The following is a 71,905-nucleotide window of genomic DNA, read 5'->3' as shown; positions in this document are numbered from 1 at the left end:
TGACCCTGATGTATTCTGTCTTTTCTGTGCATACGTTGCTGGTCCTCTCGTGCCTCAGGTGTATCTTTTGTCTACCCATACACGCCCAAGAAGCCAAGCAGGATCACGCAAAGATTCTTCGTCACGTGCATCATGTCGATTGCGGAGCGGACCTCTAGGTCTTTCCAATAGGGTAGGTCCCAAAATATAGATTTCTTCTTCCACATGGGTGCGTGTCCGTTAGCGTCATTCGGAACAGGTTGTCCGCCAGGACCCTTTCCAAAGATTACTTTCAAATCCTTGACCATATCATGTACATCAGCACCAGTACGGTGGCGAGGCTTCGTCCGGTGATCCGCCTCACCTTTGAAATGCTTGCCTTTCTTTCTTACAGCATGCCTGCTCGAAAGAAATCGACGATGTCCCAGGTACACATTCTTCTTACAATTAGCCAAATATATACTGTCGGTATCGTCCAAACAGTGCGCGCATGCGCGGTATCCCTTGTTTGTCTGTCCTGAAAGGTTACTGAGAGCAGGCCAATCATTGATGGTCACGAACAACAACGCCTTTAGGTCAAATTCTTCCCCCATGTGCTCATCCCACGCATGTACACCTGTTCCATTCCATAGCTGTAAGAGTTCTTCAACTACTGGCCTTAGGTACACATTAATATCGTTGCCGGGTTGCTTAGGGCCTTAGATGAGCACTGGCATCATAATGAACTTCTGCTTCATGCACAACCAAGGAGGAAGGTTATACAAACATAGAGTCATAGGCCAGGTGCTATGGTTGCTGCTCTGCTCCCCAAAAGGATTAATGTCATCTGCGCTTAGACCAAACCATACGTTCCTTGCGTCATCTGCAAACTCCTTCCCGTACTTTCTCTCGATTTTTCTCCACTATGACCCGTCAGCGGGTACTCTCAACTTTCCGTCTTTCTTACGGTCTTCTCTATGCCATCGCATCGCCTTGGCATGCTCTTTGTTTTGGAACAAACGTTTCAACCATGGTATTATAGGAGCATACCACATCACCTTGGTAGGAATATTCTTCCTGGGACGCTTGCCCTCGACATCACCAGGGTCATCGCGGGTGATCTTATAGCGCAATGCACCGCATACCAGGCAAGCGTTCAAATCCTCGTACTCACCGCGGTAGAGGATGCAATCATTAGGGCATGCATGTATCTTCTGCACCTCTAACCCTAGAGAGCAGACAACCTTCTTTGCTTCATACGTACTCTCGGGCAATTCGTTGTCCTTTGGAAGCATATTCTTTATCATTACCAGCAACTTTCCAAATCCCTTGTCAGATACACCATTCTCTGCCTTCCATTGCAGCAATTCTAGTGTGGTGCCCAGCTTTTTCTTGTCACCAACGCAATTCGGGTACAACAATTTTTTGTGATCCTCTAACATGCGCTGCAACTTCTTCTTCTCCAAATCACTTGCGCAGTTTCTATTTGCATCGGCAATGGCCCGACCTAGATCATCAACGGGCTCATCTGATGCCTCTTCTTCAGCTTCTTCCCGCATTGTCGGCTCAGCTTCTTCCCGCATTGTCGGCTCAGCTTCTTCCCGCATTACCGGATCAGCTTCTTCCCCCATTGTTGTATCATCGTATTCAGGGAACACATGGCCAGGATAGCTGTCGTCGTCCTCTTCTTCTTCATTGTCTTCCATCATAACCCCTCTTTCTCCGTGCTTGGTCCAGACATTATAGTGGGGCACGAAACCGGACTTAAACAGGTGGACGTGAACGGTTCTTGACTTAGAGTAATTTAGATCATTCTTACAGCCAGCACATGGACAAGGCATAAAACCATCCGCCCGCTTGTTTGCCTCAGCCGTAAGCAGAAAAGTTTGCACGCCATTAATGAACTCGGGAGAGCATCGGTCATCGTACATCCATTGTCGGCTCATCTTCATTACACAACACCGAAAAAGACCAAATTAATACAAGTTCATACATAAAGTTCATACAACACTTAAATGCAACAAACAAATAACTCTCTAGCTAAAAAATTTAAATGCAACAACAAATGCGATCAAGATCACAACTAAGGTAACAATTGATCCAACAACATAATGATACCAAGCCTCACTATGAATGGCATATTTTCTAATCTTTCTAATCTTCAAGCGCATTTTCTCCATCTTAATCTTGTGATCATCGACGACATCGGCAACATGCAACTCCAATTCCATCTTCTCCCCCTCAATTCTTTTCAATTTTTCCTTCAAATCCTTGTTTTCTCTTTCAACTAAATTTAACCTCTCGACAATAGGGTCGGTTAGAATTTCCGGTTCAACTACCTCCTACATACAAATATCTATGTCAACTTGATGGGCATAATTTGTCATAAACACGAAATGCAACAAATAGTTTTAAAAGAGAATATACCACATCCGAATCATAACCCGGACAAGGGCCGACGGGGACGGATATCAAAACCATGGCACTATGTGTTGGAAATATGCCCTAGAGGCAATAATAAATTAGTTATTATTATATTTCCTTGTTCATGATAATCGTTTATTATCCATGCTATAATTGTATTGATAGGAAACTCAGATACATGTGTGGATACATAGACAACACCATGTCCCTAGTAAGCCTCTAGTTGACTAGCTCGTTGATCAATAGATGGTTACGGTTTCCTGACCATGGACATTGGATGTCATTGATAACGGGATCACATCATTAGGAGAATGATGTGATGGACAAGACCCAATCCTAAGCCTAGCACAAAGATCGTGTAGTTCGTATGCTAAAGCTTTTCTAATGTCAAGTATCATTTCCTTAGACCATGAGATTGTGCAACTCCCGGATACCGTAGGAATGCTTTGGGTGTACCAAACGTCACAACGTAACTGGGTGACTATAAAGGTGCACTAAAGGTATCTCCGAAAGTGTCTGTTGGGTTAGCACGAATCGAGACTGGGATTTGTCACTCCGTGTAAGCAGAGAGGTATCTCTGGGCCCACTCGGTAGGACATCATCATAATGTGCACAATGTGATCAAGGAGTTGATCACAGGATGATGTGTTACGGAACGAGTAAAGAGACTTGCCGGTAACGAGATTGAACAAGGTATCGGGATACCGACGATCGAATCTCGGGCAAGTATCGTACTGCTAGACAAAGGGAATTGAATACGGGATTGATTAAGTCCTTGACATCGTGGTTCATCCGATGAGATCATCGTGGAACATGTGGGAGCCAACATGGGTATCCAGATCCCGCTGTTGGTTATTGACCGGAGAACGTCTCGGTCATGTCTGCATGTCTCCCGAACCCGTAGGGTCTACACACTTAAGGTTCGGTGACGCTAGGGTTATAGAGATATTAGTATGCAGTAACCCGAAAGTTGTTAGGAGTCCCGGATGAGATCCCGGACGTCACGAGGAGTTCCGGAATGGTCCGGAGGTAAAGAATTATATATAGGAAGTGCTATTTCGGCCATCGGGATAAGTTTCGGGGTCACCGGTATTGTACCGGGACCACCGGAAGGGTCCCGGGGGTCCACCGGGTGGGGCCACCTGCCCCGGGGGGCCACATGGGCTGTAGGGGGTGTGCCTTGGCCTATATGGGCCAAGGGCACCAGCCCCAAGAGGCCCATGCGCCAAGAGAGAGAAAAAAGGGGAGAGTCCTAAAGGGGGAAGGCACCTCCGAGGTGCCTTGCGGAGGATGGACTCCTCCCCCCCTTGGCCGCACCCTTCCTTGGAGGAAGGGGCAAGGGCTGCGCCTCCCCCCTCTCCCTTGGCCCTATATATAGTGGGGAAAATGAGGAGCAACCATACCTAAGGCCTGGCGCCTCCCTCTCCCTCCCGTGACACATCTCCCTCCTCCCGCAGCGCTTAGCGAAGCCCTGTTGGAATCCCGCTACTTCCACCATGCCGTCGTGCTGCTGGATCTCCATCAACCTCTCCCTCCTCCTTGCTGGATCAAGGCGTGGGAGACGTCTCCGTTCCGTACGTGTGTTGAACGCGGAGGTGCCGTCCGTTCGGCACTAGGATCATCGGTGATTTGAATCACGACGAGTACGACTCCATCAACCCCGTTCTCTTGAACGCTTCCGCGCGCGATCTACAAGGGTATGTAGATCCACTCCTCCCTCGTTGCTATATGACTCCATAGATAGATCTTGGTGACACGTAGGAAAATTTTGAATTTATGCTACGTTCCCCAACAGTGGCATCATGAGCTAGGTCTATGCGTAGTTTCTATGCACGAGTAGAACACAAAGTAGTTGTGGGCGTTGATTTTGTTCAATATGCTTACCGTTACTAGTCCAATCTTGATTCGGCGGCATCGTGGGATGAAGCGGCCCGGACCGACCTTACACGTACTCTTACGTGAGACTGGTTCCACCGACTGACATGCACTAGTTGCATAAGGTGGTTAGCGGGTGTCTGTCTCTCCCACTTTAGTCGGATCGGATTCGATGAAAAGGGTCCTTATGAAGGGTAAATAGCAATTGGCATATCACGTTGTGGTTTTTGCGTAGGTAAGAAACGTTCTTGCTAGAAACCCATAGCAGCCACGTAAAACATGCAAACAACAATTAGAGGACGTCTAACTTGTTTTTGCAGGGTATGCTATGTGATGTGATATGGCCAAAAGGATGTGATGAATGATATATGTGATGTATGAGATTGATCATGTTCTTGTAATAGATGATCATGGAGCCCCAAGATGGAGATCAAAGGAGCTATATGATATTGGCCATATCATGTCACTATTATTTGATTGCATGTGATGTTTATCATGTTTATACATCTTATTTGCTTAGAACGACGGTAGTAAATAAGATGATCCCTCATTACAATTTCAAGAAGTGTTCTCCCCTAACTGTGCACCGTTGCTACAGTTCGTCGTTTCGAAGCACCACGTGATGATCGGGTGTGATAGATCCTTACGTTCACATACAACGGGTGTAAGACAGTTTTACACATGCAAAACACTTAGGGTTAACTTGACGAGCCTAGCATGTGCATAGACATGGCCTCGGAACACAGAAGACCGAAAGGTCGAGCATGAGTCGTATGGTAGATACGATCAACATGAAGATGTTCACTGATGATGACTAGTCCGTCTCACGTGATGATCGGACACGGCCTAGTTGACTCGGATCATGTAATCACTTAGATGACTAGAGGGATGTCTATCTGAGTGGGAGTTCATAAGATGAACTTAATTATCCTGAACATGGTCAAAAGATCTTTGCAAATTATGTCGTAGCTCGCGCTTCAGTTCTACTGTTTAGATATGTTCCTAGAGAAAATTTAGTTGAAAGTTGATAGTAGCAATTATGCGGACTAGGTCCGTAAATTAAGGATTGTACTCATTGCGTCATAGAAGGCTTATGTCCTTAATGCACCGCTCAGTGTGTTGAACCTCGAACGTTGTCTGTGGATGTTGCGAACATCTGACATGCACATTTTGATAACTACATGATAGCTCAGTGCGTAATGCTAAATGGTTTAGAATTGAGGTGCCAAAGATGTTTTTTGAAACGTCGCGGAACATATGAGATGTTTCGAGAGCTGAAATTGGGATTTCAGGCTCGTGCCCACGTCAAGAGGTATAAGACCTCCGACGATTTTCTTAGCCTGCAAACTAAGGGAGAAAAGCTCAATTGTTGAGCTTGTGCTCAGATTGTCTGAGTACAACAATCATTTGAATCGAGTGGGAGTTGATCTCCCAGATAAGATAGTGATGTTTCTCCGAAGTCATTACCACCAAGCTGCTAGAGCTTCGTGATGAACTATAATATATCAGGGACATATATGATGATCCTTGAGATATTCGCGATGTTTGACACCACAAAAGTAGAAATCAAGAAGGAGCATCAATCGTTGATGGTTGGTGAAACCACTAGTTTCAAGAAGGGCAAGGGAACAAAGGGATACTTCATGAAACGGCAATTCAGCTGCTGCTCTAGTGAAGAAACCCAAGGTTGAACCCAAACCCGAGACCGAGTGCTTCTGTAATAAGGGGAACAGCCACTGGAGCAGAATTACCCTAGATACTTGGTAGATGAGAAGGCTGGCAAGGTCGATAGAAGTATATTGGATATACATTGTGTTGATGTGTACTTTACTAGTACTCCTAGTAGCACCAGGGTATTAGATACCGGTTCAGTTGCTAAGTGTTAGTAACTCGAAATAAAAGCTACGGAATAAAACGGAGACTAGCTAAAGGTGAGCTGACGATATGTGTTGGAAGTGTTTCCAATGTTGATATGATCAAGCATCGCAAGCTCCCTCTACCATCGAGTTTGGTGTTTGCGTTGAGCATAGACATGATTGGATTATGTCTATCGCGATACGGTTATTCATTTAAGGAGAATAATGGTTACTCTGTTTATTTGAATAATACCTTCAATGGTCTTGCACCTAAAATGAATGGTTCATTGAATCTCGATCGTAGTGATACACATGTTCATGCCAAAAGATAGTAATGATAGTACCACCTACTTGTGGCACTGCCACGTAAGTCATATCGGTATAAAACGCATGAAGAAGCTCCATGTTGATGGATCTTTGGGCTCACTCGTTTTGAAAAGTTTGAGGCATGCGAACCATGTCTATTGGTGTATATGCATGAAGAAACTCCATGCAAATGGACTGTTTGGACTCACTTGATTTTGAATCACTTGAGACATGCAAATCATACCACATGGGCAAGATGACTGAAAGCCTCGGTTTCAGTAAAATGGAACTAGAAAGCAACCTGTTGGAAGTAATACATTTTGATGTGTGCAATCCAATGAGTGTTGAGGCATGTAGTGGATATCGTTATGTTTTTACTTCACAGATGATTTGAGTAGATGTTGAGTATATTTACTTGATGAATCACGAGTCTGAATTATTGAAAGGTTCAAGTAATTTCAGTGTGAAGTTGGAAGATCGTCGTGATAAGAGGATAAAAATATCTATGATATGATCATAGAGATGAATATCTGAATTACGAGTTTGGCACAGAATTAAGACATTGTGGAAATTGTTTCAAAACTAATACAGCCTGGAACACCATAGTGTGATGGTGTGTCCGAACATCATAACTGCACCCTATTGGATATGATGCATACCATGATGTCTCTTATCGAATTACCACGATAGTTTATGGGTTAGGCATTAGAGACAACCACATTAACTTTAAATAGGGCACCACGTAATTCTGATGAGATGACACCGTATGAACTATGGTTTAGAGAAACCTAAGCTGTCATTTCTTAAAAGTTTGGGGCTGCGACGCTTATGTGAAAAAAATTTCAGGCTGATAAGCTCGAACCCAAAGCGGATAAATGCATCTTCATAGGACACCAAAAACAGTTGGGTATACCTCCTGTCTCAGATCCGAAAGCAATAAGGGATTGTTTCTAGAATCGGGTCCTTTCTCGAGGAAAAGTTTCTCTTGAAAGAATTGAGTGGAAGGATGGTGGAGACTTGATGAGGTTATTGAACCGTCTCTTCAACTAGTGTGTGGCAGGGCACAGGAAGTTGTTCCTGTGGCACCTACACCAATTGAAGTGGAAGCTTATGATAGTGATCATGAAACTTCAGATCAAGTCACTACCAAACCTCGTGGGATGACAAGGATGCGCACTACTTCAGAGTGGTACGTAATCCTGTCTTGGAAGTCACGTTGCTAGACAACAATGAACCTACGAGCTATGGAGAAGCGATGGTGGGCCCGGATTCCGATAAATGGCTCGAGGCCATAAAATCCGAGAGAGGATCCATGTATGAAAACAAAGTGTAGACTTTGGCAGAACAGCTCGATGGTCGTAAGGCTGTTGAGTGCAGATAGATTTTAAAAGGAAGACGGACAATGATGGTAAATGTCACCATTAAGAAAGCTCGACTTGTCGTTAAGATGTTTTCCGACAAGTTCAAGGAGTTGACTATGATGAGACTTTCTCACTCGTAGCGATGCTAAGAGTCTGTTGGAATTATATTAGCGATTACTGCATTATTTATGAAATCTTGCAGATAGGATGTCAAAACATTGTTTCCTTGACGATTTTCTTGAGGAAAGGTTGTATGTGATACAACCGGAAGGTTTTGTCAATCCTGAAAGATGCTAATAAGTATGCAAAGCTCCAACAATCCTTCTAAGGACTGGAGTAAGCATCTCGGAGTTGGAATGTATGCTTTGATGAGATGATCAAAGATTTTGGGTTTATACAAAGTTTATGAGAAACTTGTATTTCCAAAGAAGTGAGTGGGAGCACTATAGAATTTCTGATAAGTATATGTTGACATATTGTTGATCAGAAATGATGTAGAATTTCTAGAAAGCATGTAGGGTTATTTGGAAAGTGTTTTTCAATGGAAAGCCTTGATTAAGCTACTTGAACATTGAGCATCAAGATCTATAAGGATAGATCAAAACGCTTAATGGTACTTTCAAATGAGCACATACCTTGACATGATCTTGAAGGTGTTCAAGATGGATCAGTCAAAGAAGGAGTTCTTGCCTGAGTTGTAAGGTATGAAGTTAAGACTTAAAGCTCGACCACGGCAGAATAGAGAGAAAGGACGAAGGTCGTCCCCTATGCTTAAGACATAGGCTCTACAGTATGCTATGCTGTGTACCGCACCTGAAGTGTGCCTTGCCATGAGTCAGTCAAGGGGTACAAGAGTGATCCAAGAATGGATCACAGGACAGCGGTCAAAGTTATCCTTAGTAACTAGTGTACTAAGGAATTTTCTCGATTATGGAGGTGGTAAAAGAGTTCGTCGTAAAGGGTTACGTCGATGCAAGCTTAACACCTATCCGGATAGCTCTGAGTAGAGATGCCGGATACGTATAATGGAGCAACAATTTGGAATAGCTCCAAATAGAACGTGGTAGCTACATCTAGGAGATGACATAGAGATTTGTAAAGCACACACGGATCTAAAACGTTCAGACCCGTTGACTAAAACCTCTCTCACAAGCAACATGATCAAACCCAGAACTCATTGAGTGTTGATCACATAGTGATGTGAACTAGATTATTGACTCTAGTAAACTCTTTGGATGTTGGTTACATGGCGATGTGACCTGTGAGTGTTAATCACATGGCGATGTGAACTAGATTATTGACTCTAGTGCAAGTGGGAGACTGTTGGAAATATGCCCTAGAGGCAATAATAAATTAGTTATTATTATATTTCCTTGTTCATGATAATCGTTTATTATCCATGCTATAATTGTATTGATAGGAAACTCAGATACATGTGTGGATACATAGACAACACCATGTCCCTAGTAAGACTCTAGTTGACTAGCTCGTTGATCAATAGATGGTTACGGTTTCCTGACCATGGACATTGGATGTCATTGATAACGGGATCACATCATTAGGAGAATGATGTGATGGACAAGACCCAATCCTAAGCCTAGCACAAAGATCGTGTAGTTCGTATGCTAAAGCTTTTCTAATGTCAAGTATCATTTCCTTAGACCATGAGATTGTGCAACTCCCGGATACCGTAGGAATGCTTTGGGTGTACCAAACGTCACAACGTAACTGGGTGACTATAAAGGTGCACTACAGGTATCTCCGAAAGTGTCTGTTGGGTTAGCACGAATCGAGACTGGGATTTGTCACTCCGTGTAAGCGGAGAGGTATCTCTGGGCCCACTCGGTAGGACATCATCATAATGTGCACAATGTGATCAAGGAGTTGATCACGGGATGATGTGTTACAGAACGAGTAAAGAGACTTGCCGGTAACGAGATTGAACAAGGTATCGGGATACCGACGATCGAATCTCGGGCAAGTATCGTACCGCTAGACAAAGGGAATTGAATACGGGATTGATTAAGTCCTTGACATCGTGGTTCATCCGATGAGATCATCGTGGAACATGTGGGAGCCAACATGGGTATCCAGATCCCGCTGTTGGTTATTGACCGGAGAACGTCTCGGTCATGTCTGCATGTCTCCTGAACCCGTAGGGTCTACACACTTAAGGTTCAGTGACGCTAGGGTTATAGAGATATTAGTATGCGGTAACCCGAAAGTTGTTCGGAGTCCCGGATGAGATCCCGGACGTCACGAGGAGTTCCGGAATGGTCCGGAGGTAAAGAATTATATATAGGAAGTGCTATTTCGGCCATCGGGACAAGTTTCGGGGTCACCGGTATTGTACCGGGACCACCGGAAGGGTCCCGGGGGTCCACCGGGTGGGGCCACCTGCCCCGGGGGGCCACATGGGCTGTAGGGGGTGTGCCTTGGCCTATATGGGCCAAGGGCACCAGCCCCAAGAGGCCCATGCGCCAAGAGAGAGAAAAAAGGGGAGAGTCCTAAAGGGGGAAGGCACCTCCGAGGTGCCTTGGGGAGGATGGACTCCTCCCCCCCTTGGCCGCACCCTTCCTTGGAGGAAGGGGCAAGGGCTGCGCCTCCCCCCTCTCCCTTGGCCCTATATATAGTGGGGAAAAGGAGGAGCAACCATACCTAAGGCCTGGCGCCTCCCTCTCCCTCCCATGACACATCTCCCTCCTCCCGCAGCGCTTAGCGAAGCCCTGTTGGAATCCCGCTACTTCCACCACGCCGTCGTGCTGCTGGATCTCCACCAACCTCTCCCTCCTCCTTGCTGGATCAAGGCGTGGGAGACGTCTCCGTTCCGTACGTGTGTTGAACGCGGAGGTGCCGTCCGTTCGGCACTAGGATCATCGGTGATTTGAATCACGACGAGTACGACTCCATCAACCCCGTTCTCTTGAAAGCTTCCGCGCGCGATCTACAAGGGTATGTAGATCCACTCCTCCCTCGTTGCTAGATGACTCCATAGATAGATCTTGGTGACACATAGGAAAATTTTGAATTTATTCTACGTTCCCCAACACTATGTATAACAAACAACGTATGGGTAAGATAATTATACGAGTAACTATATATCCAAATCACAAAAACATCAATTTTTATATAAAACATTCATGAACAAGAGGCTCGCCACAAGGTGGTGCCGGCGACGGGACGTTGCGGGTGATCGACGGTGGTTACGACGGAGATTTAGAAGGCACTAAGTAAACCACACCTACATATGCAAACTAAGTGTTATTTTTGACCTCGGATTGCATAAAATCAAATACTAGCACATATATATAATTCCTCCCAAATTACTAAACGCACAAATCAATCACTATATAAAGCATTGCAAGAGCTAATCTAGCATTGAGAGATGAAAGGACAAAGTTGCTAACCTTTGTGATCATTTGAATGAATGGGGGCCTTCAAATCTTGACAAATTTTGGGCAAAATGTGTGATGAGCTTCAGAGGAAGAGGGAAAGAACAGAGAGGAGAGGGGAAAGGGGAAGAACAGAGCGAGCTCGGGTGGACAAATGGTGTATGTAGGACGACCTTTAGTACCGGTTCGTGATACGACCCGGTACTAAAGGTGCTGGAGGGCCCCCGTACTGACAACATCCTGCCACCACTCACTTTAGTACCGGTTCGTGGCACGAACCGGTGCTAAAGGTTCGCCACGAACCGGTACTAATGATGTCCGCCCGCCTAGCCGTTGGAACCGGCACTAATGGACACATTAGTGCCGGCTCAAATTCAAACCGGCAGTAATGTGCTTCACATTTGACTCTTTTTCTACTAGTGGACTTGGTCACATATCTTGGAACTAAATGAATTGGCTTATTGATTATGGAATTCTAGACTTTAGTGGGAGGACTATGGTACCTTGTGAAGCATATATGATGGTATTTTTGGTTTATATACACCTTTTCTGAAGGTGGGAAAATAAAAAGCTTCACATCATTATTTACTTTGGTAACCTTATGGTATCTTTCTTTGCACTCCCGCTAGAGGCCAGGTTATTTATTTTTATCTCATCATTGATTATTGCACTTGATATGGTTATGTTTATACTATTTCAAAATACAAGTCGGAATGTTTTATTGTGCTTAACACATGTTATACTGAAGTGGATAATCAGTTGATTAAATAATATCATAGTTTCAACAACTGATTGGTGGGGGGATTACACTTCAGCAATATATCATTTGTATGTAAAGAGCATGGAACTATTCACCGTTGTAATATACCGTACACTCCACAATTGAATGGAGGAATTAACTGTCTTGCATACCCCCTTGTTTCTTTGGAAAGAAGCATTGCATACTATCACTTGTTGATATCATTCTCCATCTACTACAGTCACTTGGCTAGAAGGAAATCTTCTATTTTGGCATGAAAGTCTCGGTTATTACAAAGCGCACACCAGGTAATTTTTATGGTTATTCTAGTGAATCAAAGGGTGTTTCCTTAGTTATCTGGAAAAAGAATACTGGTGGAAAATAGGAATACAATCATTTTTATGATCAGGGTGGAATTATTGACAATCATACTAAAATATAATCTTGACCCCAAGGAAACTACAAGTGACACTCCCAACATGACATGCTTAGGATAAGTGGGAGGAATAAGCTTGGAATATCATGTTTGGATAATTGTTATGTGTTGTTGGCGGATGTCACTCTAAATTTTAGAGGAATCACTAAATTCTCTTATGTTTGTTTATCAATGTCAACTATGGGTGGAAGAATAGCGGGAAGGAATAAACTCAAACGAGGAAGAGCATAGTTTGGGAACTTAATATCATACCAAATAACCGCAAGCCTACTGTCCGGAAGTGATATTTTTTTGTAAGGATATTTGGCTCACCGGAATATTATAATGTCACTCTTGTTATTCAGTTATTCATACAGAGGGAAATATACTTTGTGGAAACTCTCTCTCCTGGAATTTTGGGAAAGAGGAACTAAAGACATGGTATGCAAATTGAGTATATTCATGTATGGTCTTATAACAATCTTCACATCAATGGAATAGCAAGTCATATATATGGTTTTCTAAATGAAGCAAGGCGGTCATCTACAAATGTAAGTGTAAAGTATTTTGCATTATTATTGTATACGTTAACATTGTTTTGTTGTTTGCAATGATAAAGTCACATTGATGGAAGTGAAATCTTGGTCATCTTTTAACTTTCATATGAAAGGAACATTTGAAGCATCCTATGTTTTACGAGTGGAAATACATAGAAAATATTTTTAAGTGTTTCTCTATGGAAAATTGCAAATCTATTAAAATACCTTTGATAAAGGGAATCATACTCAGTGAGGAACTATATTTGAACTCCTAAAAAAATGGAATAATAAATGGTACTGGAATTGATATGTATCTTCATTATATTATCATACCTTAGCTACCGGAATTTATGCTGCATTCAAGCAGTGGAAGGAAAGACGAGCAGCTAAGGGAATATCACACATCATATAAGATTGTGGAAAGTGCATCACAACTTGTCAATTGTTCTGAATTTTTTATTGAAGGTAAACACATTGAGGAAACTATTACTCTATCTACAAGATGAGAAATAAGTTCAGGTACGCATATTCATTTTTTTGTAGTGCTAATATGGTGCAGGTTCACTGACCAAATTTCTTTCAACACATGGTTAATTATGAAACTTCATTTACTAATTGGATTCCATATTTATGCGGTTTTGAAAATTTATTCAACATGGTTATCTTATACTTGACTCGATGTGGAATTAATCATATTATTATATATGTGGTGGAAAATAATTGATGCAGAATTTCACTTGAGGAAACAAAATACTCAAGGTGCCTATAAAGGTGGAATTACACCTGAGGAAATAATACTCGAGGCGCCGAGGACAGCTATGCTGGAATAACTAGGCGGAAACTAAAGGTCTCTAGTGATCTTAAGTGTCACAACAAGGAAACTTACTGAGGGAAGGTATCACTATATATTTCTTTGGATTTTCAACGTAGTGTTAACCTGGTTGCTACCCCCTTGACTAAGCCTATTAGTCACGAGGTATTTGGTAAGCATGTTAAGGCTATGGGTTTACGAATATTTGAATGATCGTTTTGGACAAGTGGGAGATGTTGGAATTATGTGTCCTGCAACTATATTCAAATTACTAGGAATTACTAATATTCGGAATACCTCATTATGGAATTATACATGTATTTGTGCGTGGAATTACTTTGTCTGATTATCATGGAATTATCACTTGTTGGAACGTACTTAAGTTTAATATGCTTAAGGAAGCTAGTCGATTATCAGTGGAATGCAATATACTATTTATATTGAAAAGACTACCCGGGTACACTGATGATTGGAAGGAGCTAGATCGTATAATTAGATTACAGCCCTAATGTTGGTCTACATAATTAGAGAAATTTACACTCTATTATGACGCGTTGCTCACGAGCGCGTGCTCCAGGGACATAACGGGTAAAATCCGTTAACAGACAAATATGATCGTGGTTGGTAATTTGATCTGGACTCTATCCCGGAAACTAGTGGAAAACTAGGAATCTTATATCTATATAAGAGGTGGACTCTTTGGAAAGACAGTATAAGAAGGTCCCTACCCCCTAGCCTCAGATATGCGAATTGTAAGTGGCACCACGGATAAGCGCAGAGGAATTAGGAGGTAGACCGAAAAACCTAAATTTCTAACACGGATTTGGCGAATGGTGAAGGAGTGGTTGGGATTAGGAGCACTGGAGATTAATAGGTGGGCGGCTGAGCAGAACACAAAGAGTTGGTGGACCAATATGTCGAAGGCTAATACCGCGCATCGGAAGGCCATGGCTTTCCTCACTATGCTTGTGTGTTGGGTTGTTTGGAACGAGAGAAATGCTACAGTGTTTAGAAAGAAGTCCACGCCTCCCTTCTACATCCTCAAGCTCATCCAGGACGAGGCCAAACTATGGGTCGCTGCAGGGGCTAGGCATATGAGTGTCATCATGCCGCGAGAGTAGTCCTACTTTTTTCGGTGGTGTTGTATCTTCTCTGACGGGCTATGTTGTGGAGCCGATGTATTGCACTATGAACTCTCTTCTCTCTTAATTAATGAATGAGGCAAATCTTTTGTCTCGGTTTCAAAAAAATGTTAAAAAAGTTTAAATATATAAAAAATGTATTGTATTATGAAAAAATGAAAAAATGATCACCACATATTTGAAAAGGTCATACATTTGGAAAACTATTTATTGTTAACAAATCTTGGTGCCGGTGACATGATTGCTTGTCCTCATATGCTTCAGCGTGTTTCACATTTTCAGCCTTCTGGCTGCGTGGGTCTACCCCTTTTCTCCGGAAGAGCAATGCTATTCATAAGTACTGGTTTAAAACAAAACCTAAGTTTGTATAAGCCAGAAAAGCCCGCTACATGTATGTTATTACAAACAACACCCTTCTTTTGCATTTTCCGATAAGGTTATCAATCAACATCAAGGCGCCAAGTAATCCTCGTACATCCAACGACGCTCTTGTCTGAAACATCATGATCTGCCATATAGAACAGTTTAGTTGAGTATTCGAAACGGACATACCCTGCTCACTTTCAAGGTCCATGGATGACGTACGTGTTGATTGTTTCATATACTTATCTGTACCATGTATAGTTTCCTAGGACCTTCCAGCTGCCAGATTAGATACACTAGGTTATAATGTTACGTACATTATAGAACAACCTGATAACGGCCATTACAACCAGAGGCTCAAATCATGCCATCTTTTCGAACTTGACGGTTCAAATGCATGTGAGGCTGCGTAGACCAGCACCGGTTTTTTTTAGAAGTTACACTATTAATTAGGCAATAAGAGTTTTTTAACGCAATTAGTCAATAAGAGTTGATGTGGTGTAATGTAGACGTTACATGGATCTATTTTATTTCGAAATCAAGTTGCTGTAAATAATAGAGGGCCAAAAATACCTGAATGAAAAGGTCCACATTTTCGTGACTAAGGGGTCACTTTAACTGTTTACAAGAAATTTCTACCACAACATCCTTTTACTGTTTACAAGAAATTACTAGTTGTATAGAGATATATATGCAAACACCGAGAGATAATCCATTGTATAACACAATTTGTTGTGGTTGCTGTGTGTCTTCAAAGTGTACACACCCTTAGATTCTACCTGTGGATTCTAGGCGTTAAAGAAATCAACATCCTTTCATTGGTGGGAAAATTTTCACCCATAATTTAGAGCTGTTTTACGGTGATTGGGTTAGTACTCGGAGTACTTAGCAGTACTTACATGTCTGATCATGTTTGATTTTTATTAGCCGTCAGATCTTGCGGGGAATTTTAATTGATTAAATTTAATATGTTAATTGCGATAAGGGCATAATGGTCCAGGGGGAAATATCTTTTCTTGAACCGATCACCTGAGGACCAGATCCATGTCTACTCGATCCAGTTCAGAATCCTCCTCCGATCTATTCGTCGCCTCTCGCCGCTCCTGACCTTCTCCGTCCTCGACCTGCCCGGCGAGAGGAATAAATTCATCGTCCTCGTCCTCCACCCACCCAACCCCAGCCCCCCACGCCATCACCGAAGAAGAAGAAGGCCGGATCTGCGCCGGCTGAATCGGCGGCGACCGCGGCGGGCGATCCCATCTCTTCGCGCGTACCATCCTTAAGGTATGAATTCGGCTTGGCGTTCTGCTCGTTCTCTTGGCTGTTGCGCTCCTCCACCGTGCATGCAGTACAACCTCAACCCCACAAGATCCGGGTACGGACTAGAACAACGAATGGAAAGCTTCATCGTGGCATAGTTTCTCTTGAGCTAATCGCATCATGTTTGTTTAAGTAAGATGTTGAGGGCATTGCTTACTTCCTTTGGTACTGCAGAAAAAAGTGACTTACTTGACATTTGAGATGAGATATACTAAAGGAAGATGAGATACTGGTTCCATAGTTCACTTAATTTAGTTTATTAAAGTCATCATCACTTTAGGTTTGCATAGTGCATGAAATATAGTTTAAAGGAAGATGAGATACTACTTGTTGGACGTTGATGATTGGTTTCCCTCACATGTCAAACGAGCAAAGTCTTTTCCATGCACTTGTCTTTGCCTATGAGCTATTTTACACCTGCAACATTGATAAACAGAAAGATGTTGATGATTGGTTTCCCTCACATGTCATATGCAGGAAGACATGGCGTATGCAAGTGATGAGAGTATGTTCGAGTATCTAAATGTTTTCAGCAAGATGTTTGATAGTGAGGCTGAAGGCTATGAATTCTACAACAAATATGCTCTTGAAAAAGGTTTTAGTGCGAGGAAAAGCTACGTTGAGTGGGATGGATCCAACAAATACATAATTTTAAGGGAAATTGTGTGTAGTCGTCAAGGGTTTCGCGAAGAGAAGCACATGAAAAGAAAGATGGAAGATAGAAAGAGGAGGCCACGAAGTTTAACTCATGTTGGGTGTAATGCTAAATTGGTCATTACGAGACAGGAGGAAACCGGTCGGTGGTTTGTCAAAGATTTCATCGATGAGCACAGCCATCCTCTAGCCCCACGGGATCTTTCTTGTCTGCTGCGTTCGCACAGATGAATTAGCGATGAGCAGAAAGCGGACAATGCGGACATGGAAAAATGTGGGATCCGCAAATACCGTATTATGGATATTTTGTGCTTTCAATACGGTGGATTTGATAAGGTTGGATGCATAAAGAGGGACGTTTATAATTTCTGCCATGCTAATAAGCAGGAGACAATCAGTGCCGGTGATGCTAATACGGTGATCATTCACATGATGGAGAGGCGAGAGCGAGATGTGGATTTTTTCTTCAAGTACTTGGTAGACGAGCATGGCCATCTGAAGGGACTGTTCTGGGCTGATAGTCAGTCGCGACATGACTACGAGGCTTTCGGAGACGTCATTATTTTCGATAGCACATACAGAACCAACAAATACAATCTGCCATTCGTGCCGTTTGTCGGGTTGAATCACCACCGCAGCACTGTTATTTTTGGCTGTGGTATAATTTCTCATGAAACAAGCCAGGCATACGAGTGGATGTTGTGGACCTTTTCTGATTGCATGGCACAGAAGCATCCGATATCTGTGATCACAGATGGGGACCTTGCAATGCAGAGAGCAATAAGGGTGGTCTGGCTAGACTCAAACCATAGACTATGTATATGGCACATTCAGCAGAACATTGTACGCCATCTGCATGATGACGACGTAAAGGAGGAATTCAGATCTTTCATTTATGATACTTCTTCCATTGAAGAGCATGAGATAAAATGGATACAATTCTTACAACGGAATAAAGTAACCAGTGAGGAGTCTTGGCTGCATCAGATGTATCAAATGAGAAAGTTGTGGTGTGCTCCATATCTTGAGGGGCGTTGTTTCCTAGGATTGAGCAGCAATCAGAGGAGTGAGAGCTTGAACTCTGTGCTACATACGCATCTTGAGGGTAAGATGTCGTTGTTTGAAATGCTAGAGCACTATGAGCGTTGCCTTGCGTCGCGACGGATTAACGAAGCTCTCCATGACGTCGAAGCCTTGCAGTCTGTTCCATTTACAGAGGAAAATGCTTCGCCGCTTGAGAAACACGTCGCAACAGTTTTCATACCTAGTGTCTTTAAGATGGTCTTATGGAGCATAGATGCTGTCAGCAAATGTCAGATCAGAGAGATACTAGATGGATCAGAAGATTCCACTTATGTTGTGTCCAAGCAGGAAAGAATGGATAAAAAGTTTGGAGTGCGCATTGAAGAGCCAGGAGGTCTTTTGCACAGGGTGAGTTCTTGCCGTAAGCTGGAATGCGCAGGCACACCATGTTCCCACATTTTTTACATATTGGGGATTTTAAAACAAACAATTCTGCCCGGTTGTTGCGTTCCCACTAGGTGGACCATGAATGCAAAATGTGCATACACACCTACCAGAAAAAACCAGATGTATGACTATTCGGTAAGCCTGTAGAGGTACCGCGAGTTGCGGAATTGTAGTCACGCCGCAAGTTTCAAGGCATGCCACTCTGATGAGGACTATCACCGTCTAAAGATGCTTTTGCAAGCACAAGATCATGGCAAGCAATCAAGTTTTGAACAAGCTGACAACAAGGAGTCAACTAATGCTCAGCATAACAGCATTAGGTTTGGCCCGTTGATGCCGCACTCGGAGAAAGTTGATAAGGTTCTCGATCCCGTGCATGTGCCAGGACGAGGTGCACCGAAGAAAAGGCTGCAAGCAAAGACAAAGAAGTCAAGATCACAGAATATCTGTGGCTATTGCAAGAAATCAGGTCACAATCAACGTAAATGCGCTAAATTGCTAGAGGTACGAAATATGTTCATATTTATTTTTTGCATGTGTTTTACTCATAATTGATGTCCACGTGATTTATTGTATTCTTCTGTGTAGGATCTCGAGGCTGAACTGTGATATCTACATACAGCATGAACCGACGATGAGCCAGAGAATGTCGTGTGCCATTCAGCTTTGTGTGACGTGGTCTTTACATTCTATTTCATCGTGACAGTAATTTAGTGAAGTGCGGTTGTACTGCCATGTTACTGTATTAGTTCAACATCTTTCGTTTCTATTTTCTATGTGTATCATTTGATGTCCAACTTTAAGAATGATGATGTATTTCGAACAGGAATAAGGGCTAGCATGGAGCACTTGTTATTGTCGAGTAGAATAATTATTGTGATGTATTTCTGCACGCACACACGGCCTCCAGACGGATCTCCCGCGCGATCCCACGGTTTGCATGGCTGGCTCGGTGCGTGTCCATCGTTTAGGCGAGACTACCGACGCCATGCATGCATGGCAGGCCGTTTTCCTATGTCGACCCAAACACCGGCCCATCCGAGGTTGCAGCTCCGGACGGCCCACGTCGCGTACGATCTCGCGCGTTGTTCTCGTCTAACTAAAAATAGTCCCACCTCGCCCCTCGAGCAGCTCCTTTACCTGCTTAAATACCTTCATCGAGGTGATTTTAGCAAGCGTTGGTCCTCATTGTAGGATGAATATGATTCTTCACCCTTACTATGGTTGTCATGCATATTCTTCATTTACAGAGCAATAATGACTGACGTATTTTTTAAATAAGCGGGGCCCACTGGGGTGTGCTTGGAAATCTTTGAGAAACCTCCATGCACGTTCATCTTTGCTGCATGCAAATCGGGCGGCAGCCGCTGTGCCAGTAGCTGTCAAGGCCTTGATGAATCACTATTCACATGCAGGTCCCCGACTCTTGCATACAGGTCCCCGACTCTTGCATGCAGGTCCCCGACTCTTGCATGCAGGTCCCAAATTATCTTGTACATGGTGACCCACATGTGCCAAACATGTCTATGAAAGAAAATTTTGAAAAAAATTATTTTACAATGCCCCCTTGAGGCATAGACCGATGTTTTCAGCAGTCGGTCTAGAGGGCATTATAAATTCAAAAAAAATTCAAAAAATACAAAAACTTGGAAACCTAGTTTTGTTTGTGGAAGAGATCATGTGTGCCAAAATTGAGGTGATTTGGAGGTGGTCGAAAAAATGCCGGCATTTCGGAGGGACCATTTTGTCTAACTTAAGCCAGTTTTTGAAAAAAGGTGAATTTTTCCACCACCTCCAAATCACCCAAATTTTCTTGTACATGGTGAACCACATGTGCCAAACATGTCTATGAAAGAAAATTTTGAAAAAAATAATTTTACAATGCCCCCTTGAGGCATAGACCGATGTTTTCAGCAGTCAGTCTAGAGGGCATTATAAATTCAAAAAAATTCAAAAAAATACAAAAACTTGGAAACCTAGTTTTGTTTGTGGAATAGATCATCTGTGCCAAAATTGAGGTGATTTGGAGGTGGTCGAAAAAATGCCCGCATTCCGGAGGGACCATTTGGTCTAACTTCAGCCAGTTTTTGAAAAAAGGTGAATTTTCCCACCACCTCCAAATCACCCAAATTTTCTTGTACATGGTGACCCACATGTGCCAAACATGTCTATGAAAAAATTTAATTTTACAATGCCCCCTTGAGGCATAGACCGATGTTTTCAGCAGTCGGTCTAGAAGGCATTATAAATTCAAAAAAATACAAAAACTTGGAAACCTAGTTTTGTTTGTGGAATAGATCATCTGTGCCAAAATTGAGGTGATTTGGAGGTGGTCGAAAAAATGCCCGCATTCCGGAGGGACCATTTGGTCTAACTTAAGCCAGTTTTTGAAAAAAGGTGAATTTTTCCACCACCTCCAAATCACCCAAATTATCTTGTACATGGTGACCCACATGTGCCAAACATGTCTATGAAAGAAAATTTTTAAAAAATTAATTTTACAATGCCCCCTTGAGGCATAGACCGATGTTTTCAGCAGTCAGTCTAGAGGGCATTATAAATTCAAAAAAATTCAAAAACTTGGAAAATGCAGCATTAAATCAGGGTGTGTACAACTCTAGCTTGTTCTTGCCAACACTACTAGGAAAAGGCATGCTAGTGGCGCACCGATTTTGCCTTCTAATGGCGCACTACTGGTGCGCCACAGGATGTTGTTTTGGCTGATGTTGTTTTGGTGCTGTTTTGGTGCCATTTTGGATGGCTGCAGTGACTGTTTTGGTGCCATTTTTGATTCCTAATATGGTTGCAGTGATCATTAATTTTAGAGCAAAATATGGCTGTTATTTTTTTGTTTTGTTTCAGAAACAGGAGAAACCAAAGGGTCCACGTCTTCCCTCCAGAGTTTTCGAGGGCCAAAGGGCATTGAGTTTTCGAGGCAACTCCCCACGTCTCCCCTCCACTGGCAACTCCCCACGTCTCCCCTCCACTGGCAACTCCCCACGTCTCCCCTCCACTGGCAACTCCCCACAACCACGACGCAGGTAACTCCCCTCCTATTCCATTGCCGCTCCATCTTCCTCCCTCTGCCTCCCTCCTCATTCCATTGCCGCTCCATCTTCCTCCCTCTGCCTCCCTCTGCCTCCACCATCAAGCAACTCCCCTCTGCCTCCACCATCGCTGGCCAGGAGGGCAATGGCGGAGGAATCGTGGAGCAACTCCCCTCCGTCTGCCAAGAGAATGGCAGAGGCATCATGGAGCAACTCCCCTCCGTCTGCCAAGCATCACCGTGGTGAGGCGTCTGGCAAGGAGCCGCTGGTGGTCGACGACGACATTCCGGTCCCCGGGCAGAAGCAAGACTACACCATGCCGCTCATGGTTGATATCCACCTGAAGGAGAAGCTGGATGTCGTATGCACTAGCAATCCAGACGAAACCGACAAGAGGATCCACGACATGAGGAGGAGGATCGGCGGCATGGTTTCTCGGTCGATCGGCGTTGATGTCGAGTATACCAGGGAAGACGAACCTCCGCAAATGGCTGCAGTTCTGCAGTTATGCGTGGAGGATCTCGTCCTGGTATACCACATCACCGCGGCAACCAAATGGTAAAAACATCCAGTTCTGAAGTTTCTGAAGTTTCTATCTAATTAGTAGTTTCTGAAGTTTCTGAAGTAGATGCAATAGTTCTGAAGTTCTGACGTAGATGCATTACTAGTTCTGAAGTTCTGAAGTTTCTGAAGTTCTGAAGTTTCTGAAGTTCTGAAGTTTCTGTCTAATTAGTAGTTTCTGAAGTTTTTGAAGTAGATGCAATAGTTCTGAAGTTCTGAAGTAGATGCAATACTAGTTCTGAAGTTCTGAAGTTTCTGTCTAATTAGTAGTTTCTGATGTTTCTGAAGTAGATGCAATAGTTCTGAAGTTTTGAAGTAAATGCAATACTAGTTCTGAAGTTCTGAAGTTTCTGTCTAAGGGCATCTCCAGCCGTTGGCCCCCCAGGAGGGGCAAAAAATCGCCCCCTGGGGGCGCACCGGCGCTAAACCGCGCACTAGGGGCGTGATGCCCCCCCCCAGTCGCGGCCCCCCATGGGTTTTTAAAATGTTCAAATTCGGCGCAAACACAACGCAAACACAGGCCGTGAAAAAATATTCAGAACCAGTTCGTACGATCAACTACTACAAACTATCAATCAAAAAGCTCTTGCATGACATCCTGTACTCGAATTACACCAGAACTACTCAACTATGGCAAAACCTGGATTTTCTAATCTCTTCGGAAATGACTTCTTGGTCGAATCAATGGACAAAATAATCAGCACTGCAATCAAAGATGGGAGGAGCCGTGGAGGAGACCTTTTTAATCCGGCGTCGGCGTGGTCGCTTGAGAAGCGATGGCGTGATCCTAGCGATGGCTATGTGAGGAGAAACAAGGTAGATTGGGGTGGTTAGGATAGGGTAGATATGCGGTATAATGGGAAGGTATATATCCGTGATTGTAGGGTTAATTAGTTATTTTGAAGTAATGCGCTTCGATGCAAGTTTTTTTTAACGAGTGTGATCTTTTCGGGGCTTCCAAAACATGTGCACTGACCGCGGGTCCAACCACATATCACGGAAGCCCGAGCCATCGCCGTGCCCATGCCAAGCCGCCGCCCACCATTGCCTCCCTTTCCCTTGCCCCACCAAATTGTTATTCTTCTCCGGTGACGAAGCCTGCCATCACCGGCGGACGGTGAGAGACGAGAGATGTCCATGTCCAGTTCGGCCTCTCCGTCATCATGGCCGCGGTATGGTTCACTGCCGATGACCAGATGCCCCGACTGCCCACGCATCACGCCACTTAAGCGTTTGACAACCATATCGGAGAAGAATGGAAACCATGGGCGGGAATTTGTGAAATGCGAGAGCAAACCATAAGCAGGGAAGGTTAAATCTATGTTCTATTGTGTCTTTTTGCTATGAATTCTGACCCCAGATTTATATTTATTTCCTTGGAATTGGAATTTAGGGTTTCCCTTCCCTATTTCAGAAGCTGAAAACATGCAAGCATTTTGAGTGGCTGGATGAATACGTTGAGAGGCTTCAAACGGATGGCTTAATTGATTTTCCCATTGATTTGAGGCATGGGGCAACCCTAGAGGCAGATCTGCCATCGGCGGTGGATAATAAGGGCTATGCCAATGTTCCTCTGATGGTGGCGGATGCGGAACTCAAGGTGGAATTGAAGAAGATGAACAATAACTTAAGGCAGTTGATCGATCTGAATAAGCACGCAAATCTGATGGCCGCGGGATTTTATTTTTCAATAATTGTTGTGGGATTTGTTTACTTGTTGATCATCACTCATTAGAAGTTCTTAACAAATTATTTCAGTCAGCTTCTGTATAAGCAATGTCATTTGTGCTTAATGCCTTGTATGACCAGACCAAGGAAAAGCTCATTTGTAATCTATTGGAAAGGACAAATAAAATTGAAAACTGATTTCTTGTTTCCAAAATAAAATTTAGCAAAGAGGAAATAGCTCGAACATAACATAGTAGCCCGAACATAACATAGTACCACGAACATCAATATAGTTGATCTAACACAAATAGTACGATAATGATGATTTGTAAAGTAGCACATTACATCAAGGATTTATAAAGAACGCAAATTATTTTACTACGTTGTGATGTAACAACTCCAGAGGCACATGTGGAACATGGGAAACAAACAAATAAATCCCTTGATTTCCCAGGTACAGCAGCATCATCAAGAGTTAGGATGAAAAACAATGGTTATGGCACCATATTCTGGCATGTCTTGGGGCACAACACGATGAGGCAGTTTCTGTTTGAACAACAAATTTGTTATGTTAGCAAATTTGTAACTTATTCTTCTCTAAAAAAGGAAGAGCAATAAATTCATTCCAAGAATTTCCAGAAATAATTGTCAACCCATTTTCGTTGATAATTACGAGATATGTTTGGCGCAATTAGTGGCTAACTGGGTTTTTTTGAGGAATAGTGGCTACTTGGTTTGATACATGCCAAACGTTACATTCAGATTAGTTGCATTATTTCGTTCATTTTTTACCCAAAAAATCTATACAAAGTGTTAATTGGACAATGTGAACAATGTGGCACGAAGGTTGTCGGCCCGGCCAGTGGATGGAACGGATCGATGGTACCGGATGGAATCCATTGTAAACCAACCCTAAACCCTAAACCCAAAAAACCAAAAAACCCTGATAACCCTAACCCCCCCCCCACCCACACACACACACACGAAACCGTAAAAACATTCAAAATTTTGCCCCATGTGGAAACCATTATGCATGAATTCTCTATGGGGTCATGGGATGCCATGAAGAAAGTTAGGGATCATTAGTACATGTACACGCAAGTACGATCTCTGACACGCGCATTTCCGGTCCCTGTACATGTACATGTAAACCAACCCAACATCGATCCGGTTCAGTGGATGGATGCATGCTCTATGTGGCACAAAGTATGTCGGCCGAGCCAGTCGACGGACCAGATCGATGCTACCGGAGGGATTCCATTGTAGACCAACGCTCGACCTATGTCCGGTGTGTGTGATAGGTCCACTGTAAGACAAACATAGTTCCGTCAACCCTAAAACCCTAAACAGTGATAACCCTACCCCCCCCCCACTAAACCGTAAAAACATTCAAAATTTTGCCCCACATGGAAACCATTATGCATGCATTCTCTATGGGGTCATGGGATGCCATGAAGAAAGTTTGGGATTATACACGCAAGTACGATCTCTGACACGCGCATTTCCGGCCTAGCATGTCAACACCCCGAAAGCACTAGCTGGGTTCCTCACCTGTATGAAACCAACCCAACATTGATCCGGTCCAGTGGATGGATGCATGCTCTATGTGGCACGAAGTTTGTCGGCCGAGCCAATCAACGGACCGGATCGATGCTACCGGAGGGAATCCATTGTAGACCAACGCTCCACCAATGTCCGGTGTGTGTGCTACGTCCACCGTAAGACAAACATAGCTCCGTCAACCCTAAAACCCTTAAACCCTAAACCCTGATAACCCTAACCCCCTCCCACTAAACCGTAAAAACATTCAAAATTTTGCCCCACATGGAAACCATTATGCATGCATTCTCTATGTGGTCATGGGATGCCATGAAAAAAGTTTGGGATCATTAGTACATATACATGCAAGTACGATCTCTGACACGTGCATTTCCGGGCTTGCATGTCAACACTCAACCCTAAACCCTGATAACCCTAACCCACCCCCACCCCCACTAAACCCTAAACTCTAAACCCTGATAACCCAACCCACCCACCCCCCCACTAAACCCTAAACACTGAACCCCTAAACCCCTAAACCCTAATAACCCTAAACCCCTAAACCCCTAAACGAGTTGACAAGATTTTCTTATTTCTTTATATCATTTATCCAAATCTCACATAACTCACGCGGCCCACCCCTCCTTAAATCCCGCGATTACAGCTCCGCATTCTAATCACCCGGGCCGTCCGCACCTCCCACGACCGCTGCAAGATCAGATCAGAGACGCCGGTCGCCCACGGAATACAGGAGTCGGCGGCCACCACTCGTCGCCCACCGCCAACGTGATCTGAGGGCTTGGACATCAGTGTTCTTCTCGCCGCCTCCTCCTCGCGTGAACGCGCCGTTTTTCCTTTGCGCCGTCGACCGCGCTATACCGGCACTTATAGTTTCCGACGCACTAACCGCCGCCATCTACTCGGTGGCACCATCTCCGAGATAAGGTATTACTTGATCGTAACTCTTTATAATCGTTGTCCGCCGCTCCTTTAGTAGTTGAACCCTCATAGGTTTTGCACCCAAATAGGTTCTGTGCTTAAACCCATAAGTGGATCATATGTTAAATGACCCAGTTAATTTTGTGAAAATTAATTCTCTGCTAATTTTGTTATACATTTTCCAATTTGTTCAGATTAATTGAGCCGGATTTTATCATTGCATACGAGCCAGCAATGTCAGTTTCAGATACGAACCTTCATAATGGAGAAAAGCCCATCTCCAAAATTACCGATGCGGTAAGTAATTGACTGTTAGTGTACAATCGTTTCGTACACATAATTCATGTGTACTCAGTATAATTTAATGGCATGTAACAGGAACTCGCCAAAAAGCATGGTCATATGAAGTTAGTGTACTCACGGACAAGGTTCGGAAAAACCATGAAACTGTTGTCACAAGACCACAAAAAGTACATCATATCAGAAACCAGTCTTGGCGGTCTAACCCAGATGCATGAAGTGACTCTACGGCGCATAATGTTGGTTAGACTAGCCAAGAGCATAGATATGGACATGCAATCCATTACTATCGGTAAAACACCAATTCCTATAACAAAAGAGGACATGCAAGGTATATTTGGCATTCCGATAGAAGGGGAGTATATAGAGCCACATCTGGAAATGCAAACCGACACAAAATTGTTTACCGCCTATGCAAACAATGGGCAAATTTTGATTTCTGACCTTGAAACGGCGATCCGGGCTTCCAAAGCCCCAGACGGCGATTTCCTGAGACGGTTCATTCTATACGCAATTGGTACTGTTCTAGCACCAACAGCACAACATTATGTGGACTCGAAATTTCTCAACCTTGTTACAGATCTTGAAAACCTTCGGAAATTTAACTGGGGATGTTTCACACTTAATCACTTCTTCAAGTCTGTTCACAAGTTTAGAAATCGAGATCACGTAAATCTACAAGGAAAACTAATTCTGCTCCAGGTTAGTGCTAGATCACTACTTAATGTCCTTTAATTATTGTTCTGTTGCATATCTGTATGGTGATGAACTAATTTATTGTGTAGTATTGGTACTGGGAGCACGTGCGTAGTGGCCGATTAATGTATGCTTCTAGACCCCCTCCATTGATCGCACGATGGGACGACATGATGGCTACATTAAGAAGCGATGCTTACGAGAAAGGAGGTATTCATAACGGGCTGGTACCTATCTACAATTGAACTTTCTATATCCGATTTTTTATTTGGTACTAGTGGTTCATTATATTTTATAAAAATAGGCTGTCATGGAAATTTGTGCTCCTCAACGACCATCCGAGAATTCTAATAATTTTCCAAGAAAAAAAGATGAACATGTGCATCAACATGATTCGTATCGAGCACCATCACAAGGACAGCAATTTAGTAGCCAGCAAGTATGTACTCCAAAGACTATTTGTTTTTGCAATATCACAAATAGGTGTCATGGAACCTCATTCATTTAGCTATTGTTATCAATGGGGTTTTATTTTGTTTACACAGATTGAAATGGTAGTTGAAGTCATGAATGCACGCATTGCTGATCATGAAAAGAAGGTAGGCAGGAAGTTAATGGAAATTGAGCACAGATTTGATGTCAAATACCAGACTCTAGGTGAAGACTTGATCGACATGAAGACTAAAACTGGCACTAATCCTAGGTTGTCGAAGCCCAGGAGGGAACTCCATGTATGTCATACTGTGCATTTTGTATTTTTTATGAATATGTTCCTTCATGTTCATTATTGTTTGCATTGTTACAGGAATTAAAATACGAATTTACAAGCAACCGACAATCAGTGTCACAGAAAGGAGGCGTGCAGGTGATCAATATGGCCCAACACGTTAATATCTAAAAGTAACAAACTAATGATGAACTACCTTTGTTCATTGTAGGATCAAGTCAATGTGTGCAATTCATCCCTGACAGGAACTCCTAGGGCTAGCCAATTCACGACAGGGACTTCGAGTACACCAAGTGCAAGACATGTGACGGAAAACAATGAGGAACCACAATTAACTCCGATGAAGCCTGTCTTTGGTAATGATTACAAGTTCACGGCTGAGGACATAGAGACAGCCGTTTACATCCGCGGAACATACGACCCTGTTGAAATAGCTAGAATCGGAGACATTACCCTCATAGCAGAAAATCTGAAGCGAAATTTGGACGACAAATACATTTATGGTGATGTAAGCCCATTATACTCTATTCTACATCATTACTGCAACAACTGTCTTATTATTGTATGATTGAAAATTTGGCAGGTTATTATGGCATATGCTTGCATTAGCCAAATTGAGAATGATACTACCTTAATCATATCCCCTCAAGAAACTGAAAAGCTGTTACAAATGAAGGGGGTGGTTCGTGTTGGACGTGCATCCTCATGGTTAGCTCGTGTAGCAGGAAAATTTGTAGGGCACCGAAAGGTACATGTTTTCCACACTTTCATAGTTTACATACACACTATACACGATAAATTTCGATTCTCAACCCATCCCAAATTTTACTGCAGGTGCATGTCCCACTGAATGTACACCAAAACCATTGGATGCTAATGATGTTTAATTTTGACAAAAAAGAAATTCAGACTCTGAACTCCATGAATTATCATTGCTACAAGACCAAGGAAGATTCTCTTGTAAGTGTTCTCTTGCTGCCTCTTTTGATCCGCATGGAACATGAGCTCCCAAAGTACCGTAACCCTATGTATAACTCGTCGTACCCTAGGTGGACTCGATTCAGTTCTGCATTGACGAAGCTGTCAAGAAAGGGTTGATATCACCAGCTAAGAACATCAATTTTGCCGAATGGACCAAAAAACGCTATGAGAACATACCACAATAGACCGATGGGTACGCATGGCCTCATAAATTATTATTTGCGTACACGAATAAGATTACTAATCTTTAACTAAACATCGCAGGACTTCCTGTGCGGTTTGGACACTGCAGTACATGTTGTCATGGAACGGGGATGAAATGACCGATATTTTGAACCAGGTAATTGAATGCCTAATTTAAATTTCTACTTTGTTTAGCTTGAAAGCTATGCTGACGTCAGTGTCGGTTATCCAATATAGGCAAGGATAGATATTTTCAGGTGGAAAATATGTACAGCCTTACTGCATTCAAATTGCAATGCGCTTCGTCTCGAATCATATAAGTTCCCCATAACGGTTAGCGCTACATCAAGAATATATCATTTATTTCATAAGTCTCATGATTAGAACTAACGCAACACTCTCTCTTATATAGAAGGAGGTGTACGATGCCCAACAAGCAGTTCTACCTGATGCTTCAGAAGAGGACGTACAATTAGTCAACAATCCTGATGGTTCCAACGAACCTGACACATCCAACTCCCAGAAGGATACCGGTGCACCCAACTCCCCCAAAAGGAAGAGAGAACGTGGACGCCCAAGAAAGCTAGTCGATCCCGAGGAAGCAGCAAAAACAAAGAGTCTTAAAGAACTGAAACTTAAAATTTGACAGCAATACCATAGCCAACCAAGTGTCTTCATTACCATCACAGTCACGCAGAGAGCATAAACCAACACCAGCTTTGTTGAGCCCATTCAAACACAAATAGGTAGCATCAATCAATTGATACATGCTCATGCTCCTGCTCTACTTTTAGCATCATTTGATACACGTTTTGTTCTTATCAGAAAGTGGAAATAGTTACTTTTGGCAATCATGAGCATCCTCTACTTATTGCAATATCTAATGCATTGATACATTCTCATGCTCATGCTCTACTTTTAGCATCATTTGATACACGTTTAGTTCTTATCATAAAGTGGAAATAGGTACTTTTGGAAATCATGAGCATCCTCTACTTATTGCAATATCTAATGCATTGATACATTCTCATGCTCATGCTCTACTTTTAGCATCATTTGATACACGTTTAGTTCTTATCAGAAAGTGGAAATAGGTACTTTTGGCAATCATGAGCATCCTCTACTTATTGCAATATCTAATGCATCATCAGTACAAAGCTTGATTTGGCAATAGGTGGAATTGGCAATCATTTGCATGCTTTAATTTTGTCAAAAATTAATGCATAGTTTAGTTGTAACTGCTCATAGATATGGCAGGAACATGCTGAGTTATACACTAAACATAGTCATGCCAAGCTATAACTACCATAGTCATATTATTAGAGTTCCTAGCATGCATCACCGTACGGCAGAATAACACAGCAACCATAACATAGACCACCGTACGATACTTGAGTTGCTAAGGCCTTGTACAATGCAAGGTGCTTAGGGGAGTTGCTTATAGAAATAAACCAGGCTTTTCTTAAGCACATGTGCTTATTTTTACAGGGTAGACGCATAACTAGGCGTCTCTCCTGTAGAAATAGGCACCAGTGCTTCAGAAAAATCCTGTTTATTTTTCTAAGCACCACCCTAAGCATCTAGCATTGTACAAGGCTTAAACATGCATCACCAAAATAGTATTAACAACTAGGAACACTAAACCAGAGTAGCAGCAAACTCTTAACATAAACGGCAGATCAACCACCGCTCAGCATAGGTTCAGACACACCATAGGACATCAGTTTTATACTCGAACAACAAAGAAACATAGATAACATAAGAGGACACGGCGGTCCTGGGGCAGCAGCAGCACTCTAGCAGCACATCACTTCTCTCCCTTCTTCAATGCATGTTGTAGGGCTCATTGACTTTGACAATCTCGAGAAAGCGTGCGTAGGCAGCATGTTTAGCCAGAGTACTGGCTTTATACTTCTTACCATGTCCATTGCCAGTGCTGAAGGCATGCTGGATCATGCCATCTATGCCGCCACCGATCACCTTGCAACAAAAAGGGCACCCAATCTTGCCAAAGAAACGGTACTTGATCTTCCCAGCAATCAGATGCCTTAGGGTGTACCGGCTCTTGTTGTGCCTGCTGTCCATGTTGTAGTCCATGTCGTCATCATCCTCCTGTGAATTAGTGAATTAGTACACATAGAAGAACTCAGCTAATATATTATGGTACATTGACTTTAATTACAATGTTTTGAAAGTACACATGTGTAACATGGCAACTATCTATTTGCTAGAAACAAGGCGTATGTGCACATACATAATTGAGCCAAAGAAATTGACATGCATAAATATGGACGGTGGAATGGTTGCATTTATAGATTAGTGCACAAGTAGTACATAACTAACACATGAAAGACTTCATGAAGTGGCTTGGTTTAATGATATTTGATACTTGTTACAGGTGTAATTCTTATTGGAATCAGAAAAATGGCTTCATTATACTCCTCCATGTTTCACACAAGGGGGGTTTGTTCTATCTACTGGAATGAAGAAACCATTATTCTTTCTGACAGCGGCAATACTGCTTCTCCAACATTGTTAGACCCTGATAAGTTTCAGAAGGAAATTGGTAAAGGAGCTATGGGGTGTCTCACTACTCATATTGATGAGAGATGTGGCTGTGATCATCTAGATAACATACTGTGGAAAATTGGCTAGATGAAATGTTTTGATTTTTTGGTATCCAGTGGATATGTACTGTCAGCCCATAATTATTAAGGGAGCGATCACTTCCTTTGCAAAATGGAAATCTGTATAGAATTTGCAAATGGATCATCTATGAACATGTGTGCAAACTAATCATATATGAACATGTGTGCAAATTGATTCATCTACATAAACTAAAATGAATCAGGAACTACAACATTTTGTCACTGTCCTTGGGAATCAAATGGAGAATCCTGCCATATATCCATTGTTTAACCCACTTTTTTCATTAATGTATCCCTGCCATGAACATTTTCTTGTATTTGGGTTCATTACCCCACTTCTTTCATTAATGTATCCCTTGTGAAACTTATGCTCATCTAGTTAACAAGACAAACCCCAATGCCATGAAAAAAAACCAGAGTATCTGCTGGAATCAGAATGTGAATCAGATTTAAAAATCCACATCCAACATGAAGATCTATGCTAGATCCCTACAATCCTACATACGTAGAACTAGCACGCCCAAGTGAAATTGATGCTCATCTAGTTAACAAGAAAAACCCCATTGTCATGAAAAAAACAGAGCAAAAAACAGAGTACTACCTCAGATAGCTCGTCGATGGCATCCTCGTCGAAGTCGCTGCCCTTCCTGCAATCTACGTCGAACTCCTTTATGGCGTTCTCCTCGAAGAGCTCTTCGATTTCGTCATGCACCTTGCGCTTACGCCTTCTCATATCCTCCTCCTCCAGATCTTCCCCGACCTTGTGCTCGCCGACGGGTGCCTCGACGGCTGCGATGGCAGCGGGAGCAGGCACAACGGTCGCTGCACCGCCAGCTTCCACCGCTATGGCGGACTCAGCCGCTCCACCTACGGCTGCAGCCACGGCAGCAGACTGCTCTGCTCCGATGGTTGCCTCTGGCTCATCCGCCGCATCTTCACGCCCGCGCTTCATCGTCGGTCGAAGACAGGAGGAGGGAGGCGTAGGAAGGGAGGAGGGTGGTGAGGAAGGAGGAGAGGGTGGTGAGGTGGTGAGGAAGGAAGAGAGGGTGGGGAGAGGACGAGGGTTTTCTACCCGATTTGGGGAAGAAATGCACTGCTCCTGCCTCTTGGAGTTACCGAGAAGCCGCGGGTGCCGATTTGGCTTGACACACCCACCCGGCCGTCCCCATTCCACGTGGGGACGTGGTGGTCGTGCACGCGGTCGTGCACCTCCTGCGGTTTGCCATCAATTGCTATCGGTCTCACAAGTGGGTCCCCTTGTCATCCACACAACCGAGCCACCACATGTACCACATTTTTCTTTCTCCCCGTCTCGACCACTCCACATCTTTCTTTCTCCCCTTCTCGACCAGGGCCGCCGCCGCCATCTCCCGACGACCCCTCTCTTCGCTGTCGGTGCGCGGCCGCCGCCAACTCCGGCAAGTACGTGAGATCTCCCCTCTTCTTCCCTTCCCCAACCGCGTCTCCCTACGGAGGCGGATCTGAGCCGATTGGTTTGGACTGAAACTTAGTTTTTGGATTGGATCTTGATTTGGTTTCTATGGTTTGAGACCAAATCAATCAATTAGTTTGAGCCGCCACTACCACCTACTACTGCTTCAAATCCAAGAGCCGCTGTTGCCGGCCAGAGCTCGTCAGCTCTCTCGAGCTTTGACGCCATGTCTGATCTAGATTCATGACATGCCCTCGCATATGGCTTTGTCCACGGTTTGAACCTTTGGATTCAATCCAAAAGTTGAAAACGGTTTGGACTGGGTGGGATGACGAGCATGTATAGTTTGGTTTGGTCTAGATTCTAAATGAAAATATCTGGATTGGTTTGGTTTTGATGTGTGCCGTGGATTGGACTGGTTTTAGTTTGGATGCCGAACTATTCCCAGGTTTAGATGAGACGGGCATTTCCATTGTCATTGGCATTGCTTTATTACGTAGATGATAGAAAATAGATTGATTGGCCATTGCCAGTATAGGTTATCACTATGATTTATTATATGTATGATCTTTGTATTGTACTATGTACAATTCAACTTAGAGTTCAACATGTTCTATGTAGAATGGAGGAAGCACAATGTGGACGCTGCAACTCACGATGCCGGACCAGCCTTTCTACTGCCACGCTGTTCGGCATCTACTTCCAACCTTCTTTTGTTTTTGTAGCGGTAACAATTTATATGAACCTTCTGACAGTACATTCTTTTTGTTTTTTTTGCTATTTCCACTAATGTATTGTGTCTGTTATTTGTTTTTATCTTACACAGATCGTACCATGCAATGTGAGATTGGCATTCAATGAGCTCGTCGCAGACACCGTGACCTTCGACGCTCTTGGGGGCCCATACACTATGCAGGTCGAGAAGGGGCGAAAGGTAACCCAGACAGGAGGAGATGATTGGGATCGTTTCATCGCCCGCATGCGTCTTAGTGGGGGTGAATTGATCAGCTTCTCCTTCAGAAGAGATAGGCCCAGGGTTTCTGTTATCTATCTAAATTTGATTCCGGATAGTGAGGATGAAGTTCATGAGGAGGAAGATGGTGCTGATTCAGATGATGACGATTCAGATGATGATGAGAACCCACTTGTTGAATACCTATATGCCCAAGGACTCAGACTGGGCGACGAGGAAATCGGCAACCTCCGGGACATGCTTCCGCTACGTGAAGACTACCTAGGGAAGCCATTCGTGACTCGCCTCACAAGGACGAATGTTAAACGGCATATCATGGTATGTTACTTAGTGTGGTAATTACATGATATGCATGCTTAGTTAGTGTAGTAGTTCATATGATATGCATGTTGTAGTACTGTGATGAGAGGCCTAGTTTAGAATTCATTTAGTGAAGAATTTTATGACATGCATGTAGTGTAGTAATATGCGATGATATGCTTAGTGTACGCAGTAATCTAATGATATGCCTAATTACTGTAGTAATTTGATGCTTGGCGTATAGTGTAGTGATGTGATGATATATATGCTCAGTGTTGAATCCAATGATATATGTGTCTTGAAGTGTATGCTTTGTTGATAATTGCACGTGGCATGATCATATATCATGTCAACTGTTTTCAGAAATTACCTAAGAGGTTACTTGATAGCTGTGGCATCGACCCGGACGAAGAAGGCATGGCTGCTGGACTACGCCTTACCAGAACGGGCTCCATCACCAGCTGTGCCTATGCAGTGGACACGGATGGTCGCACTGTCTTGAGCAGGGCAGGGTGGAAGAAGTTCCTTCGTGCCAAGAATCTTCGGGTAGGACAAGCCATCCTACTCACTGTTGCGAACACCCGTCGCCATGACTTGAGGATGATGATCACCATCCACCTCATTTAGAACTGGGGTGGGCCATGTATCAATGTGAAATGAACTTGTTATGTTAGCTCTTGTTTGCGAGTACTTGTCGTGTATTACCGTACCTATATCTACTCATATCTAGGTACTATTGCTTGTGATGGATTGCAACTATTATTAACTGGTAACTAATGCTCTACTAGCTATGATTATTCCACTGTGTGATGTTTTATAGGCTGTAGTGTGACATGGTAACTATTATATATGATAGAGGCTTGTCTCTAAGACCTTGTACAATGCAAGGTGCTTAGGGATGTGCTTCCACTGTGTGATGTTTTGTACGTGCCAGGTTGTAGTATGAAATGCTAACTGTTCTATATGGTAGTGGCTGGTCTCTAATTGGACCGACATGTTGAACTAGTATCAATGGTAGAGGCGTTTCGTTGTGTGCCACATCCAACAGTTCACATAATTAATTATCCAAAGATTAAGGTATGAAACCCTTGGTCATACATAGCAACATTTCGTTCCTAAAAATTAAGGTACTTCCACATTCAAACTAACTAATACTACAAATTCGAAGGAACTACTTAATACATTAACAGCACATAGGGAAGTAGCCCTGGTCCAACAGCTTGAGAAATGACGAACAAAAACTGAAAGAAGAAGGATCAGCCAGTAGCAGCACCATCAGCCTCCCAGCCTCACAACTTCAGCCAGCCTGGTGAACTCAAGGTTTTTTCCTGCAAAACACACATGTGATGTTAGAGGCAAGAAAATAAATATGCCAGGGGTCTTGTCATGGCATCTAATCGCACGGAATGCTAGTACAAATGATGGAGAACAAAACATCCAACATGAGCAAATTCATAGGAGTTCTAGATCCATGGATACCATCAAGAAAAAATGCTCAGTTTTAATTCAGACACAAGACTTGGTGAAAACATGCATATTCATATCAGCAACATTGATATGGCATCTTTGCAAGCTTGGGTCAGTGACTTGTCTTGTGTTTCATGGCATGGCAATAATTTTAACAATAAATAGACATGAAATTGACCCAAACTCATGTACAAAGTTAGGCCATATGATGCATGGATTAATTCACACATAAATGACAAAATGCCAACTTTGTATAGAATTTGCAGTACTGAAATATTTCAGTGTGTACCGGTGAAACTGCAGTAGTGAAATAATTCAGTGTGCATCGGTGTGTACTGAAATTGTAGTAACGAAATATTTCAGTGCCTACCGGTGTGTACCGAAATATTTCAGTGTCTACCACTACAACATTACAAATTTTGCCTAGGGCAGTACCGAAATATTTCAGTGCCTACCGGTGTGTACCGAAATATTTCAGTGTCCACCACTACAACATTACAAATTTTCCCTAGGGCAGTTCCGAAATATTTCAGTGCCTACTGGTGTGTACCGAAATATTTCAGTGTCTACCACTAGAACATTACTAATTTTTCCTAGGGTTCATATGATGCCTAGGGTTCACATACATCATAATCCATCCTCCAAATCCATGTACTCAAATGTTCATGCAATTCATTGAGATTAAAATGCCATCTAGCATTCCCTCTCTGAGCTATTATGATCAGTATCACCACGATGTAAGCACGAGCAGTAGGAAGATGAGGAGTGGGGAAGCTTACTCTAAACATAGCTACCGCCGCCGTTCAGACGAGGAGAGCGGCGAGGGAAGCGTGGAGAACGGCGGGGAAGCGAGGTCGCGACCACTGTCCTCCTCATCTTGCGCTTCGGAGTCTCCGGTGACTCGGTTGGAGGCTGCACAATCTGCAACGGCACCTCGTGCACGGTGGGTTCCTGATCCAGTGGATGCTCTACCCTGGATCTGAACGCCCACCACCTCCGCCTGGTCCACTCGCTGGACGAATTGGCCTGCTCCATCGCCCAGAGGAGGATCTCGATCTTGTGAATCGGTTGTGCGGGCGGGGGGCAAAGCTTTGCCCTCTCCTTCTTCGTCAAATTCTTGAGAGTGGCCATTGCCGTCCAGCTCATCTGCCTTGTGTTGTCAAACCAAGAACGGATCTCCCTCAACCTGGCCAACTTGACCTGGTCGCCGTCGGCGACATACACGAAGTCGGTGTTCTCGCCGCCGGCCATCAGCTCGATCTGCCGTGGAAGAGGGGGTGGGGGTGGGTGGGGGGGGGGGGTTGCCTGAGTGGAGCGAAGTTGCAGCGGCAAGAAGGAGGAGATGACTGGGGTGGACTTGGAGGAGAGGGAGGAGATGGCCGCCGATGAGTAATTGTGGAATGTGTAGCACCATGGCGGCGGTTATGCATTCGACGAGAGGGGCGGCGCGTGCAAATTTTCCTAGGACTAAACTGCCCCTAGATTAAAACGCGTCCCCACCTTGTCACGAGTACCGGCCCCACTCGTTTTAATACTTTCGCGTATTTTCATCGGAGTACTACCCAGTACTTCGTATTTGTCTGCCGTTAGATCGACATCAACGAACGGTTCTAAAAAAGCCCAACCACTCTAAAACTTGTACATAATTTATTGCATTATTAACCAACTATAATCGGCTGACCTAGTCATGCCATGGATACCGACATGCATGAAAGGAGCCATATGTTAATTTGTCTCCCTTCTCTTAACTTACCAATTAAAAGGCCACTTTTCATGATTGTCTCTTGAACAATTTGGAATGAACATAACGCTAGTGTGCGAGAATGTCTCAACCATGCCGTCAACTATTTTCTCCAACATCAAAAGAGGGGTGACGTTGTGGAATATTGCGAGTGTGAAACCCCTAGGGGTTCTGATACTTGAAGAGTACTCCACCTGTTTTAAGACTTTGGCCTTTTCCTACAGTCTTCTTTCTTAAATAATCAAAGCTTTTGCCATTGTTTAAAAAACTTAACTTGCACTAAGTGTAGCTGTTTTCTGTTCTTATTGTTTTGGGCAATAAATGTGAGTCTTTCTGATGGTCCTTAGCAGAGTTATTCTTACCATGGTACAAATGATATTTGATGAGCAGAATAAACAACACCACATCACATACATCAAATATATCATACTTGTGTAGAGCCATGCGCCTCATCTTTGGCTCATGAATAGTACAAGTCAAATACTCACCGTGGATGATATTTGACTCAATTTCTCATTGACCAATCGACCAGGACTTCCGTTGATGTTCCTCTATTTTCACAAGTTTCTAGGAATGAGTTTTAGTAAAAAATATCTTCAATTGTAATTATGGGCTAACGTCAACTTTATTAAAAAGATATTGATTGCAGGTTGATATTAGGTAGAATATAATTACCATATTATATTATAAAATATATTAATTGCATTGCACATTTACATTGGGAAATATATTGATTGCATGTTGATATTAAGTAAGACAGAATTACATGGTTAGCAGTAAGGTTTATATTAGGTATGATATTAGTTACACGCTAAACACCGGAGTAACATAGACCATTGGATAGATGCATGAACTGGTGAGATGTGTTAAATCTCCGTGAATCGCTCTTTTTATATTCGTAATAGAGGTATAGATATGGATGTGCTAAGAAAACACCTATTTTTTTAGTTTAACACCCTCAACTCCGAGGCTAACATGATCCTTTGGCCTACAAATAAGAACCTATTTAGCTAGTCGGTATTTCTGTTTATGTTCATCACATTGTCAAAATAAGCAGGATCTATAATTTTAATCTAAACTTTTTGTACCCCTTGGGTATTTTGAAAAAGGATAACCTAAACATCGGTAGGATAGTGAGGACAATGTAAATGAGGACAAGACAACCTGTGTAAGATAGTAGATTGCCCATCCAACTGCTTAGCTTTTTCTCAAAGAGGACCTCAATACTCTTCCAGTCCTGGACCTCAATACTCTTCCAGTCCTTATTCAGCAGCTTACGATGATGGATAAGGATACCAAGATACCGGAAAGGGACGAGCCAGGCCCGCAACAAAAAGGTTACTTATACCGGTCCTCAACCTCTTTGGCCTTGCCAAAGCAAAAGAGCTTGCTCTTATGAATTAATCTTGAGGTCAGAAAGTTGTTCGGATAAGCAACTTCATATGAATTGCTTTCTCCATGTCATGTACGATGAAAATGGTGCTATCACCCACATACTAAAGTATGGACCCACCACCATCCATGAAAGTGTGGTATGGACTTAATATTATTGTTAGAATTAATCCGAGGCACGTAGTCGATCCACCGAGAAACAAGCAATCATAGCACAATGACGACATCGAGATTTGTTAACGAGGTTCGGCGAACTCGCCTACTTCCCAGGGAAATGACTACGGGCCCTCCTCCCCGAGATATCACAACACCGGCCACCTGGGTGCCGGCACAATCCGCCGGCTTGCCCTTGCGTGCCTGTTGCCATCTACCCGTCATGGGTTACAACGTGGGGTGCCTCCTTATATATAAGAGGCCAAGAGTACAACGTGTCCGACTCCGACACTGCACGTATCCTACCCACACTACAACACCAAGTCCCAACTCATACAAAATATTCGACACAAACTCAACAATTATTAGAGTATTTTGGAAAAGAAGGATCATATATTTATTAAAGTTCGAGTATCAAACTCCAGTACTGAAGTACAAAAAGAACATGTGGCATGGACTTGCCTGTTAACTAGAGGGAAGGGAATGATGTTCATGTAGCTGATGACCTCATATTCTTTTAGATAATGCAAGAGGCCTTGCTGGCACCATACACACGTCAGTTCAATCTAGTTTTAAGCACAAATTGTCAAGTGTAAGCAAGCATGTGTTGTGCCTCCCGGGCATCGGCAAGAAATGTCGCTTCCTGAACTCTTTTTGTATAAACGTGATTGATTAATCGGTGGATGTGAATGAAAGCCTAGCTTGGGATGATTGTTAATTAGGTCTTGTGCATTCCAGGGTCATATATATACCTATACAAAATATGCTTGGTCAACTTGCTCGGTGCAGCAGGGCCGTTGGTGCTCGATGGATCGATACATGTCTATATATATAACCCGTTGGCGTTCATTTCCCTGCCGGCCGTGAGAAGACACACCGAGACGACCTGAAACTCTCACCTCAGCCGGCCCGTGCATTGTGCCGGTGTGCCTCCTCCGGGGAGGGGATGGGGAGGTCGCCGTGCTGCGACAGGCGGAGCGTGAAGCGGGGGGCGTGGTCGCGGGAGGAGGACGCCATCCTCACCGGCTTCGTCCAGAGGTTCGCCAATGCCGGCAACTGGATGACGCTACCACACAAAGCAGGTGGTTAACTTGCTCTCCCCTAGCTAGTACTACTCCTACTAATTTGTGCGCGTGCGTGGACGGTTTTGAATTTCAGTCTGAGAAATATTTCAGCCATTACCAAAAATCACACTGAAATTCGGTTATTTCGGTTTTCATTTCAGCCCAAGGACAAAAATTTCCACTTGAATTTAGTTAAGCATGTCCTGACATCATGAGAATGTTTGCTCACTGCCTAGATTGGCATGGATGATTTTTGTATGTGTGTGAAAGTGATTTGGATGTATTATAAAAGTTCACAGAAGTACAAAGCATCTCAAACTCAAACATAACAGAAATTACATCATCTTCCCTTTCTGATTAATCAAATTGTCTGTGTATGCCTGCATGGATGATGGATCATCAGGGCTTAACCGCTGCGGCAAGAGCTGCCGCCTGCGGTGGCTCAACTACCTCCGCCCGGCGCTCCGGCACGGTCAGTTCACCGACGAGGAGGACAGCCTCATATTGTCCCTCTACGCCGACATCGGAAGCAAGTATATATAGCTAGCTAGCTGCATGCGCTGCATGCATCTCTTTGTTCCTCGAAACATTAGTCTGGCAGCTAAAACTTATGTCACCAGGTGGTCCGTGATCGCCGCCAAGCTCCGCGGCCGAACGGACAACGACGTCAAGAACCACTGGAACACCAAGCTCAAGAAGAGGCACCTGCTGGCCATGGCGCCGTCACCAACTCCTCCTACCCCGGCCACCGACAGCCCTTCCGCCTCCGACGCCGACGAATCCTCCCTCCCCCCTCCACCTCTCGACGAAGAAGCCCTCGCCACGGTTGACGACGGCGGAGAGCTCAAGCACAGATCGGAGGAGCTGTACGCCGAGCTCATGGGGCTCATCCAGCAGCAGCCCATGACCGGGGACGTGAGGTCTTCATCGTCGTCGTCGTTGTCATCGACACCGACGGCTGGTGCAAGTTCTGCCGGGGTCAGCAGCGCTGCGTGGTCCGTAGACGACGAAGAATTCTTGCCGGAGTCTAGCGGGAGCAGCATGGTCGTTGACCTTCACGATCCTTGCGCTGCTCACGCATTCGGTGCGACGTCTTTCCAAGACTTGCTGGCCTCATCTTATGACGAGATCATAGGGACGGAAGGGTTGCTCTACTACTAGGAACGAATTGGGGTTCTAGGTTCTGAACTAGCGCGTGATAAAACCACTGAACCGTTGTATATAAGGACAGTATATTTGTTATTTCTAAGTCATCATATACAAGAGGAGTATATAACAAAAAAAACTACCACAATTCTGCAACCGTCCTCCAAAACTATCATTTTACAATTTTAGCTTAAAAATTACCAAGATTCTCCTTTTTTTTTGCTAAAAACTACCACTTCAAGTTAATGACCGATGTAAGCTCAAACTAAGGGTGATTATGACATATGGCGCGCTCATTAGGGCTGACGTGACACGAAGTCAACCCCATTAAGTTGCATCATTATGTTGACCGTTATGACAATTTGAGCCCACATGTCATTCCTAGAAAAAAAAAGCACCAACGTTGTCTCTCCTCGGCGTGATGCACCTTGGGCCTCACGCCGGTGCATCATGCCGCCGCCTCGTGACTGGCCGGCAAGCCACCTCCCTCCTGACCCGATGCGCGCCACACACACCATGCGAGCTACCTCTCCATGCCGCGGCCGACCACCACGCCAGGAAGGGCCGATTGACGCATCTACTACTCCTTCCGTCCCATAATATAAGAACGTTTTTTACACTATGTTAGTATCAAAAATACTCTTGTATTATGGGACGGAGGGAGTACATTTTAAATGAACATTACTGCATTTTATACCTAAATCATATAAAGAGGTCGATGGTTGTGGAAAATAGTTTTCCGTTGCATGCAGCATGAATGCTTCTATTATCTGCAAGCGAGGGTTTACTTGACTCGTACTCCCTCCATTTACTTATACAAGGCCACAATGAAAAATACACTTTACATCTATACAAGGCCATCAACTGTAATCGAGATAAAAGTTAATGATATTATCTTGAACTAGCAGCATATTTAATACTGCATGCATGCAATTATAATGACACTCCAATCAGCTTTCTATCCCTTCCTTGAATTCATGGGACGTATTAATGATCCCAGTAAACAAAAAGAAAAGCTGATTTACGAAGCAAGGCATTAAATTTTATCTTGACACCTGTAATATGAGTTTGTGGCCTTGTATATAAAAATGGTGGGAGTAGTTAGGGTCAATAATTTTAAAATGTGAACTGATCCCCTTTCAAATATGAATTCAACTGCATGCTTATATTTTAGCATATAAATCATATTTAGTTGATCAAAGTTTAACTCAAAATACAAGGGGTCCAGTAAATCCGGATAAGATTAGCCGATTGATGTGAACTGATCATAACTTTGATAGTTAGGTTTCTTGTGGTGGAACCAGTCCGCCAGGGTTTGAGTTCTAAATTTGGCACTGATGCTCGTATTTCTTAGATTTATTTCATCTTTCCGGCAATGTTCATTCAGTCGACTACAAAACGCTTGTGATGACTCTATCCATCTCAACATGTTGTGCTGGCTCAATGTCTCATATGTGCTCCTAGAGGTCGGGTGTATGTCGTCCATAAAGAAAAATGTATGTAAACGTTTGCGATTGTATTGTGCTAAAGCAAATCAGCCATTGGATTAGCCAGCAGCGTTCCACTAGAAAAGGGGGGAAATTAGCTGCAGCAAAGGACCGGCATCGTGCTGCTGAACATGATTCGGGATTCGTCACTCAATCAGCTGACAGTAGGAGCGCTTGTGCATGAATGAATATGATCGATGATCTTGTCAGCTTTTTCTTGCGTGGTTTCTTTCAGCTCGTCGTCAGAGATGGACCGAACAGGCACGTGAAAGTGTTTGATGCGTGGCGTGAGGAACATCTCAGCCAGCCAAATGAGAAGAGGCAGAGCATGCATGCAGCTGGCCGCACTTGCACATGGAGCTGGCGGTGGCGGCACAAAGAGGAAGAATCCCAACAAGAGTAGTAGACGGGTATGAGCGTCCGTGGGACGGCGGAGCAGGCATTTGAACCCACCACTGCTCATGTGGAGCAGCGGCCGGCGGGGGAAGTAAACGACAGAGGGCGGCGTGGATTGAGCAGCCCTCATGGAGCTGTGCGCAGGCCGGGAGAGGCCAGCTTCAACAGACGAGCGACGACGAAGCAGATCTAGAACTGCACCATGCCCACCGGCGATCTTCTAGTGCAATGCCGAGGGCCAGCTCCTTGTCGACATCGATGCCATCGTCGGCCGGCTGCCGGATCTTGACATGCTCGCCGGAGACTAGATTGGATCGAATTGGAGAAGGGGAGGAGAAAAGACGGAGCTTGAACAGAGCAAAGAGAGCGTGGGTTTCTCGATTGGGGTGTTTTGTGGGAACGGATTAGGGTCGACTATGGGTCAGGCTGACGCGACAGACCTACTCGGGCCACTTTATATCCGTCTTATATTTAGGCCTGATATAAAGGATGACGGACAGTCCGGACATTTAAGACAAATTTAAGGTGTATGAATGGGTCGATCTTTTTGACCGGTGAGCCCGCTCGCGCATTCGAGACGTCCAGCTATAGATGGTGTAAAGCACTCGGTGTTGTACTCGTATGATTCTGTGTTTAACATAGTATGTTTTACTTTCTTTTGACAGTTCAAAATCTCCTTTATTCTTTTTTTTGCAATGAAAATCTCCTTTATTCAATCACGAGAATAGTACGTAGAATCATTTCCAAGCCTGGAGACAGTAGCCTCAGAGGCATCTTCTAACCAAACATTGGAGGATTAAAGCTAGTTCATGTGCTACTTAAGTAAATTCTCTATGGCTAGCAGATAATTTGTTTTACTTGGTTGCTAAGAGCACCTGCAGCCGGGCGCCTCAAACCTGCTTCCTACGTCCAGCAGGCCGCCCAATCATATTTTTTCAACCCAGACGAACGCCTCAAACGTCCGAACTGACCGGCATTTCTCATGTCTAGTCCAAATATGAAGCGGATATGGGGGCGTCCGGGCATGCCCGTCACGTCGGACTGATGAAGAGGTCTTAGCCAGAAATGCCCTCAAATCTGGCGGTCCGAAGCTCGTCTTCTCTGTCGGACCGGTGACGCCGCGTAGCGCAGCTCTGGCGGGCCGCGTAGTGCCTTGCCCGGCTATTTAAGTCGACCAGCAACACCGAAACCGTACCATCCATCCACACTCATGTCCGCCGTCGCCGCCACTTCCCACTCCACCCGTCCGTCTAGTAGCCATACCTCCACGCCACCGGATGAGAAGCAAGTCATTTCTGACGCCGGAGCTCTTTGAGCAGATCCAGGCTAAGCGCGAAGCCCGGATCGCCGCAGGGCTACCTCCGGATGCAGTGGATCCGGAGGAGGAGGAGGTGGAGGTGGAGGAGGACGATAGGAGAACGACTTTGAGGAGGAGGAGGAGGAGGATGAGCCGGAGGAGGAGGATGTGGGGGATGCTGGCGACGGGGATCTGCAGGCGGAGCAGCAAGCCATCATCGATTCCTTTCGATCGGAGTCGGCTGCGGAGGCAAGACACTGTCGGCGGCAGGAGATGGAGGCGCAGCAGGCCACGGAGGAGGCGGAGATGCTCACCTATATGGATGAGGTCGAGCAGGAGGAGGATGAGTCGGGGCCCTCCTCCCCGCCCTTCCAGCCGGCGCCCGGCACCGTCGGCGTGGACATCTTCGAGGACGAAGACTAGTTAGGGAAGTACGTAGTATGTAGTATGCAAGATTTCTTTGCAAGCTTTGTATGGACCTAGGGGATGAAATATGAGAGAGACGGATGCAGAGTAGCTATTTTAAGACGTGCCCGATCATTATTTGCGGACGCGTCTGGGCATGTCTGCGGGCATTTGAAGGACGAATTGGCCAAATCCAGCTATAGATGCTCTAAAGATCCCAAAAGGTTTTATGTACAGGGAATTTTTTGGGTTTGTAGAATTAATAAGCACTAGCTAGCATATTCCAAATCCCTTAATTTTTTTTGGTTGGCATAAGTAGTAATTATCTCCTTAGGATATCTCCAACACTGATTCTTAAACCGTCCGCATATGTTTGGACCATGTTGTCCGGACCGCGGAAGTCATTCAACACGATCTTGTATCGGTCCGCGACGCGATCCGGGCGTACTTTCTTCGGTAAAACGGAGATAAACGTGGGGGAGCTTTCTGGGCGTCCGAACAGCAGACACACCCGCTTCTGACCGCCCTGGCCCACCCAAACCCTCCACCTATCCCTCCCGGTTTTCTTTTCGATGCACGCGCCGCTTATTGCTCTGCATTCATGTCGGCCCAGAGCACACAACACCCGACATTGATGCCGTGATGTGACCAGAGGGAGGGAGACACTGGCCGACGCGACCTCTCGGGAGCCGCATCTTCAATGCCGACACAGCTTCCCGATGAACCAAGTCTGCCGTTGCGCCCCATTAAAGAGGCTGGCCGGCCCTTCACATGGCCTGGCCTCGGCTATATAAGCAGCGCTCTGGCGCCATCCACATCGCAATCTATCTGCTCTTCCTCCTCCTCCTCCTTCCCTCTCCCCGCCCATCTCCCTCCACAACTGCGGGATGTGCAAAATCATGGGCTTCGGTGCCGACAGGCGGCAGTTCCGGGACGGGCTCCAGCGGATCGTGGCAACATCGCCCTCGAACTCCGGGGCGCTGTCCTCATCGGCGGGCGGCTCCTCGACGAAGTCAGAGATTGTCATCTCATCCAGCAATGTGGATGACCAGCCGCCGCAGCAGTAGTCCGCGCTAGTGGCGACGGGCCTGGTGTACGCTGCCACCGCCGCGGAGTACGAGGAATAGATCGAGGTGATGCTCCGTCGCTCCGTGCTCCACCTGAACGGCCCTGCTCCGCCACCAGGGACGCTCCTCCCTGTGCAGCAGGAACCGGCATTCGCTCTGCGCTCTCTGTCGCGCGATCACGGCGTCCAAATTAAACCTCGCGTGAAGGAAGAGCGCCTCTCGCCGCTGCGCCGACATGTCAAGGAGGAGCGCCTCTTGCCGCCGCCCCGACACGTCAAGGAAGAGCGGTTGCCTCCACCGCCCCGGCGCGTCAAGGAGGAGTGCTACACGCCACCGCCCCTACCCAATGCGATCGCAACAATGGCGCGCGGTCGTATTCTCCAGTACCTTGGCAGAGGCGGCGGGTGTTCGTCGCCCCGAAGCGCTATGACGGCGTAGGCGTACGCAAGAGGGTGGCGGACCTGGCCCAAGTTCGCGGACTCCCCGATGTCATGTCCCCACACATCGTGGCGGACCTGGAACTAACGTTAAGTGATTTCGAGTGCTCTTGACTTTGTTGAGTTTCACCATGATGAAGCCGTCAACAAAATTCACCTCCCCTCGGCGCCGCCCACCCAAGAAAGAAGTAACCGTTACCACGAGGGACCAGGCCGGCGACCGCCCCACGCAAAAATCGCTTCTTTTCTCCCCCCCAAAATTTCAAAATTCGAACTCCCCCTCAAACTAACGATCCACCAACGCCGTCAGCCCCACCCCTCCCCCCTCTATAAATCCCGCCCCACCAAACCCTACCACCCCACTAACGCCATCCCCCGATTCCCCACCCCCCACCGGCGCCGCCGCACCGCACCTCGCCGCCGTTCGCCCGCCCGTCCTCCGAAACGAAGGGAAGATGAGGGAGATCCTGCACATCCAGGGCGGGCAGTGCGGGAACCAGATCGGGGCCAAGTTCTGGGAGGTGGTGTGCGCGGAGCACGGGATCGACCCCACCGGCCGCTACGCCGGCGACACCGACCTCCAGCTCGAGCGCGTCAACGTCTACTACAACGAGGCCTCCTGCGGCCGCTTCGTGCCCCGCGCCGTCCTCATGGACCTCGAGCCGGGGACCATGGACTCCGTCCGCTCCGGCCCCTACGGCGGCATCTTCCGCCCCGACAACTTCGTCTTCGGCCAGTCCGGCGCCGGCAACAACTGGGCCAAGGGCCACTACACCGAGGGCGCCGAGCTCATCGACTCCGTCCTCGACGTCGTCCGCAAGGAGGCCGAGAACTGCGACTGCCTCCAAGGTCTCTGCTTTTTCTTCTCCCCCTGTTTCTTCCCCGTTCCTCTGTTACGTTCACCCGTCCGCCCTCCGCGCCGTCGGCGTAGTTGGATCTGGAGCGGAAGGGAAGCGTTGGCTGACGGATCTGTGCGGGCATGGCAGGTTTCCAGGTGTGCCACTCGCTGGGCGGCGGCACCGGCTCCGGCATGGGCACGCTGCTCATCTCCAAGATCCGGGAGGAGTACCCGGACCGCATGATGCTCACCTTCTCCGTCTTCCCCTCGCCCAAGGTCTCCGACACCGTCGTCGAGCCCTACAACGCCACCCTCTCCGTCCACCAGCTCGTCGAGAACGCCGACGAGTGCATGGTGCTCGACAACGAGGCGCTCTACGACATCTGCTTCCGCACCCTCAAGCTCACAACCCCGAGCTGTAAGATTCCTCCATCATTTCTGCAGCCTTTGCATTCTTATTACTGTTTGATGATTGCTGATGCCTGATGTCCACTGATCAAACAATCCAACAGTCGGCGACCTGAACCACCTCATCTCGGCCACCATGAGCGGGGTCACCTGCTGCCTGCGCTTCCCGGGGCAGCTCAACTCGGACCTCCGCAAGCTGGCCGTGAACCTCATCCCGTTCCCGCGGCTGCACTTCTTCATGGTGGGCTTCGCGCCGCTCACCTCGCGCGGCAGCCAGCAGTACCGCGCGCTCACCGTGCCCGAGCTCACCCAGCAGATGTGGGACGCCAAGAACATGATGTGCGCGGCCGACCCGCGCCACGGGCGCTACCTGACGGCCTCGGCCATGTTCCGGGGCAAGATGAGCACCAAGGAGGTGGACGAGCAGATGCTGAACGTGCAGAACAAGAACTCGAGCTACTTCGTGGAGTGGATCCCCAACAACGTCAAGTCGACGGTGTGCGACATCCCGCCCACGGGCCTCAAGATGGCCTCCACCTTCATCGGCAACTCGACGTCCATCCAGGAGATGTTCCGGCGCGTGAGCGAGCAGTTCACGGCCATGTTCCGGCGCAAGGCCTTCCTGCACTGGTACACGGGGGAGGGCATGGACGAGATGGAGTTCACCGAGGCCGAGAGCAACATGAACGACCTCGTGTCCGAGTACCAGCAGTACCAGGACGCCACCGCCGACGAGGAGGGCGAGTACGAGGACGAGGAGGACGACGCCGACCTCCAGGACTAGAGATCAACCGAGTACCGCGTATGATTATTGGTTCTCTTCTTATGTTAATTTGATGATTGCTTTAGGCTTGTGTAGTGCTGTTTCTGTCTTTCTTGGTGGGTGCTGTTGTTGAGGAGCAGAAAACTCATGGAAGGGTGGTTGCTGGTGAGATAGCTTGGTATAACCTCTGGCACAATTGCTGTGTGCAAGCAACGCCCTGTTGCGTTCTACTGGTAGTGGTGTGTGTTGTCTGGTGTCCAGTGTCTAACTATCATGTTCAAATCTAATGTAATTTGAAGTTGCTTGCGTCTGATTTCAGTTCATGATTTGTGGTATGCTCTTGATCTTGTTCTGTTTCATGCTGTGAAATGAAATGTTAGCTAGCACTGCTAGGGAGCTTCTTCTCCTCTCAACGTTGTTGCTGTCGATCTGCAAATGGCGATGACAGATTGTACACCATCTTTCTGTTCCAGTGTTTACATATTATTGGTTGCAGTACACATATGCCAGCATTGTCTGGCTGTAGTTGTCCATCCATGGATCTTGTTCTCTGCATGCTGCACCACAGTTGGTGATGGCCATGCCAGCATTGACTGGCTGTAGTTGCTTGGGCAGATCGCATCACATGGACGCATGTGTAGCAGCACAGCACACTTTGCCGGACAGCAAAGTTGCTCCTTTTTTCCCATTCTGCATTGGTTTACAAACCCCCCTGTGCATGGGATAGATCTATGTATCATTTACTATTACCTCCGTTCCAAATTACTTGTCTTAGATTTGTCTAGATCGGATATATATATATATATATATATATATATATATATATATATATAATAAATTGTGCTACGTTGGACCGGTCTTATTATCTCAAGTTGCTTGTGAGATTCTGTCTGTTTGACCGGTCATCATCTTGTTCCTCTCGCTGCTCTGTTTCTGAGCTAGTAATTTATATATCTACCTTGCGATTCGTCTATCTTATCCTCTGTGTAGCTGGGTCGATCTCCAAGCAGGCAACAGCACCAGTTTATGCTGCTGCCTTCGAGGATCATGCACACAGACACACTACAGAGACTGAGGCCATCAAGCAAGATTCTGCATATGCATGTGGCCATCCACTCTAGATCCACTGACGCGATCTCGACGAGATGACTTGGAGATGCAGCAATGGATGGAGTTATCTTGTTCATGGATCTTGTTCTCTGCCTGCCACACTAGACCAATGGATGGAGAGGCAGATCACATCACATGGACGCCATGTGCAGGTGCAGCACAGCAAAGTGTATGGAGTAGAATAGATCCCTCATCTATCATTACTAGGAGCACTGGAGTAGGCTACAGTTTAGTGCTGCTCACTCAACAGTTATGTCCCTGCCACTGCAGTGTTGAGCCATGAGATGAGATGAGGCTGTCCTACGTTTGATCGGTCGTATCTCAACCCGCTGACAGATTACATCTGTTGGACAGATCGTATATCTGTTTTCTGATTCTTCTACTATCTTATCTGGTGTGCCATTGGATTGGTTTCATCTCCATTAAGGTAACAGCACTACTCTCTCCCTCCTAAGACATTTTTGACACTACTACATTAGTGTCTGGAAAACATCTTACATTATGACAAGGAGGGAGCAGTTTTTACCACGGCCTTCGAGGATCACCATCATCTTGTTCTCTTCTTCTATCTTATCTCATGTGCCATTGGATTATTGGTTTCATCTCCATCAAGGTAACAGCACTAGTCCCTCCCTCCGATAATGTAAGACATTTTTGACATTTAATGTAAGACGTTTTTTTTTGACACTATATTATGAGACGGAGGAAGTAGTTTTTACCACCGCTTTCGAGGATCATGCACACAGACATACTCCCTCTGTCCCAAAGTAAGTGTCTCAACTGATCGATCCTCGACCCCGTGTCGTCCCCATGGGTGACCCGAGAGTAAACCCTAGCCGCCGCCACTCGACCCTACTCGCGTCTCTCCCTTCCTCGCTATGGTGGACTGGTCGCCAGCGCCTCCGGTCAGATCTGTCATGGCCATCTCCTCCGTCGGAGGTGGTCGGCCTGACGCTGGATGGTCAGATCTTGAGATCCGTCATTTAGCTCCGGTTGGGAGTCGACAAGACGTAGTTGCTGGTGAAAACCGAGCTGATGGCAGGCGATGGCGGCGTTCTGCATCGTTACCTTGATGAAGGCATCGTCGTGTAACTACTGTCGACCAACTCGTGCTGCTCCGGGGGAAACCCTAGGATCTGGTCTTCCAGATCGGACGATGGCGGTACTACGGTGTCGTTTTCTCTCATGGAAGCATCGTTTGTGGAGCAGTGCTGGAAGACGGAGGCAGGAGGTGGAGCGGCTTCGTTTTGCACGAAGCCTTTGGTGGAGATGTCAAGTCATGCCTGGCCGACAGGTGCTACGCTGTGTCGTGCCTTGTTGGCACGTGCTACACCCGACAGATCTTCCAGAATCTTCGCGTCTGGATGGACGAGCGCGGGGCGGTGGCACCGTTGGGCGGCGTGGTGGCGTCGGCGGATGGAGGGACTGGTAAGGATGATGCAGATCTCTCTCCTGAAGATGGGTCAGCAGTCCGATGAAGATGACAGCGTCTAGAATGTTTGCATGTGGTGTACACTTTAGGTCTGCTGCACCGGCTGTTGGTTCCGATACGTTATGTGGATGGATCGACGACAATACTGGGTTTAGATATGGGGAGTGAGAGCACTCCACATTATCGATTTTTGTAGGTGTGAGTGATGGCTTCGGGTGGCTTGATGTATGTTCTTGTTAGACCTTTGTTGAATAATAAATAAAGATGGTCGTATGCATCGATTGATGCAGAGGCCCGGGGTCTTAACCTCCTTTTCCAAAAAAAGTATAACTTTACACTAAAGTTAATACAAAGTTGAGACACTTATTTTGAGATGAAAGGAGCGGTAGAGAGAGGCCATCAAGATTCCTCCTATGCATTGCCACCTCTTCATTCAACCTACTCCAGATCCACTAGCATTGCCACCTCTTCATTCACCTACTCCAGATCCACTAGCCTGATCTGAAGAAGAAGAAAAGTTTGAGATAGCTTGGAGATGTAGCAATGGAGTTTCTTCATCTGTACTACACTATTACTAATGTCTGTTATCAGGCTCATTATATGCAGTGATATTATCAGGCTCTGGTGGGGTATATATGTGAGCTTGCTACTACAGTACTATACTTGATGACCACTTGAGCCTACCGCAACTGATGCTCATCACCTCAGATGTTTCTCTAGGCAGGCAGGGGAACCATGGATCTGGATGATCAGTCACTCACATTTATCCCTGAGAGGCTGAGACCAACATGATGTCCCAATTCACCGTTGCATCTCCGTCCAGTACATTGGTTGGTGCTACTACAAAGCAAAACACAATGGACACAAATGTCACAAATGACTCTGTTACATCCGAAGCAACGCTAAGATTCAAAAGGCATCATTGTGCGCGCGGAGATCGATCTTCGCTGGATGAGAATGGAACAACGCCCAGACCGATCATGGCGTCAAGTTCGAGCGCCGGCAGACCTTGATTGAATCTTCAGACCGTTCTTGCCTTCCTATGGCAGCACACTCCCAGGTTCCCACAAACTGCCTTCTAAATCATGTAAGGGAATGGTTCAGCTCAAGAGCGCGCGCCCCCTTGCGCCGGATGCATATCGATAGATTTGATGACGAAAGAGGCACTGGTGCCACTCAGTCTATATGCAGCTGACCAACATAGTTATCAACAGGAAAGAACCAAGAGTACAATGTTCACTCTATCAACAGAAGAAGAGAAAAACTAAGACTAAACTCAGTTACACAGTGGTCACAGAAGCGCAACTATCTAATGCATGTGCTTCTGTACCACCTTGAGAGGCAAATGTATCACAGTATTGTTCAATCAAATACAGTGACGCGAAGTTGTTAAGCCACTCCAAGAGAGGGCTCGACATCGATCTTGCTTGATTCATTCCGTTCTGCTGAAGTAAACGACGCATATTCTGGATTCAGATTAACTACTCCAACAAAGGGCTTGGCATCAACCCCATCTGATTCGTTCTGCTCCACGGAAGTACGAGGTGCATATTCTGGATTCAGATTAACCAGTCTGACAAAGGGCTTGACATCAATCTAGCTTGATTCGTTCCGTTCCACAGGGGTATGAGGTGCATATTCTGGATTCGGAATAACCAGTCCGACAAAGGGCTTGACATCAATCTCGCTTGATTCGTTCCGTTCCACGGGGGTACGAGATGCATATTCTGGATTTGGATTCAGCAATCCAACAAAGGGCTTGACATCAACCTCATCTGATTCGTTCTGCTCCACGGAAGTACGAGATGCATATTGTGGCTTGGAGCGATCACTGGGTAGAGTGCTGCCATTTCCGGTGGCACCTTGCGTGTTAGGATAACACGGAATGGCTGCCCTAGGTGCGTTGTTTGGAGAGAACAAATTGTTGTGAAAGCTTCCGAGAAGTGCCTGAAAGAAGCACATTTTAACTTAGTAACTGGATCAAGGTCTGCTGTCTCATCACTCGTCAGTTTCATGTAGGCATATAACAAAGGACTGAAATAGAAGAATGCAGTTCCTTATATTCTAGAAAGAAGCAAACTATTTTGGATTGAGGGCTTGACACCAACCTGATATGATTCACGCTGTACCACGGGAGTACGAGATGCATATTCTGGATTTAGATTAACCAGTCCAACAAAGGGCTTGACATCAACCTCACTTGATTCATTTTGTTCCATGGAAGTACGAGAAGCATATACTGGATTGGAACGCTCACTGGGTAGAGTGCTGCCATTTGCGATGGCACCTTGCGTGTTAGGATAACACGCAATGTCTGCCCTAGGTGCGTTGTTTGGCAAGAATGCACTGTTGTGAAAGCTTCCAAGAATTGCCTGAAAGAAGCATATTAAATAAGTTATGTGCTGTTATCACTTTGTCTGTTTCATGTAGGCATATAACAAAGGGCTGAAATAGAAGAACGCGGTTTCTTATACTCTTGAAAGAAGCAAATCTATTTTGTAGCAGATAACACTTGCTCATTAACATATTTCTCCTACGACAAATATGGAGGAAGTTTGAACACTAAATAACTGTTTACAGCAATGAAATGAACATTTTTACACGTTCTAACATCTTTACATACCTGGACAGGAGTTTCAGCTATGAGAGGTCCAGCTATAATGCCACTGATCACAAAACTATTGACAGAAGCAAGGGTAATACGCAGAGATCGATGGTCATTAGATGTCAAAATGGATCCAGAAAGCCGGATGATTTCTAAAGGACCCTGCAGAAATTGAATTAAGAGTTATGGAAACCAAATTTCAATGGATGAATAGAACTCATAAGAAAACTGTGCTCACACGGAAACATGGACCTCTGTAATCACAAATACTCCCTCCGTTCCGAATTACTTGTCGCAGGTATGGATGTATCTAGATGTATTTTAGTTCTAGATGCATCCATTTCTGCGACGAATAATTTGGAACGGAGGGAGTATAACTGAGACAAAAACTGCAACGTTCCCCACAGGCCTTCTTCATGTAATTTGACACTGACACTTGTTCAAAACAATCACTTGACCCACATTTCCATCTTTAGAATTTCATGCTAATGATGTTTGCGATGTTGAATAACTGTAAAAAGAATATGTTAAATCTTGAGGAGCTAAGGTCAAACCTTGTGATTTAGAATGACACCAGATGGCTGGAGTAGAACTGCTTCCCTAACAGACCCAAGAGCTGAAAGAATGCAGATGGCCTTCGAATTCAGCTGTGAGACCGCCATGACCCTTGATATGATATCCTGCAGAACAATTTTCAGATGATGAAATTTCTTGCCACATTTAATTGGAGAGAGTATGTTCAGTGACCAAACATTGCCCCTCTGTTATGAGGTTCATCCAAATGTTAAGACCTTTGCATATCATGTATATAGAAACAGGGGGGTTTCACAGCAAAAGGAAACCCACGGGCTAAGACAAACACATGTTCTTCTGTGCAGTGTTCTGGCCCTATTGACCATTATATTCTCTTTCCTTCTAGAGATATGACTGTATAACTTGTGCCAAATTAAAATAAAGATTCACTTGTGCTGAAATTGGGTACTGACTTCACCCCATCCAACTTGTCATCAGTGTTTGGTTCAGCTAATAGGTTCATTTGCATCAATAGGTTAAAACAGTAAGCATTGGCCTCGTTTGCAATTTTACGTCAAAGCAATAATAAACTTCTAAAGATTAGCCTTTTTTTGAAGATTACAGATCGCGACCGAGGTCCTATGCTGCAATAGAAGTCCAACTAAGCTGCAACTAGAGCAATGAACAGCTCATAGTGCCACACACAACGCTCTGCACATGCTCCCTCCGTTCACAAAAATTAAGATGTTTTGGATATTTCAATATGGACCACATACATACTGAAATGAGTGAACAAACACACTAAAACGTGTCTATATACATCCGATTCAGAAAAAAGGTTAGAGCATCTTCTGTTTGTGAACTGCGGGAGTGGTTTCTATGGACGGTTGCACATTCCAAGGCTCTTTAACAAGAATTTCTTCTCCATTGAGGGGCATAGGAAATCAAGACAAGCTCTCTGCACACAATTTCCATTGAGGGGGCGGCGAAAGCGAGCCTTTGCATCATCGAAATGAAACATATGTGGCTTGTTTGGGTTCAGAGTATCAGCAGGGCATAGTCATTCAGAGCTTTTTGGTTCAGTTGTAATTGTACATGAATGAACAGAGAGTCGAGCAGCATACCTCTCCCGCAGCAATGGTGAGCACGTGCGGCTGGAGCCCGCCCAAGTCCCCTTGCCCTGTCCACGGCCACAAGCGAGGATGTCAGCAAACACTAGGAGGTCAAGCATCCATGAGCATGCATCGGGACGAGAAGGCTCACCGTGGGCGGTCGGCGCCGGATTCGGCCGCGCAGCCGGCGAGGGCGCGAACCCCGGCGGCGGCCCGAGCCCCGGCGTTGGCGGCAGGCAGGCGACCTTGCGGGGGCGCCCGCGGCGCCTCTTCTCCGCCGGAGGCGGCAGCGGCGCCCGCGGCGGGGGAGGGGGAGGGTAGACGGGGCGGGGGATCGGCTCGGCGAGCCGCGGCGGCGGGGCGACGCGGGTGCGCATGGCCCACACGATGGGCGACGGGCCCCGCAGCCTGTGCAGGCCCGTCGGCGCCTCCATTGGCCGCGTCTGGGAGGCGGCCTGAGGCCTAGAGGCAGCCGACGGCGGCGGCGGCGGCGGAGGAGGAGACGGCGAGGAGGTGGCTGCCACAGAGTCCTCCCCGGTTGACACCGCCGCTTCCGTTTCTTTCATTTTTTAAAATATTCGTGCTGATGTTGAAGTTTGTTCCGCTTATTGGAACTTGTTTGGGATTTATTCTATTTTAGTATAAGAAATGCATATACCAAGAAGGGTATAAATGCTTGATCCATTATATTTATACAAATATAAATGCCACGCGTTTTCTGTTTTCTTCCTGAGGAAAGGTCTCAAAGGACCCGGAAGCGGCGGTACACGGCAGTTTGCGTCATGTCCTAAAAGAAACTTTTATACAAATATAAATGTCCCACTTTTTCCTTTTCTTTCGCAGGAAGGGTCTCGAAGGACCCAGGGCGGGGGGTACATGGTAATTTATATGAGCCCCCCCTCCCCAAATATAAGTGCCACGTATTTTTCTTTTTCTTCTCGAGGAAGAGTCTCGAAGGACCCGGAAGCGGCGGTACATGGCAGTTTACGCCATATTCCAAAAGAAACTTTTATACAAATAAATGTCTCACTTTTTCCTTTTCTTCCGGAGGATGGGTCTCGAAGGACCTAGAAGCAGGCGGTACACGGTAATTTATATCAATCCACCCACCCTCCTCCCCAAATATAAATGCCACATGTTTTCTTTTTCTTTCACAGAAAGGTGCTGGAAGGACACTGAAGCGGTGGCACACGATTGTTTACATCAGGTCCCAAATAAAAATAAATATTAGAGACAATAACTCCTTGACTTACGCAAAGAAGACCCCAGACAATGAAAGAAAATATGAGCGGTCTAAATTAGCTTCTCCACATTTGTAATCTTGCCGTTGCTAGGGATAGGCCAGTTGAGACGACGGGTCCTCCACAACACCCCTTTCAGCAGGGGCGCACACCCAAGACAAAAACCATGAAAGTTGAGAGGAAGCTACATTGTCTCCCCTTAGGCAGGCAAGCCAAGCCTCCCTTCCACTAGTGATGCACACCAAGAAAAGAAACCATGAACTTTGAGACGAAGTTATACTGTCTCTCCTTAAATAGCCAAGTAGAGAGGAATGATATCAGCAGCCCTTCGGTCAGAAGGATCAAACGTCATGCCATGAAGGCCAACAATCAACGGTTGCCACCAAAGCTTCTTATCAGACCTCGTCTATGATCATGGGCTCCATCCTCTTTCATGGGGTCCAACTATCTGCCACTTCGCTGCTCCTTATCCGTCTTTGATCATGGATGCCGCCATGTTTCAGGCGCGGGATGCATCCCCCCATCGAGGCAGTTTTTTTGGGTTTCGTTTTCCCTAGGTTTTTCTTGGGTTTATTTATTTTTAGTTCTTTGTTTTTTACTTTTTATTATTTTTGTTTTTCTCAGTTTTTCTCTGATAGGAATAGGGTGTCTTGCACTCCCGCACGGAGCACAAGTGTGCTTCTGCATGGAGCACATGTGTGCTTAGAATGGAAGCACCAGTGTGTTGTGCTCTTGCGTGGAGCACATCTGTTCTTCACCCCATGGAAAGCACAAGTTAGTTTACTTGAAAAGCACAGTTGTGTTCCCTTCTTTCCAGTTTTGGGAAGCTTTTACGCATTTTTGTTTGTTTCATGTGTGTTTTCATCACCGGTTTTTTATGGTTTTCTGTTTTCACATTTTCCCTATTTCTTTTGCGCTTTTCTTCTTTCTTTTCCCTTTTTGTCTATTTTTTAGACACATTTAAAAAAATTGAATACACTTCAAACATTTTTGGAATAGACGATGACCATTTTTCAGGCACACATCGAGCATTTTCCGAATACACGCCGAACATTGTTTGAATACATGTTGAACATTTTTCAAATATGCATTAAACATTTTCTAAATACATAATGAATATTTTTATACACACATTGAACAGTTTTCTGAAATTCCATTAACAATATTTTTAAACATGCGGACATTTTCTAAGTGTTAGCACATTTTGAAATGTCACGACTTTTTTTAGTGGTACGGTTTTTTTTAAATAAGCGAACATTTTCTACATTGTATGATTTTCTTTCAAAAGTAAGTCTCAAAAATATTTTTGATATGCGTGGACATTTTCTAAGTGTCACGAACATTCTTCTGAATTGTATGAAACAGTTTTATAAATCACAAGAACATCTTTGCACATTGTATAAATATTTCTTTTAAATATCAGAAACATATTTTGAAATGCCCAATTAATTGTTGGAGTTGTATGTTTTTTAGAAAAAAACTACATGATTGTTTGTAATATATTTCCTTTTAAAATATCACTAAATTATTTTTGAAACATGTCAATATTTCTTAAATGTCAGGAATAGTTTTTGAAATTGTGCGATTTTTTCTCACAACATGAGCATTTTTTAATGTGCATGAACACTTTTAAAATTGTAGTAAATAAAATTTTGAAATAGATGTACTTAGAATATTTAAAAATAAAAACAATAGAAAAAATATAAAAATATGAAAGAAACCAAACGAAGCAAACAAACATATGTGTTCCGAGCAACTGGGTCGGCCCACTTCGGAGGCTGCATGAGGCGAGCGGTTCTACCGTCTCATTACCTAGGGGCGTGTTTGGTTGTCTTCACCAATTTTGCCTGGATTGCATGTGTTTCTCTGATGGGCAAGGCTGAGGTAAAACGGTCCAAAAATTAGCATCTGTACATAGTTTGGTTGTCAGCATCTAGGCTGGTTGCACGAGAGAACTAATATTGACCCACCGTTTGGTTGGCCGCGTAGTAGCCGCACATATCACACGTTGTTTGGTTGTAAACTGCATAAGATGTTCTCACCACTTCTCATTAGTAGTGACCTTACCACACACGATCTGAACATAGTTTCAGTCCTAGCTACGAAACAAATGGCAATTCATACTAGCTACTATCAAATGACAGTAGAAATTATTAAGAGCCATATGACTGAATAGGGAAAAGTTCATCGATGCTAACTAGGTGGAAGTCCATCCTTTCCTCTTCCTCTTCCTCTTTTTTTGTCATTGTTGTTTCTTCTTCTTTGGCTTATTTTTCTTCTTCTCCTCATCTACTTCTTCTCTTTTGCTGTTGCTGTTGCTCTTCTTCTTCCTCAGATCTTTGTCCAACCTCTGTTATTCCACATTGCCTGTGCCCACTCTATCCTTTTGTTCTTCCAGGCTTCGTTGTCAAATGCTTCCACACCATGGTCGGAGCTGACAACATTGTCACGCGTCACATCTTCCTCCTCAGACATCAGTTCATCACAACCCCATTGCAGAATCCAGTGATGTAGAATGCAACAAGCAAGCACAAGCTTGACCCGAGCGAGGAAAGTGTGGAATGACTTCTAATCTAGGATCTTAAACCCATTCTTCAGAGCTCCAAATGCCCCCTCAACAACAACTCTAAGGCTAGAGTGTCTGAGATTAAACAGCTCCTGTGGAGTCCTAGGATAGTTCCTACCAGTGATCGACTCCTGGGGAGGGGAGGGTAGACCGGGCGGGGGATCGGCTCGGCGAGCCGCGGCAGCGAGGCAACGCGGGTGCGCATGGCCCACACGATAGGGGACGGGCCCTACAGCCTGTGCAGGCCCATCGGCGCCTCCATAGGCCGCTCCTGGGAGGCGGCCTGAGGCCTAGAGGCAGGCGACAGCGATGGCGACGGAGAAGGAGGAGACGACGAGCAGGTGGCTGCCACAGAGTCCTTCCCGGCTGACACTGCCGCTTCCGTTTCTTTAATTTTTAAAAATATTCGTGCTGATGTTGAAGTTTGTTCCGCTTATTGGAACTTGTTTGGGATTTATTTTATTTTATTATAAGGAATGCATACACCAAGAAGGGTATAAATGCTTGGATTAAACTAATATATATTATATTTATACAAATGTAAATGCCATGCGTTTTCTTTTTTCTTCGCGAGGAAGGGTCTTGAAGGACCCGGAAGCAGCGATACACCGTACACGACAGTTTGCATTAGATCCCAAATAAAAGTAGCATTTATACAAATATAAATGCCATGCGTTTTCTTTTTCTTCGGAAGGATCTCGAAGGCCCCAGAAGCGGTGGCACGTGATTGTTTATATCAGATCCCAAATAAAAACAAAGACTATAGATAACTCCTTGACTTATGCCAAGAGGACCCCAAATAGTGGAAGAAAATGTCGTTGCTAGGGATTATGACACTTGGGACGACGGGACCTCCACACCTTCCCTTCCAACAGCGACACATGCCGAAGAAAGAAACGATGGACATTGATACGAAGCTACACTGCCTCCCCTTAGGCAGCCAAGCCTCCCTTCGAGTAGCGACACACGCTAAAGAAAGAAACCATGTGAAGAAAATATGCCCTAGAGGTAATAATAAAATTGTTATTTATATTTCCTTACATATCATGATAAATGTTTATTAGTCATGCTAGAATTGAAGTTAATATTTCAAGAAAATGCCCGGATTAAGAGATGTGAAGTCTCCAATAAGTTCTATAGCTGCAAAATGGAGGAGAACAGTTGTAAGGGCATATTTATCCCTAAGATGTTTTGGTGATTGATGACAATGCATTTGCGGACTAATCGTGTGTCTCGAGTATTTCAGATATTTCATGACTAGGCACAAGACGGTTAGGAGCCCCTCGAAGATTATTGAAGACGGCGTTTTTTCTACGTTCCTTTTTTTGGTGGATTTGAGTCGTAGGAAAGCCGTACTATTAAGAGGGGGTCCGTTTTGGAAAGGTTTGGGTGGAATCGTCACGTACACGTTTACTCCTCTTTGCACCACCTTTCCCTTAGCACTTTGGAGCATCCTCCGTTTCTTCGTGTTTGTGCAAAAAGAAGTTTTCCTATTGTTGCTGTTCTGAGGCTTGCGGTAGTACTGCTCTTCGGAGCGGTAGTACCGCAAGCCCCTGCGGTAGTACCGCCTTTGCGGTAGTACCGCAGGTGGTCACGGTAGTACCGCTCCTTGGGAGCCGTAGTACCATGAGCCCTGGTTCGGCACAACACCAGTAGCGGAAGTAGGAGCAGATGTAATTTTTTACATCCGCTCTCCGCGTGGTAGTACCGCTTGCCTTCAGCGGTAGTACCGTGTCGGACTTTTGCACTATTTGAAAATCAGCGGAACTAGCCACGGCGTTTACTTGTCCACGGCCTTCCCAGGCTGGTCCAACCCTACCTTGCGGTAGTACCGCAAGGGGGTGCAGTAGTACCGTGAGGACTTGCGGTAGTACCGCTTGGCAGGCGTGATAGTACCGCATGTCGTGGGCTCGTTAAGTGAATAACGGTTGGATTTCTCTCTCCACTATATAAGGGGTATCTTCTTCTCCAAGTTGACCACCTCTTCCAACCCTAAGCTCCATTGTTGCTTCAAGCTCCATTTTCGCCCGATCTCTCTCCCTAGCCAATCAAACTTGTTGATTTTTTAGGGATTGGTTGAGAAGGCCTCGATCTACACTTCCACCAAGAGAAATTCGATTCCCCCCACTAATCCCTTGCAGATCTTGTTACTCTTGGGTGTTTGAGCACCCTAGACGGTTGAGGTCACCGCGGAGCCATATTCCATTGTGGTGAAGCTTCGTGGTGTTGTTGGGAGCCCCCGATTAAGTTGTGGAGATTGCCCCAACCTTGTTTGTAAAGGTCCGGTCGCCGCCTCCAAGGGCGCCAATAGTGGAATCACGTCATCTCGCATTGTGTGAGGGCGTGAGGAGAATACGGTGGCCCTAGTGCCTTCTTGGGGAGCATTGTGCCTCCACACCGCTCCAACGGAGATGTACTTCCCCTCAAAAGGAAGGAATTTCGGTAACACATCCTCGTCTCCATCGGCTCCACTCTTGGTTATCTCGTACCTTTACTTGTGCAAGATTATTTGTGTTATTTCCCTTGCTTGCTTGTGTGCTTGTTGTTGTTGTTGTTGCATCATATAGGTTGCTCACATAGTTGCTTGTCTAGACAACCTACTTTGATGCAAATTTTAATTTGGTAAAGAAAAGTTAAAAATTGTTAGTTGCCTATTCACCCCCCTCTAGTCAACTATATCGATCCTTTCAATTGGTATCAGAGCCTCGTCTCTTTACTAAGGACTTTGCCGTCCGAAGAGTATGGTTGACACCATAGACGGTGTGGAGGAGCACTCCGGTGTGAATCCGATCTCATCTATGGGCGACGGGGGAACCTCGGTCTCTCATGAGGAATTCAATGTGGCCTCAGAGACATTGAAAACCTCCATGACGACCGAGGTTGAAAGCATGTTTACTAAATTCATTGAAGGGCTTAAACTATCCACCACACCGTTGAAAGTGGGTGATCCCACTAACAAGGTGACAGATGCTAACTCCGACAAGGGGGAAGCTGCTAGTGAAAAGGCTCCTTCTTCTAGTGGTAAAAATGGCACCGACATCTTTGCCCATGTGGAACCTCCACTTGTTTATGGTGGACCGATTCCTTCCACTCATTTGAATCATGTCGGCCTCCCCCTAAGATTGTGAAAAATGAGGACTTTGATTCTTGGGTCTATCGGTTTAAGCATCATTTAAATCATGTGAATACTAATCTTTGGAGAATCATTGAAGAAGGTTTCTATCCACACGACCGAAGCAACTTCACTCCAAGAGAAGCCGCAGATAATCAATTCAATGAGAATGCTCTCTTCATCATCCAAGATGCAATTCCTCCCGAAGATCTTCCTCACCTCCGGCCCTACGCCATAGCCAAAGATGCATGGCACGAAGTTGTTTCTCTCTACCGGGGAAGCGCAAGAATTCAACGCTCCAACTATGAAGTGGTGCAAGATGAAGCCGATGAGTTTGCAATGAAGGAAGATGAAGAACCTCGTGAGCTTTATCGAAGAGTAACCAAACCCATGGTTTCACTCCGAGATCATGGGAGCAAGGACACAGATGACAATTGGATCAAGCGCAAATTCCTCAAGGCAATGATGCCTTACCACAAGGCTATGTCCTCGGTCATTCGTCAAAGGCCGGACTTCCACACCTTGTCCTCAAGTGAAGTGTTGGATGAGTTTGTGTCTATGAGCATCTTGGACAAGACCGCCGACAATGCGGTGCTTCGCTCTCAAAGGGCAAAGAAGCCCAACCTTGCATTGAAGGCCAAGGTTTGTGTTGAAGAAGAAGAAGAAGAGGAAGAAGAGGAAAGTAACCCCGAAGATACAAAGTATGCCTATCATGAACACATGGCACTTGCTTCAAGGCAATTTTGGAGCAAGAAAAACTCAAGGCCAAACTTCAACAAGAACAACTCAAGTGGCACGAAGAGCAAGCAACGTGTGAGGACTTGCTATAATTGTGGCAATGTGAGCCATTTTGTTGCGGAGTGCCCGTATGAGAAGAGGGAAGACAATGGTGGCAAGCTCATCCGAAAGGAGAAAGCCAAGTCTTTCCCAAACAAGAGCAACTTCACCAAGAAGACCCCTCACAAGGCGTTGGTGGTTCAAGAAGAGTACCATGAGGATGATGATGATGATGAAGATGGTGAGTCGGTTGCCATGGCCTCCGTTGCCATTACAACAACTCCACGAGTGTCTCTCTTCGACTCACGCAATGAGAACATCACCGCCAAGTGCCTCATGGCTAAAGCCACCAACAAGGTAACCCCAACATCAAAACTACCATCATTAACAATCCTTCCTTGACGGATTGCATTGATGAATATGAGGGATATAATGTGGAGGAAAATGAGTTTGAGTCCTTTATGGGTAAACTCAAGGGTAAATCCAAGAAGCATTTCGTTGCTCTCTTGGAACAACTTCGTGAAGCCAATGACATGATCGAGGCTCACGAAGATACTATCTCCAAGATGGAGGGGCATAGTCGTGACTATGCCGATGAGATTTCGGATCTTTCCAATGCTCTTGAGGAAGAGCGTGGTCTTCCTTTGGATCTTGAGGAGTCACACAACGTTGATCACGCTAAGTTAAAGAAAGATTTTGATCATGCTCTTGTTGTTTCTCGTGTGCTAAACTCCGAGAAGGCCAAGCTTGGGGTTGATCTTGCTAGACTCAAAGAGGAATTTGACCTACTTGACAAGGCTCACAAGGTCTTGAAGGGTGCTCATGCTAGCCTCAAAGAGTCTCATGATCAACTTCAAGTAAAGCTAACCAAGGAGAAAGCCACTTTTCCTCGTATGATGTTAATTGATAATGCAAATGCTACTAACCCATGTTGTGAGCATGTGCATCTTGTCGAGGAGAACGCTAAGTTGAAGGTGCAACTTGAGAAAGGTCTTGTGTCTTGCATACAAGGCGAGAAGAACCTCAACGACCTTTTGAGCAACCAAAAGGAAGTTGTGGCCAAAGAAGGGATTGGGTACGTGCCCAAGTCCAAGAACAAGAAGAAGAATGACAAGGCCAAACGACCTCCTCCTCTCAAGAAAACCTTTGTGAAGGAGGGAGAGGGTGCTACTAAGGATAAGGAGAAGAACACCGTGAGGGGTAGTGATGCCAAGAAGGGCAACGCTTCCCTTCCCAACAAAGTCGACGACTTTAACCCTTCTTATGTGTTGTGCCGTGCTAGTGATGGGCATGTTTATGCCAAATTTGTTGGTTCTCCTTATGAGTACATTGAATGGTCTATTTGGGTTCCTAAGACCCTTGTTACTAACATCAAAGGACCCATTACAAAATGGGTACCTAAAACAAAGCATTGATCTCTTGTAGGTGTTTGCTTCTGGTGGGGGATCATGGTTGCTCGATAGTGGAGCTACTAACCATATGACCGGAAGCAAGGACTTGGTGGTGGATGTGCAAAAGATTCCATCCATGCCCACCAACGTCGAGTGGGGTGACGCCTCGTCCTCTAAGGTATTAGGACTCGGCAAGGTTGTCATTTCTCATGATCTTACGATCGAGAAGGTCATGCTTGTTGAGTCCCTTACATACAATTTACTTTCCGTTCGTCAACTAGCACTCATGGGTTTTGCCACCTTCTTTGATGTTGATACCGTGGCCCTCTTGTGGAGCAAGACTCTTAAAGTAGCCTTTGTTGGGCATGTCGAAAATGGTCTCTATGTGATTAACTTTTCGGAGCGACTCACTAAGACCGCGACATGCCTAATGGCTAAAGTTGACGTGGGATGGCTTTGGCATCGTCGTCTAGCCCATGTCAATGTAACACCCATGATGCGGCTATATCTCCCACGTGTCGGAGCACGACTTAGAGGTATAACCGCATAGTAGGGATGTCGCAAGAGGGGTAATCTTTACACATCCCATGTACTGAATATGAAAGGGATAAAGAGTTGGCTTACAATCGCCACTTCACACAATACATAAATATAACATACATCAACCAGAATACAATCAAGGTCCGACTACGAAACCAAATAAAGAAAGACAACCCCAATTGCATAGATCCCTGATCGTCCCAACTGGGCTCCTCTACTGATCAAACGGCAACGAAACAACACAACGAACAAGATCTTGATCGAGATCTCACTCGAGCTGGGTTGCGTCACCTGCACTGGTATCATCGGCACCTACAACTGTTTGGAAGTATCTGTGAGTCACGAGGACTCAGCAATCTCACACCCTCGCGATCAAGACTATTTAAGCTTATGGGTAGGAAAAGTTAGTGAGGTGGAGCTGCAGCAAGCACTAGCATATATGGTGGCTAACATACGCAAATGAGAGCGAGAAGAGAAGCAAAGCAACGGTCGTGAAACTAGAAGTGATCCTGAAACTACTTACGTTCAAACATAACACCAAAACCGTGTTCACTTCTCGGACTCTGCCGGAAAGAGACCATCATGGCTACACACGCGGTTGATGCATTTTAATTAAGTTAAGTGTCAAGTTCTCTACAACTGGATATTAACAAATTCCCATCTGCCCATAACCGCGGGCACGACTTTCGAAAGTTCTAAACCCTGCAGGGGTGTCCCAACTTAGCCCATCACAAGCTCTCACGGTCAACAAAGGATATTCCTTCTCCCAGGACGACCCGATCAGACTCGGAATCCCGGTTACAAGACATTTCGACAATGGTAAAACAAGACCAGCAAAGCCGCCTGAATGTGCCGACAAATCCCGATAGGAGCTGCACATATCTCGTTCTCAGGGCACACCGGATGAACACTACGTACAACTAAAACCAACCCTCAAGTTTCCCCGAGGTGGCGCTGCAAGTGGCTCTGTTTTGGACCAACACTCAGAGGAGCACTGGCCCGGGGGTTTAAAATAAAGATGACCCTTGAGTCTGTAGAACCCAAGGGAAAAAGGCTTAGGTGGCAAATGGTAAAACCAAGGTTGGGCCTTGCTGGAGGAGTTTTATTCAAGGCGAACTATTGAGGGGTTCCCATAACACCCAACCGTGTAAGAAACGCAAAATCAAGGAACATAACACCGGTATGACGGAAACTAGGGCGGCAAGAGTGGAACAAAACACCAGGCATAAGGCCGAGCCTTCCACCCTTTACCAAGTATATAGGTGCATTAAGTAAACAAGATATACTAATGATATCCCAACAACATCCATGTTCCAACAAGGAACAAACTCCATCTTCACCTGCAACTAGCAACGCTATAAGAGGGGCTGAGCAAAGCGGTAACATAGCCAAACAACGGGTTGCTAGGAAAGGTGGGTTAGAGGCTTGACAAGGCAATATGGGAGGCATGATATAGCAAGTGGTAGGTATCGCGGCATAGCAATAGAGCGAACAACTAGCAAGCAAAGATAGAAGTGATTTCGAGGGTATGGTCATCTTGCCTGAGATCCCGCAAGGAAGAAGAATGAGTCCATGAAGAAGACAAACGAACGTAGCCGAACGGATCCTCACAACTCTGGAATGAAACCGAAGCTAACGAGAGAGGCAACCTAGAAAGAAGCAAGCAATATGCGCAAACAAGTATGATGCATGTTCGGTTTAATGAGGCATGGCATGGCAAAGTGCACAAACAAATACTACAAGTTAAGTGAAGCTCAATATGCAATGAGTTGTATATTGACGGAACACCACGTCAATTATTTAGTTCACTCTCATTTAGGTACCCAACAATATTAAATGATGTTAAACATGGCAAGAGGTGAAACATGAGTAGAAAACATAGTTAGGCATTTTAAATGAGGCCGGAAACAACAACAACAACAATTCCGGTAAAACCCCAGATGCATTTAGTAAATTAAAGCAAACAACAATTTAAACACTCTTGATGTTATTATCATGACGCGGATGACATGTGCAAGTTTATGCAATTTTTATTAAAAGTTGACAAGAGCATTATGAAGCATTTGTCATCGTGGCGGAAACGAAAGGGGTGCCACGGCAACGATAACGAAATGGTGCCACGACAACATTCCGGTTCCGGTAGCTCAGGGAGATACCGGTGCAAAAGGAAAAGTGATGGGAGCGTGTCATGCAAGGATGGTGGGGTGCTCCCGGATACCGGGTTCCCACATGTCGGTGACAAGGCAAAAGAGGGGCAACGTGCACCGACAATTCGGACTCGAGGCGAACAGGGGTGCATCTCAAACAACATGCATTCGTTCTCCGACGGTCGTTCTTGGCGGTTATACCTTCAAAGCGAGCGTTTCGAGGCGGACGAGTTCGATGGGACGTAGTGGTACTTTCGGTCCTCGGCGACGGAAGAGGTGCAGACATTCTCAAGGCACTTGTCAGTCCGTACTTGGTGTAGTTGTACATGGCAAACGTAGTGGTACTCGGCGTCTTGTCAAACCCAAGCGACGGTAGTCGTACACGACGCGTTGTGGAAGTAGTTGTACTCGCGGACTTCGGCGGTGGTAGTCATTCGCGGTGCTTGTGACCCATGGTGCTTCGGGCAATGGTAGTCGTACACGTCCGTATATATTCGGGACCGTTGGGTCTAGGTACTTGGCGATCCTTGAAACGTCTTGTGGGGGTTCATGTCTTGGCAGCAAGTCTTGACGGTCCAAAACTCCAGGAACGAAGGTGCACAGAGGCAACAAAATGCTCGGGGTTCTCGGTCATGGCCATGCCAAAACTTCTCGCGGATGGCCGACAAGGACGAGTGGAGGCACGCACGGGAGGTGCTCGGGAGGGCGCCATGGTTCTTCATGCACGCTCAAGCAGCGAGCTCCTCTCGCTGGGACGCGGCGTAGAAGATGGAGCTCGGGCTCCTGGACCCTGCTCGGGAGGCGCGAAGCAGAGGAGGCCGGTACGGAGCAGAGGCGGGCGAGCACCTCCTGGACGCGGTGGTGGCGAGCACGACCTGCTGGTGCTTCTCACCGGCGTGAGGACGGTGAGGGATGCATGGGGAGGAGCCAGCAGGGGCGCGCGCAAGGGCAGCAGAGGGAGGTGGCGGCAAGGATAAGCGGGAGGAGAGGCGCCGCGGGAGGAACTAGCGCGGGGAGCCGGCGATGTAGGAACTGGGAGCTGTGGCGGCGGAGATGGATGCGGGCGCGGGTGCCAGAGAAAGGGAGAGGAGAGGTAGTGGGTGAGGGAGAGATCGAGAGGGAGAAAGGGGTACGGGCGAGAGGAGGGGTCGAGCGTAGGTTCTCCTGGTGGCGGAGGGAGAGGGGATCGAGAGAGGTGGCTCGGGCGCCTAGGGTTAGTGCAGGTTGGGCTGCGGGAAGCCTTGGGCCAAATGGGCCGCAGGAGGCCCAAGTGGCAAGGCTGGGATCTCTCTCCCCCTTCTTATTTACTTCTTTATTTCCTGATTTAACAAATAAACCAAGAAATAAGAAATGTAGAGAGAGATAGGAGAAGAATTGGAGCAGGGCGCCAATTTTCTTAGACTCATAAAAGGAGCTTGATCCAAGAAAAATACATTTGGCACCGTTTGGAAGGATTGCATTCGAACGCATTTGAATGTGAACCAAATAAGTTTGAATTAGGAAAACATTTTTGGAGAGTCCAAAAATGTTCGGAATTGTGTGGAGAACGAGAAAGCGGTGAAAGAAATTATGGGCAAAGTTTGGGGACCAAACTTGAAGTATAAAAACATGAATTATTTTGCAAGTGTGTTAGAATATTTATTATAGCTCCCTAATAATATTGGGAGACTTTTATATGTTGTAAAGAGAAATCACCATGTGCATTTCCCTTGATTTAAATGGATCGAAGATCCATGCAATTTATTTAGTTGAGTTTTAAAAAGGGGGTGCATGATGACATGATGCAATGCAAGAGATGCCATGATGAATGAAACAAAGCAATCGAAACACATGACAACAACGAAAAACATGAAAGCCGACTGGAGCGTCGGTCTCGGGGCGTCACAACACTCCACCACTACGAGAGGATCTTGTCCCGAGATCTAGAATGGCACCGGAGAGAAGTGGGAGGGGAAGAGAAGAGGTAAAACTAAGTTGCTTCTTTGAGAAACGAGAGAAACCAAAGAACCTTGAGAGGTTGAACAAATTGAAAGAAAGAATACAACGAAGATGAACGAGATTGAGAACACTCCATTAGAAAGGAGGAACATTACGGGAACCTTGTGGGTTGAAAGGCATAAGAAAAGGTTACAATGGACAAGAAGTAGATGCAAGCACTCCGATTGAAGCAAGATGAAAGACTTTATAAGACGAAAAGAACTTGAGCAGATGACACAACACTCCGGTTAAAATAAGACAGAGAAGGCATAATAATGATATAATTTGGAGAGCACTCCGGTAGAAAAGAGAAGAAAACTTGATAAGATGAAAAGAAATTGAAGGGATGACATAACACTCCGGTTGAATGTATAAGCAAAGGAAAGAACATGATCTTCACAATCCGACATGATGAGTGAAAAAAGCAACATCACAATGCCCCCGGAATGAAAGAATAGAAGTTGGATCGTTGGAAAGGAAAGAATTGAGAAGAAAATGACAACTTCTGCCACAAATGATCTTGGAAGGCACCCTTCCAAGAGGGTTATAACAGAGTTGTTGGAAAACCAACAACGAAAATAGTAAGCTTGTAGTGGGCTTATGGAGAACATCTCAAAACTGAGGTGAAATTCTGCCACTAACAAAAAACAATGATTGATCGGGAATAAAGAAGAGATGAAAACTTATTCCACCAAGAAGATAGAGAGATAACTTGAATAATTGATAAGCACCACAATAGCAACATTCCTTAGGGAAGGCTTTAGGTGAAATATGACACAAGACAACTCCAACGAAGAGATTAATGGATTTAAAATACCTCATTCTTGATAACTTGTGAATCATGAAACACGAAGGGAAATTATCAAGAATGACATAACAGCACCTCAAAAGATGAGATATGAAAGAATTGCACTTCGAAATGCAAGATGAAGAACACTTGAAGTATAGCTTGGCGGATCATAGCTTCGAGAGAAATCTTGACGAACAATTGAAGAATGAAAGGAATCATTGATGAACCACCATGTAGAGCCTCCATGAAGAACTCCGGTAACAAAATGATGATAAAAAGAAAGGAAAGTTGAAAACACAAGGTGAAGCCTTGTAATGATTTAGATGGAGCTTCGTGACGAGATAAAGCGGAAAACCTTGGAACTCCGGAAAAGAAAGATGAAACAATTGAAACCGAGAATTTGATGAACCTCTGGAATAAGGAATTTAATCGCTTTGATGAAACAAGAATAAGAATTACATTATGCGTGTCCTTCACCAATTTAAATTGATGACAAGCAACGGATTTGGCATACTACTTATTCTCATAGAAAGGGTTAAGATAGATATAGCACAAACTTGAGAAGGTCTTCAACGAACCACCGGTAGGATTGGAAAGAACGAATGAATTGATATGATAACGAATGACGAGAACTCTTGAACGAACCACTGTAAGAATTAAAAAACGATCAAGGAAAACATAGCGAACATCGGGAAGAATTAGCACATGAACGAAGATGCTTGATTAGAGAATATTTGTTTGATGCACCGGTATGATTTGGAGAATGAGAGCTGATGGAATGAATAAATCTGAGATGATGGGCTCCGGATGATCACACTGAAAAGACTCCTGAATTGCTCCGGATGGGTGAAAAGAATTCTCACAATCAAAAACAATTATGAGAGGATGGTATCAAGCTTGAACTACGCATCTCTGAGAGAACGGATAAGATTTGGAGGAAAAACTCTTCTTCGGTCTTCAAAATCCGAGAATGACGATGAGAAACACAACCATGAATTATAGAGGCACTCCGGAATGAAGAATAGAAAGGTTGAGCCAACGATGAAAAGAATTAGGCAGATCTTGGAGAAATACATATGACTGATGATAATTCATTCTTGTGTCAAACTTTGAAATGAATTTGAGAATAACTCTGAAAAAGATTAGAAGGGTCAGGTAAGATCCTGGGAAAATACTTGTGGGTTAGGGCCCACTCAAAAGAAACACCGTTGAATGATTACTTGAAATTGAGATTGTGCTGGTTGAATTAAGTTGCTTGAATGAGACAACAACCTCGAGATAGCTTAAACGAATTAGCAAAGGAAACACGAATCTTCTGAGATATCTTCAACACTCCAGACCAAATGAACAGCGAGAAGTGAAAGATTAAGAGGTGCACCGGCAAGAGAAGACATTTGAAACGAGGAAAGGATATGATCAACAAAGCTTGACTTGAATCCACCGGAGAAGAAAGAGAACGGAGAATGATGAACTTGAAGCTCCATTAGGATCTTCCTGAGAATCACCGGATAAGAACATTGGAAGAAAAAAATGGAGAGACTTCACATCAACAAGATGGATACTTGATTAAGAAATCCGAGTCCTTGAATAAAAAGGGTTGGGGGGGCGGGAAAAACAAAGGCAACTTGGGACGGATGAAGCAAACACCGTTGACGAAAACTGAGTTGATCTTGCGGATGTTGAAATGATAGGATCCACTTGAAGAGAAACACACTGGTTGGAAAGAATTGACATGAAAAACTCGACTATCTTGAAGGATTGGTATTCACATAGAAGTATGAGAATACCGCTTGGAAAAAGGTATGGAAACACATTTGACTTCGAAGCAACTCGAATACCAAAAACCAAAACAAAACAAAGGATTTGGCTTGAAGAATAAGCCGGAAACAAACATATGATAGATCCCATATTG

General features: G+C 45.1%; 4 protein-coding genes across 4 annotated transcripts; 3 read left to right on the top strand and 1 right to left on the bottom strand.

The window, feature by feature from the left end:
- The first annotated feature begins 33,968 nt into the window (after window positions 1-33,968).
- On the top strand, window positions 33,969-35,246 carry LOC147973946 (uncharacterized). Its single transcript, XM_087525139.1, has 3 exons — window positions 33,969-34,073; window positions 34,173-34,637; window positions 34,983-35,246. Exons 1-3 carry the CDS (start codon window positions 33,969-33,971, stop codon window positions 35,244-35,246), a joined length of 834 nt encoding a protein of 277 aa, XP_087381265.1.
- A 5,008-nt stretch (window positions 35,247-40,254) lies between these two features.
- LOC147973945 (transcription factor MYB32-like) lies at window positions 40,255-41,712 on the top strand. Its single transcript, XM_087522303.1, has 3 exons — window positions 40,255-40,454; window positions 40,840-40,969; window positions 41,057-41,712. Exons 1-3 carry the CDS (start codon window positions 40,319-40,321, stop codon window positions 41,595-41,597), a joined length of 807 nt encoding a protein of 268 aa, XP_087378429.1. The 5' UTR covers window positions 40,255-40,318; the 3' UTR covers window positions 41,598-41,712.
- A 5,307-nt stretch (window positions 41,713-47,019) lies between these two features.
- On the top strand, window positions 47,020-48,998 carry LOC125511527 (tubulin beta-2 chain). Its single transcript, XM_048676917.2, has 3 exons — window positions 47,020-47,520; window positions 47,658-47,927; window positions 48,022-48,998. The coding sequence occupies exons 1-3, from the start codon at window positions 47,127-47,129 to the stop codon at window positions 48,699-48,701; spliced, it is 1,344 nt and encodes a 447-aa protein (XP_048532874.1). The 5' UTR covers window positions 47,020-47,126; the 3' UTR covers window positions 48,702-48,998.
- A 3,371-nt stretch (window positions 48,999-52,369) lies between these two features.
- Window positions 52,370-56,052, bottom strand: LOC125511526 (uncharacterized). Its single transcript, XM_048676916.2, has 6 exons — window positions 55,604-56,052; window positions 55,465-55,520; window positions 54,382-54,507; window positions 53,846-53,989; window positions 53,331-53,594; window positions 52,370-53,169 (listed from the first exon to the last, which is right to left on the bottom strand). Exons 1-6 carry the CDS (start codon window positions 56,016-56,018, stop codon window positions 52,819-52,821), a joined length of 1,356 nt encoding a protein of 451 aa, XP_048532873.2. The 5' UTR covers window positions 56,019-56,052; the 3' UTR covers window positions 52,370-52,818.
- Window positions 56,053-71,905: the final 15,853 nt, after the last annotated feature.

Source organism: Triticum urartu, chromosome 5A (assembly GCF_056163025.1).
Source record: "Triticum urartu cultivar PI428250 chromosome 5A, HENAU_Tu73, whole genome shotgun sequence".
In the NCBI taxonomy this organism is placed as follows: Eukaryota; Viridiplantae; Streptophyta; class Magnoliopsida; order Poales; family Poaceae; genus Triticum; species Triticum urartu.
Note: the sequence above shows the minus strand (reverse complement) of the source record. Positions and strands in the feature narration are given on the sequence as shown.

What these genes read in the sequence shown, in the direction of transcription:
- LOC147973945 (XM_087522303.1), top strand. Translation starts at nt 40,319, where the DNA reads ATGGGGAGGTCGCCGTGCTGCGACAGGCGGAGCGTGAAGCGGGGGGCG. An exon ending in GACGCTACCACACAAAGCAG is followed by an intron (nt 40,455 to 40,839) that starts GTGGTTAACTTG and finishes ATGGATCATCAG; the next exon opens with GGCTTAACCGCTGCGGCAAG. An exon ending in TACGCCGACATCGGAAGCAA is followed by an intron (nt 40,970 to 41,056) that starts GTATATATAGCT and finishes TTATGTCACCAG; the next exon opens with GTGGTCCGTGATCGCCGCCA.
- LOC125511526 (XM_048676916.2), bottom strand. Translation starts at nt 56,018, where the DNA reads ATGAAAGAAACGGAAGCGGCGGTGTCAACCGGGGAGGACTCTGTGGCA. An exon ending in TCACCATTGCTGCGGGAGAG is followed by an intron (nt 54,508 to 55,464) that starts GTATGCTGCTCG and finishes ATTGTTCTGCAG; the next exon opens with GATATCATATCAAGGGTCAT. An exon ending in TAGCTGAAACTCCTGTCCAG is followed by an intron (nt 53,595 to 53,845) that starts GTATGTAAAGAT and finishes TGCTTCTTTCAG; the next exon opens with GCAATTCTTGGAAGCTTTCA.
- LOC125511527 (XM_048676917.2), top strand. Translation starts at nt 47,127, where the DNA reads ATGAGGGAGATCCTGCACATCCAGGGCGGGCAGTGCGGGAACCAGATC. An exon ending in GAACTGCGACTGCCTCCAAG is followed by an intron (nt 47,521 to 47,657) that starts GTCTCTGCTTTT and finishes CGGGCATGGCAG; the next exon opens with GTTTCCAGGTGTGCCACTCG. An exon ending in CAAGCTCACAACCCCGAGCT is followed by an intron (nt 47,928 to 48,021) that starts GTAAGATTCCTC and finishes ACAATCCAACAG; the next exon opens with TCGGCGACCTGAACCACCTC.
- LOC147973946 (XM_087525139.1), top strand. Translation starts at nt 33,969, where the DNA reads ATGGAGGAAGCACAATGTGGACGCTGCAACTCACGATGCCGGACCAGC. An exon ending in CTTCTTTTGTTTTTGTAGCG is followed by an intron (nt 34,074 to 34,172) that starts GTAACAATTTAT and finishes TATCTTACACAG; the next exon opens with ATCGTACCATGCAATGTGAG. An exon ending in ATGTTAAACGGCATATCATG is followed by an intron (nt 34,638 to 34,982) that starts GTATGTTACTTA and finishes AACTGTTTTCAG; the next exon opens with AAATTACCTAAGAGGTTACT.